Source organism: Lolium perenne, chromosome 3 (genome assembly GCF_019359855.2).
Source record: "Lolium perenne isolate Kyuss_39 chromosome 3, Kyuss_2.0, whole genome shotgun sequence".
In the NCBI taxonomy this organism is placed as follows: Eukaryota; Viridiplantae; Streptophyta; class Magnoliopsida; order Poales; family Poaceae; genus Lolium; species Lolium perenne.
In genome coordinates, this window is record NC_067246.2 from 158,599,861 (window position 1) to 158,671,949 (window position 72,089).

Consider the following 72,089-nt stretch of genomic DNA (forward strand, 5'->3'; position numbering starts at 1 on the left):
ATTCCCCTAGGCCCATAAAAGGTGAAGTATCATGTAGTCGATGTTCACATGACACCACTAGAAGAATAACACCACAACTTAAATATCAAACCATTAAATATTACTCAACATAGTTCACTACTAACATTTAGACTTCACCCATGTCCTCAAGAACTAAACGAACTACTCACAAGACATCATATGGAACATGATCAGAGGTGATATGATGATGAATAACAATCTGAACATAAACCTTGGTTCAACGGTTTTACTCAATAGCATCAATAACAAGGAGTAATCAACACCGGGAGAGTTTCCCCTATGAAATAATCAAGATTCAACCATAGATGTTACAGCGGAGACGAGGTGTAGCGGTGGAGATGACGGTGTCGGTGGTGGAGATGATGATGATGATCCCAATGAAATCCAGCTCGATGACGGTGACAATGGCGACGATTGCCCCCTCCGGGAGGGAATTCCCCCGGTGGATTTCAGCCTGCCGAGAGCTCTTTTCTCTCTGGTGTTTTTCCACTCCGCAGAGGCGGCTGTGTCTATTCTCGATCCTCCCCTGCACCTTAGGGTTTCGGGTAGATGAAGTACGCGAATGGGAGATGGCCGAGGGGGGTCGTGGACCCCCTCCCCACGTGGCGGCGCGCCTGGCCTGGTGGCCGCGCCGGCCTATGGGGAGGGCCCATGGTGGCCCTCCTCGGCCTCCCCTTTTGGCTGGCTCCGTATTCTGGAAAAATAAGAGCTTCGGTATATTTTCCGTCAATTGTTGATCTTCAGAAATATTGTATCCTGACGGTGCTTTTTCCAGCACAATCCTGACTCTGGTGAGTAATTCTCCAATAATCATGAAACATGCAAAATAGGTGAAATAACATAAGTATCATCTCTAAATATGAAATATATCAATGAATATTAGTAAATTATGATATAAAATAGTGATGCAAAATGGACATATCAGAAAGCCAAATGGAAGAACCAAACGAAAAGTCTATTGTCAAAAGTGGGTAAGGTCCAAAAGTCACAAATCAAAAGCAGTGATCACAAAAGGCATACACAAGGTGGAACACACGCACGGGACAAAATGGGGTTAGCGCAACCAAGGAAAATGAGCACGAACAAAATTGGTCCTAACAAATACTACTAGCTCGGTGTCACGCTAACACAAGAGAGATTGTAGCTTGGTTGCAAAATCAAGAAGCAACTAGATTTGCACAAGACGCCTCTCTTCTCTTTTCTCTCTTTTGCTTATAAGCTTTGGACTCTTTTGTATATAGATATCACTCACACCTTTTTTTCTTTTTGTATTTTATTTCTTTTTCTCACTATGTAAGGATACTACTATCTATGTAAGTATGTCACACTTCTTTTGCTTGTCTTTTCACAACGAGCTTGCTTCGTAGCTTTGCTCAACACACGCACACCCTCACGGTCGGGACGCTTGCGCAATGCCTCACAACACTAGAAAGCCACTCTCGATGGGAAAGGTACGCAAAGGAGGCTAGAGCTACAAGGTAAATGGCAAGTTATCCCACTTGATGATGCATGGTGGCCGACGATGATCTCGAACTTGCGATGGTGGTGGGAGGTTTCAAGTGAACCGCTTGGATACTCAGGGTGTCATCGTCGTTGTCGATGTTGTGGAAGCTTTTCGTTGCTGAAATGGCACTCAAAATAGAAGTCCAAACACAAAAGGGGTAGTAACAACAAGAAAAACGAAGCTAGCTGTCAAAATTTTGGGCCGGCGGAACTTTCGGTGTCTGGGGGCGGTTCTTCCGGTCCCGGGCGGAACTTCCGGTCTCAACAGATCTGCGGGCTGTTCCTCGATTTGGGCGGAAATCCGGTCCGAAAATCTTCGATTTCGCGGAAAATTTGGCACCAAAAGCTGTGGGAAGGTGGGGGAGTTGTAGATCAACACCAAATACAAGTTTCTATTGGAACAAAACCACCAAAAACTCAAAAAATCGCGAGATCCAACCAAGGCCAATTTGGGGTTATTTTTTTGGGATTTTTGAAATTTTATCAAGAATTTTTTTTGGGGGTATGGGGCTCAAATCCGTGGCAACCAAGGAGCTCTTGATACCATATGAAATGGGCTAAGCCCTAGGGGAGGACCGATCTTCACGGATTTGGATGGGATTCGTGGGGGAGGTGGAAGAACACGAAGAACACGGGTGGAAAGCGGAGGAATCAAAGATACAAACACAACACACACACAACCGGTTGTTCTTCGTTGGCCCGATACACCAACCCACTAGAATTGCAAGGCAAAGTCCCACAAGGAGTAGAATCCCTCACAAAAGATTGGCAAGCAATTGGTAGAGATCCAAAGAGGAAAAGAGTGCAATAGATAGAATTGCAAGAAGCAAAAGATCCACAAACACTAGAATTCCTAGAATGGAAGAGACCAATTCCTTAGAAGAGTCTTGATAACTTCATAGATTTGGATCTAGAAGGGTTTCCCGTAGGGAGGAGCAAAGCTCATGTTTAATCTCACAACAAGTCAAAATCTCAGATCTGAGCCAACAAGGCTATTTATAGTTGGTGGGGCGAAGGGGTAAGTTACATGCTGAAACGTGCAGTTTTGGGATGAAAGTCGCGCAGGCGGAATTTCCGGCCTCTGGGAAAGGAAGTTCCGGTCTTCGCGGGCGGTACTTCCAGCCTAGTTCCGAAAACGACCGATTTGCTTGCAGTAATATCCCGGGGCGTTTTGGCGCGTCTCCAGATTTGGAGCGGAACTTGAGCGGAAGTTCCGGTCCTTGGGGCGGAAGTTCCGGCTGGATCCTCTTTCCTGGGCGCTGGACGGCATCTGGGAGGCATCTGGCCGGAAGTTCCGGTCCTGGGGGCCAGAAATTCCGGCTGGAACGCTGGGTCTCCATCTTCTCCATTTTCAGCTCCCTCTCCATTGGCTTGGTCTCCATGGCTTGCGTCTTGATCGATGTACCTAATTGAACACAAGGTATTTGCATGAAGTAGCATACCATCCAATGAGGTATCAAATGCATACGTGGAAAGGAGAGAAATCACCTCTTGGTGTATGGCTTTGAGCCGAGCTCGTGTCATTGGGCCACGAGGAGGGCTTGACGGTCTTGATGTAGTGTCATCCTTGGGTAGGGCTACATCACTAACCCTAACCCTAACCCTAAACCGTAAAACCTAACCCTATACCCTAAACCCCAACCCTAACCATAGTTTGTTTGACTCCACCACATGAAATAGAGGTATATACATATGGGTGGATATGCGTTAGATTTCCTATGAAATTTAGCGTAATTGATGTTTGGAAGAATACTAGCTAGTACGGAAATGAATCCTTGAAATAAAATAACCATACAAGAAAAACTTCTGATCCTACTGCCTCTGATTCATACTGCTTGATGCTAAAATGGATGTATCTATAACTAAAATGTGTCCAGATACATCTATATTATCATCAAGTAATATGAATCGAAGCACTATAAGGTTTATCTATAAACCTAACCCTAAAAAACCCTAACCTTAAACCCTAACCCCCTAAACCCTAACCCTAAAACTAAACCCTAATGAACCCTAAAAATAAAAACTAAACCCTAATGAACCCTAACCCTGACCCTAAACCCTAACCCTAACCCTAAATCCTAAGCCCTAACCCTAACCCTAACCCTAAACCCTAACCCTAACCCTAACCCTAACCCTAACCCTAACCATAGTTTGTTTGACTCCACCACATGAAATAGAGGTATGTACATATGGGTGGATATGCGTTAGATTTCCTATGAAATTTAGCGTAATTGATGTTTGGAAGAATACTAGCTAGTACGGAAATGAATCCTTGAAATAAAATAACCATACAAGAAAAACATCTGATCCTACTGCCTCTGGTTCAGACTACTTGATGCTAAAATGGATGTATCTATAACTAAAATGTGTCCAGATACATCTATATTATCATCAAGTAATATGAATCGGAGCACTATAAGGTTTATCTATAACCCTAAACCCTAAACCCTAACCCTAGCCCTAACTCTATCCCTAACCCTAGCCCTAACCCTAAACCCTAGCCCTAGCCCTAACCCTAAACCCTAACCCTAACCCTAACCCTAACCCTAACCCTAACCCTAACCCTAACCATAGTTTATTTGTTTCCACCACATGAAATAGAGGTGTATACATATGGGTGGATATGCTTTAGATTTCCTATGAAATTCAGCGCAATTGAAAGTTTGTTTGGAAGAATACTAGCTAGTACGAAAATCAATCCTTAAAATAAAATAACCATACAAGAAAAACTTATGATCCTACTGCCTCTGATTCATACTATTTGATGCTAAAATGGATGTATCTATAACTAAAATGTGTCCAGATACATCAATATTATCATCAAGTAATATGAATTGTAGCACTATAAGGTTTATCTATAACCCTAACCCTAAAAAACCCTAAACCCTAACCATAAACCCTAAACCCTAAACCCTAACTGATGAGGTCTAAGACCCCGTGTGTGGCCCGATCTCGCGGTTGACCCGAAATCCAAAGGGGAAGGAGAGGGAGAGCGCGAAGAACACGATGAACACGAAGAACACGAGGAACTCACGCACGCACACCTACCCGATACAACCGAGACTTACCCCCGTGGCTCGATGGACCACGCCGATAGAATCTCCTACGGAAGAGACCGCGGTAGAATTCCGAGGAGAGAGACCGGTGTTGGAGAAGGAGATCGGAGAGAGAGAGAGAGTGCTCGCACTAGAATCTCACTCACAGATCTAGATCAACAACAAGGGTTGCCTTGATTACAGAGGGATGAAACCCTAGGGAGACAAAGCTCATATCCATGTTTAAGCTATCATCTTGTCTAAGGGGTAAAGGAGGGGTCCTAGGTGCTTATATAGAGGTACAAGCCAGCTTGGGCCGAAAAGGTACGCAAGTGGATAACTTAGGCAGCTTGGGGGGTCATTCCCGTCGGATCCGGTTTGGGGCCGGCCGACCGGGCTCGCGACCGGGTGGTCCGGTCTGGGGCCGGTCGGCCGATCGGCGGCAACCGGACAGTCCGGTCGTGGGGCCGGTCCAACTGGGTTCTGGGCCGGCCAGCCTTCTTCTCCTCTTTCCTTCTTCTTCTTCTTCTTCTTCTCTTCTTCCTTGCACCATGATGAATGGCTCCTCTTCCCTTCCCTTGCTTCCTTGCACCATGGGTGTTCCTTCTCTCCGGTTCTTGATGACCCTTGTACCTAATGACATATGACATGCCAACATGAGGTAGCATTCCATCCAAGGTGTTGGCGAGGTCAAGTATCGAGAGGAAGGAGTTCACCTTGTCGCGTGTAGCGTGGGTGAGGGTTGAAGGTCCACTTGGGGGACTCTTTGGCCATGGTGTAGCGTCGCCAATAGGCGGGGTTGCACTTGTTGGTCTTGATGTAGCGACGTCGGTGACCGGGGCTACATCATCTCCCCCCCCTTGGGAAAGAGTCGTCCTCGACTCTTGTTCCATCTCATCGACGGTGTAGTCCATGACGATTCTCCCATGTTGTGGTAGAGGGATAAAGTCGCGGTCGAAGAAGAACTTGGGGAAAAACGAAGTTGCAAATAGTTCTCCAAGAGGCGAACAAGAGGCTCTCAATCAAATACGAAGCATCAAGTCGTTTCTCCAAGAGGCAATAGGCAAAAATGGGAACCAAAAGAGTGTGTTTGTATCCAAAATGTGGAAGGTCAAAAGTTTGTGTATGTAAGAGTTGTATGGTGTGAAGAATGTGTGGTGTGGCCTTGTCCCAAGCAAATGGAACAAACAAAAGGCAAGTGTCGGCGGCAAAATTTGGGTCAAAATTGTTATGTGCAATGGCAAAGCGGTGGAAACTTCTAGCTTGGGAAAGTATGGTTGGCGTGAGCCTAGTATGGGTATCCTCAAGTGTCAAAGAATCCAATGCAAATGCCAAAGATGAAATGAAAAATCCAAAGAAGGGCAACTTTTGTGTGACATGTGGCACAAGATGCATAAGGTATCTCTCACATGTATGACATGGTCCTTGAGAATCTCGGAGTGTATGATGAAAGCATCAAGACATACAACAATCATTGTGCCAACAAGATGTTTCAAGATAAGTTGCATAAGAGGCAAAAGGGGCGACGAGGAGTTGGACCAAACCGGAAACTCGACAAGACAAGTCGGAAACACACGAGGGCGAAGGCGTTTGGGAACATACCCTTTGGTGTGATTCCCGCGGGCTAGGTCCTTGTTGGGGTAGCTCTCAATTGCGCGTTTCGTCAACTCATGCTCCGTGGCGGTGGAAGTTGATGGTCGGGTACCTACACATGGAATGAGCAAAACAAAGAGCGTATGTGCATGGTAGAGGAACACATCATCCATCATGATGTTCCAAGACTTGTGCACATCACCATGAGTGTCAAGCAAAATAGAATGAAATGCATGGCGATGGTGCATATGGCAAGAAGGTGCATTCATGGCATATGGCAACTCATGATCATCAAAAATAGAGAAGGCTATGGGGGCCATCTCGTGGACAATGAAATAAGCATGTTTGCATACCAAGCATAAGAAAGAGCAATTGTTCACAATCTTGGATGCAAGGATCATGGAAGAGTGTAAACATTTGGGGCAAAGCATGCGGAAGCTAATGTCATCCTTGTCATTATCATTGCAAGCAATACATGGTAAAGAGCAAGTGGTCGACATATTGCAAGCAATGGTGGAAAAATTAAAGCTCTCATAGCATGGCATGGTCAAGGTATCACAAGCATTCAAATCCACATGATCAACAATGTTATCAAGCAAAGCATCACATGGGAAAGTGAAAGTAGCATGTGACGTAGCAAATGGGTCATCAAGATCATGCATGCATTCATGAGTCATCATGTCCACTAGTGGGATCATGGCATCACCAACACCTATGTTGTTACCTTTGTAGGCCGACTCATGTGAAGTAGGTGTGGTGTAAGTAGGAGGATCCATGTGGTCGACTTGTCCATCTTGGAGCAAGCATGGTGAGATATCATCATCTTCATGCACCATGTACATCGTCTCCATGAGCGGGAACTCGTCCTCCGTGGAACCTAGTGCAACATAAGAAGACACAAACGAGGGAGAGGTTAATGTGTTAGCAAAAGCAATGTCCTCCATGGACCTATCATCTACCTCTCTCAACTCACTTTGTGTATCACTCATGTCCTCCAAATGGAAGCACTCAAACTCGCATATGGGGTGGAAGTCACTCAAGTCACTATCACTCTCACTCAAGTGGGCTAAGTGGCTCTCATCCTCACATGGGATTGGTACCAACTCATCAATGAAGCATAGGGGAGTAGGCTCGACTTTCTCATCTCCATGCGCCTCCTTGGTTGAAGGGAAATTCCCATGCTCAACCATCTCAACTCCATGCGCCTCCGTAGGTGAAGGGAGAATCCCATGCTCACCATGCTCAACTCCATCGCCTCCCAAGTCATCCTCAAGAGGTGGCGCCGTAGTGTCGTGGAGAGCTATGCTCGGATCCACATCATCCTTGTGTTGGCCTTGTCGATCTTCATCTTGAAGTGTTGGCGTCGAAGGCTTCTTGGTGGCTTGAGCTTGGAGCTTGTCGAAGAAGAGTGTCTTGGCGCTTGGCTTTGTGCATTGCCATGCCTCATGACCCTTGGCCTTGCACACCTCACATAGGAGATTGGGACATTCCCGTGGAGGGTGGCCATGTTGCTTGCACTTGTAGCATCGGAGTCCATAGGCACGTGACGAGGTAGATGCCATTGTGGTGGTGGCACTAGAGGTGGAAGTCGCCGTATGAGGAAGGTATGCGCGATGTGCACTTGCCATCCTTGGAGTGGTAGTCACCATATGATGGTGGTTCTCGTCTCCATGTCGAGGCTCTCGTCTTCGGGCATCCTCACCATGGCTTGAGTGGTGTCGTCGAAGATCCGTGGAAGATGTGTGTCGATGGCGCTCATGGAGTAGCTTGTGTCGGCGGTGATCATGTGGCGACGTATGTCGATGGGGTCCATGAGTTGGTGATGGTCGACGACGATCATGTGATGGTGTGAGTCGATGACGGTCCTCGCCATGCCTAGATGATGGCTCATGCGACTTGGCATGTTGCTTGCGGCTTCTTGTGGAGCTTGGAGAAGAGTGTCGATGACGATCATGTTGGGGACGCTCTTGATGCTCCATATGGTGTAGTTGAGGTCGACTATCTTGTGCATAAGCACGCTCATGGTGGTGCCTTGTGGAGCTCGGAGTAGTGTGTCGATGACGCTCATGTTGAGGACGCTCTTGGTGAACCATATGATGGCGCCATCGTGGAGGTCCTCCATCTTCATATGTAGCTCCCTTGGCCAAGTATGGATGCGAGGGCGCATCGTCTTTGCTCCGTGTGGAGACTAGGCGAGGCTCCGCCATGGTGTCGATGTCGAAGTCGTGGCGTTGCTTCACCATGTCGTCCATGAGTGGTGAGCTAGTATCGATGTAGAGCTCGCCGATGTCGTCCTCGGGGTGGTGCTCCACCATGTCGTCCATGTCGTCCTCGAGGTGGTGCTCCACCATGTCGTCCATGCATGAGGAGCCATTGTCGATGTAGAGCTCCTCGATGTCGGTCATGTCGGTGATGCTTGGGGAGCCATGGTCGTTGTCGAGCTCCTCGATGTCGGACATGCCGATGATGCTTGTGGAGCTAGAGTCGGTGTCGAGCTCCACATGTTCCTCCACATCCGCGGTGCTTGAGGAGGTGTCCTCCTCGAAGTACTCCATGTACTCCTCCGTGTCGTCTCCGTCGCTATACATGTTAGCACGATGGTATCTATATGGTGTATGTTAGTGGAAGAAGACTACCTCGATATCTTACCGTGGTATGATAAGATCGGGGCGATCCAAAAAGCCGAGGTCAAAATCAATTGTATCGGGCACTCACACAAAAACACACGCAAAAGCTAGCAAATATGGTGGTAGGTGAGTGTGGTGGAAAGCCAAAAGACGAAATCCGAAATCAAGTTTGTTGTTAAGAGTGGGTGAAGTCCAACGAAATCAAATGTCAAAGCGATGATCACTAGAAACACGGAAAAGATATGGAACACACACACGAGATGAACGGGGTTAGTGCGACCAAGGAATGAGCGGAAAAGTGTATGAAGCCCTTAAGCAAGGGTGCTCGATGTCACACTAACACAAGAAGAGATCAAAGCTTTGGTTGCAACGAAGAGACAACAAGATTTACACGCGGCCTCTCTTCTCTTTTTCTCTCTTTTGCTTAAAAGCTTTTCCCTCTTTTTGTATTTGGTGGCACTTGCACTCTTTTGTAACTATGGTGGCGCTTTGTACACTTTGGTATGTATGATGGCACTATGCACACTTGTGCTCTTTTTGTATTTTGGCGGCTTTTTCTCGCACTATGTTAGCGTTAGCTCGCTTTTGCTATCTTGCCACACGAGTTTTGCTTAGAAGCTTTACTCCACACGACACACACACCTCACAATCGGGGCCACGTGCAATGTCTCGCAACACTCGATAAGCAATGCTCGTAGGATAGATCGCAAAAGGAAGAGGGGCTACACGGTGGGGAGCAAGTTATACCTAGATGAAAAGTTAGGCGGTGTCGTAACACACAACTTGCGAGGATGGTGTCGTAGTTGCGCCGGAGTCCGGGGTGCCGAAGGTGTCGCCGCGGTGTTGATGTAGACGCGGAAGCTCGAAAGACAATCCTTGCACTCCAAAACGGAAACCGGGCAAAATAAGTCAATGCCCGAAAATTTGGGTCACGACGAGCGATCGAAGGTGTCAAAATTTTGGAGTCGGAAAATTTCGGAAACGGTGTCAAAATTAGAGTTAAGATGAAAGGGGATAATCGTGAAAGTTTGGTGTCAAACGGGCGCCGGAAAGTTGTCAAGATTTGGAGCAAAAAGTGGAGTCAAATGGGCGAAACTGGGTCAAACCCGGTCCAGAACCCGGTCAAACCGGACACTGGGATCGGCCGGCCCGGTCCAGAACCGGATCTGGAACCGGATGGGCCCTCGGACTTGGTCCGGATGGCACCGTCCGAGCCCCGGTTGTAGACCGGACGCTCGGTCGAAATCCGGTCCGACCGGATTTTGCGCCGGGCGATTTCTCGCGTGCCGATTTCTCGCGAAGTGGAAATTGGAGGCTGAGCTTGGCCCGAGCGAGGCGGTGGCGTGCTGCGCGCGCGGTGGTGGAGCAAGGTGGGGCGGCGAGGCCACGGCCGGAGTGGCGGCCCACCGCCGGATGCGGGCGCGCGGGAGATGGTTGCTGCGGGTCGGGAGCGCAGCGGTTGGCAGCGGATGGGAGCAGGGCGGAGCTGCGGCGGGCCAGGCGAGATGCGGGGCGGTGGCTCGCCGTGGCCGCACGCGCGGCGGCTTGGGCGGTCGTCGCTAGAGGCGTGCGTGTACTGCAGAGGCGCGGGGCGGCAGTGGTGAGGCCTGGTGGCGCGGTGGGCCAAGGCGGGGGCCAGCGGCTGTGCGGGAAAAGGCAAGGGCGAGCTGGGCCGGCGGCGGCCTGGATGCGCGGCGTTGACCCGCGGGTCGATCTCGACCAGGGGATGGAGACTGGGCGGGGCGGCGCTGTGCTGGTGGTGGTTGGCCGCGCGAGGTGAGCGGGAATCGAGCGCGGCCAGGGGAATCGAGGAGCGATTTGGGATGGTGCTGTGGAGTTGACCAATTTGGAGAAGGGTATCAGAGCGATCTAAGACCGACACCATGATACCATATGGTCTTAGACCTCATCATATGGGAATCGAGGAAAATTGCTCAAATTCGAGCGGAATTGGACGAAATTGATGGGGAAAAGATGGGGAAGTAGTAGATCAAGCACTCCAACATCAAATCCATGGACTAAAACCACTCAAAACGCAACGAAATCGCAGATCCGTCCAAAGGCAAATTAGGGCTATTTTTTGGGGCAATTTTTTGGGAAAAATTTTGGGCGAAAATGGAGAGATTCAAGGGTCAAATCCGCGGAAACCAAAGGCTGCTGATACCATATGATGAGGTCTAAGACCCCGTGTGTGGCCCGATCTCGCGGTTGACCCGAAATCCAAAGGGGAAGGAGAGGGAGAGCGCGAAGAACACGATGAACACGAAGAACACGAGGAACTCACGCACGCACACCTACCCGATACAACCGAGACTTACCCCCGTGGCTCGATGGACCACGCCGATAGAATCTCCTACGGAAGAGACCGCGGTAGAATTCCGAGGAGAGAGACCGGTGTTGGAGAAGGAGATCGGAGAGAGAGAGAGAGTGCTCGCACTAGAATCTCACTCACAGATCTAGATCAACAACAAGGGTTGCCTTGATTACAGAGGGATGAAACCCTAGGGAGACAAAGCTCATATCCATGTTTAAGCTATCATCTTGTCTAAGGGGTAAAGGAGGGGTCCTAGGTGCTTATATAGAGGTACAAGCCAGCTTGGGCCGAAAAGGTACGCAAGTGGATAACTTAGGCAGCTTGGGGGGTCATTCCCGTCGGATCCGGTTTGGGGCCGGTCAGACCGGGCCTGCGACCGGGTGGTCCGGTCCTGGGGCCGGTCTGGCCGATCGGCGGCAACCGGACAGTCCGGTCGTGGGGCCGGTCCAACCGGGTTCTGGGCCGGCCAGCCTTCTTCTCCTCTTTCCTTCTTCTTCTTCTTCTTCTTCTCTTCTTCCTTGCACCATGATGAATGGCTCCTCTTCCCTTCCCTTGCTTCCTTGCACCATGGGTGTTCCTTCTCTCCGGTTCTTGATGACCCTTGTACCTAATGACATATGACATGCCAACATGAGGTAGCATTCCATCCAAGGTGTTGGCGAGGTCAAGTATCGAGAGGAAGGAGTTCACCTTGTCGCGTGTAGCGTGGGTGAGGGTTGAAGGTCCACTTGGGGGACTCTTTGGCCATGGTGTAGCGTCGCCAATAGGCGGGGTTGCACTTGTTGGTCTTGATGTAGCGACGTCGGTGACCGGGGCTACATCACTAACCCTAACCCTAAACCCTAACCCTAACCCTAACCCTGAACCATAACCCTAACATTAACACTAAACCCTAACCCTAGCCCTAACCATGGTTTGTTTGGTTCCACCACATGAAATAGAGGTATATACATATGGGTAGATATGCGTTATATTTCCTATGAAATTTAGCTTAATTGAATTTTTTTTTTGAAGAATACTAGCTAGTACGGAAATCAATACTTGAAATAAAATAACCTTACAAGAAAAACTTCTGATCCTACTGCCTCTGATTCATACTACTTGACGCTAAAATGGACATATCTATAACTAAAATGTGTGTAGATACATCTATATTATCATCAAGTAATATGAAATGGAGCACTATAAGGTTTATCCTACAAATTTCCAATACAAATGCTTTTAATCAAAATGGTTAGTTTATGCAATTTCCTACGCAGGTGAGCAATGACAATGCAAGCATGTGCCGACAAAAGCTATAGGGACACCAGTCAACATCACCCAAAAAGGTGATGCATGTCTCCCGCTTCACCCGAGCATGAGAGGCACCAGTAAATCTTTGCCTTCTTCTACGCGCTATCTTTGTCCAATCCTGATTTCCTGATGTATGTCAGAGGGCTACACTATTGACCTACTGCAGAGCCCTTGCATGTGTGTTCACAAGTTGAGAATTTCGAGAGAGGAGGATTACTGCGGAGCCTATGTGCAGCTGTATCACCCGATGAGTGGGCCCTACATCACAAGATTTCGAAGGGGATTCTTTGACTTTGCCTTTCCTGAATTTGTTTCATTGCCAGCCGGGTCCCGCATGCTGTGCGACCCACATTTCAGTGATTCAAAGTCGGGGAAATGTTAGAGAGGCAGGGTCAAAGAATATTTTCCCCAAGATGTGTTCACCAGCTAAGAGTTTCGAGAGAAGAGGACTCCTGCGGAAGCCTATGTGCAGATGTATCATCAGACAAGTGGGCTCTACATCACAAGATTTTGAAGGGGATTCTTTGGCTTCGCCTTTCCTGACTTTGGTTCATTACCTGCCGAGTCCAGCACACGGTGCGACCCACATTTCAGTGATTCAAGGTCAGGGAAATGTTAGAGAGGCAGGGTCAAAGAATATTTTCCGCAATATTTGGGCTCACTGAGATTGGACTTTGCCTATATATTATATTGCACCGCTACAACCAGAAACTATAGGTGACATTCCTCACCGGCACCGGCGTAGATCAGCACCACAACTGTAGCTTGCACAGAGGAGAGAAGACAAGGTCAGCAAGATGGCGAGTCCTCGCCGGACCTGTCGGCCGTCGACAGCACAGCGACTCCGGCTACTCAAAGGTACATATATACTACTACTCGTGCAACCGCCGTCGAGCCGAAGAACTAGCTAGATTACAACGTTCGCCACCATTTTCTCTTGTGACGGCTTACTCCAGACGACAAGTAAATCATGATGGCATTAAACTTTTGGTATGCAAGATTCAAAATAAAGTCGATGGTTATATTTTGAAAAAAAATTGATGGTTACAACAGCTAAGAAAATATATACTACTACGGTACTATGAGTAGATAAAATGGGTCTAAGCTTGGAGCTGTATCATTTTGACTTTTGTGTATGTACTGGGTCATATGGGTAGATGTGCTAAACTATGTACTACTACGTAGCAAGTTTTCCCGTTGTTTCACTCCCCAACGCCTCAGCCCTAACAGTGCACAGGAGACATATTAAGTATTGTGTACCATATATGAATTTGATATTATGAACAGTCATACTTTACAATTTTGAATACAGTTCATCAAGCATCATCTGCACAAGGTTTATTAGGGAAAAGCGCAAGCGACGTATTGCTGCTGGCTGGCCGCACAAGATTGACGGATCTCTGGACGAGTGAATTACTAGACTTCGGTGACAGTGCACAAAAAATCCGCAGCCCGTGTCTGGGGTGATAACCGCGTGTGGACGCTCTCTGCAATACTAGTGTACTTGCTCAAGTTCTCCACTCCGATGTCACCCCTGCCGTATCTACTCTCGGGTTATAATCGTCTGAGTTCGCCCTTATTTGATTTTCTCTCCGGTTGGTTGGATCAGTAAAATGCAGGTGAAGTTGTAGAATCAAATTTTGCTACCAATATACTCTTCGCCGTACCTATCCTCCGGACAGGCCGGAGACATGTTGTATTATAGAATGTGTATAATTACTGTCGTGTGCATTATGAGTTAATGAAATTTTGTTACTAATAATTTTTTGTCAAACATTTCTTTATGTATGTAATAATTAGGCTGACTATTTCTTCCCTCGGTATTCAAAAAGGTTGTTCACCGGATGAACTTGAAAGCGTGGATCTCACACGCCTCATGGTGCGCATGCTCCCAAGATCGCTGCGCATGGTCTGTCGGAGAGGCTCTGCATTAGCGTAGCTACTCAAGTTCTCCACTCCGACATGACCCCTACCGTACCTACTCAAGTTCTCCACTACGATGTGACCCCTGTCGTATCTGCTCTATCCGAGAGGAGAGGATACATTTATGGCCCGTTGTGCAGATGATTTTTTTTCTCGTGTTTGCGCGTGTGTTTGACCATTTCCTGACCGTAGTAGTAGTGGTAAGGATCGGATGCGAATTAGCATGAGAATTTTACCAATCGCAAACCCATGATCACCATGAGTATTTCTGAAAGCTCCATACATAATTTGCTAAATTACATTCTGGACCAGATCTTTCACATGAAATTGACATACTCATGCTAGTGGTCACCATAGAATAGACACACATGCACTTATATTTCTACATAATTACAACTCAAGGGCAAGGATCCTACGGTACAACTCGTAGCTCACGTACCCGTCTTTTGCTACGTACTTGAGGTGCATCGGGGAGAGTGGCATAGTCTCCCATAAGTCGTGCTTGTCAGATGAGAACTTTGTCTTCATGTTCTTGTAGGACCCGTCGATGATGGCCTCTGCTAGATTAGCCATTCCTACCCGACTCTTGAATATATCTTGGATGTCGACGTGGTACAACTCTGGAATATGCATCTTGGCACGGGAAAGCATGACCTTGACGTTCCTAGTGTTAACGCTTGCGAAAGTAATACCCTTGCGCTCAAAAAATTGTTCAGAGCCGGACAATGTTTGAAGGAACTGCTGTAGTGGTACACGAGGACATGCTGCCGCATGGCGATTTGCACGACAGCCATCTCGTGTCGCTTGCACGTGCTACGTGGGGTGTGCTCGAGGTTGAGTCCAATGAACCTATTGTAACGGCCCCGGAAATACCCCTATTAGATTGTTTGTTGTTTTCCTTTTGTGCATCATTATGCATCATGCATCATATCATACATGCATATTCTCACCAAATAAAATTATTTTATAAACCTAAACTATTTTCTTTTCCCTCTCATATAGTTGAATAAAACCTTCCCTTCCCTTTCTTTTAACAAAACCCTAACAAACAAACTATTTTTATTTTGGTATAAAAATGTTTGACAATGCTTGCAAATTATTCCCCCCTCTCTTCCTCTCTGTATTCAAAATTATAATTTTTGTTTGAGAATGTTACAAACCAATTTGCAAAACAGTTTTAAAAATAAAGGAGAAAAGGAAAACCCCTCTCCCCCTTCCCTGGGCCTCTCTCTTCCTCTGGCCCATCTTTGTTCCAGCCCGAACCGGCCATCCTTCCTCTCCCTTCCATCCCGGCGGCCCAACCCACCATCTTGACCCAACCCGCAACGAAGGGGTACGCCCCCTTTCTGTGTCGTCTTCCTCCCACTCACGAAAAGTGTGTGAGGCTGTGGTCCTCCCCTCCTCCCGTCACTGTCCCATGCGACCACCGCATCTCCACCACCTTCCCTCCCCCCTTTATCTTTCGGCCTCCAGAAAACCCTAGCCCCCTCTCATCTTCCTCCCTCGCGCCGCCACCATCTCTCTTCCCCTTTCCTTCTTCTCTCTCATGAACAGAAACACGCAAGGAAAACCACCAATGACCGCCCCCACAGTACTCTCGTCGCCCCGCCATTCCGTTCGACCCCGCACCAAACCGAGAGTACCAGGAGATGCGGCTCGTTCTCCTCTTCAACCTGGTACAAGGAATCGAGCCGGGACGCTCCCAGTCGCCACCAAGCTCGCCGTTTCTCCTTCGACTCCTGCAGCATTTATCGTTGATTCCGGCCACTCGGCTCCTCCCTCGGCGACCTTGAACACACCACCGTGCTCCTGGTAGGGTGGCACATCTCCTGAGCCTCTTCTCTATTCCGTTACCCCTCTATTTGGTTCTCCCGTTGTTGACCGCTGCCCGCTGCCACAGGAGCTCGTCGCCGGCGACACTCCGGTGCCTCCCCGGCCAACCCACCAACCTCATCTGGACCGCCATGCCAAGGCGCACCCCCGACGCCAACTCCCCCGCCTCGGTTCGCCCTGAATCGCCGGATTCGTGGTCGACTAGATCTCAGTCCGCCATGGCCGTTCTGGCCCCAAGCTCCGCTTTGCCTGCTTTCAAAAGAAGGTGTCCCAGATATCATACAGAAATCTTGCAACAGCGCAGTGGTTAGCACCTTGGTCCTCAACCTGTGCAGCCCGAGTTCGAATCCTTGTGATGCAAAATCCCACCCCTTTTGTTTCTCATTTCTTTCTCTGGTACCCTGACAGGCGGGTCCCTTTCATCAGCCTCACACGGAGCCACGTCTGCGTCTCTGCCTCGTCAGCGCCTCGTCACCTCCCTGGTCCCGCGGGTCAGCCGCACGGGCTAGCTTCTCTTCGGTATAAATTGTTTCCCTCTTTTCCCTGTTTTTCTGAAAATGGCAGGAAATGTATAAATCTTGCTAAAATCATATCTTTAAATCTATAACTCCAAATGCAAAGTGTTTTATATGAAAATTGATCAGAAAAATGAGAGGAACATTAATATGCCATCCATTCATCTGTTTGCATCTCGCATCATGTCGTGACGTGATAGTTTGTGCATTTCACCTCACATATATGCGGAGTATTTTGGATCTCCAACTTTGGTTTTCCCCGCTCCGTTTAACTTTGAAGTAGCGCACCCTTGCCATGATATGACATGCTAATCAACCATTAACTTTGTCGGTAGAAATGCAACTCCAACCTTAATTTGATTGTCCGGGGTTCCGACTCCGATTAATATGGATAAGTTGCATTGCACCATCGTTGCCATGCCATGCATATCAACTTGAGCATGCCGGTTCTTCTTCTGTAGTTGTAAGATTTGCATACGTTGTGTGTTCCAGCATTTGCTTCTTCCCGGATAGGATCACGAAGTGGTGTTGTGAGATACGACAAGTTCTTCTGTGAGCCTTTTCACAAAGTAGCCCACCCCTTCACCTATTTTACTTTTACATGCTCTTTTGATCTATTGCTATCCTTATGTTGCGATTCTATTGTGTCATGTGTCCTATCCACCTGTTACCTATATGTCCGAGATACACCTCCTCGCCCTACCTTTTGTTTGTTGTTTGCCAGCTTTGCGAGTCGTAGGCGAGTTTAGGGTTTTTGTTGATATCTCGAAATGTTCGGGATATCTTGTTGGGATGTTGACACATGTACTACCTTTTCGAAAATGAAGTGGATAACTTTTGCTACAACTAAAATTGTTAAGGGTTATAATATGCAGAGGCATCTGTGAGCCCCTTTGCGAAAGCATCGGAACTTTGACTCGCTAATGTCCCCTAGGACCCGAGTTCTTGTTATCTGTTCCGAGATTGAGCGCTCTACCCATGCGTGGGGACGATTATTGGGACCCCCCTCACCCATTACCATTTCTCAAGTCTGTTGAAAAGGGGGCCACAACCTTGGTTTTATTTGCCTATGCCATGTATGACATGTTTTACTTACTGTTGCCTTCGGGTGTTTACTTCCTGTTGCCTTCGGGTGTTTATATTCTGTACTGTACCTTGCGGGACGTTTAGCGAAGCGTGTGGTTCGCACGCCTAGCCGCCGGCGCAAACCTCTGAGTCCGTCTCGGAGTACGGCCGAACTTCGATACGGGTAGCTTAGGCGGGTGGCCCCCCTAGACTTTCTTGTTGAACTGGGAACGGTCTTGTTGTGAGACATCCACCTGTCGTAAGTGGGTCGAGCATGCGTTTGGTTACATTTGGGCAACCCCTGCAGGGTGTACATCTTATCGATAAGCCGTGTCCGCGGTTATGGACGACTTGGAATTGTATAGCTCGATCATAGAAGAACTTACACCTAAAGTTGTCGCTAATAACTTGCGTAGTAAGTTAGCCCTATTATAATGGAATGGATATAAAATTGTCAACTGTGTGAGTGCCTTGTTAGTACCTCTTGGCTAAGGGGGATCACATTGGCTGGGTTGTTGTTTGCAGAGTTTAGAACTGCTAGAATATGCGCTCTCTCACCTTCTCTATTAGACGGATGTTGTAGCGTGTCTCTATTGGTTAGTGCTTTGCTGCCGCTAAACTCCACATATAGCCGGGCGAAGTTTACACCGCCCACCAGCAAGCATAGCTGGTCTTGTCTCGCAAGTACGTGCCTTTGGTACTTACCCTCGTTTTTCTCCCTCTTTTCCGGAACCCGCTTTTTCGACAAACAGTACAAGATGACGACGTTAGCAAGGTTACCCTTGCTTGGCAGAAGGTGGTTATGGACGCCATCGGTTATCTTCAGGACTCTTAGTCCAATTTGTATCTTGTCCGTACACGGACGTATTTGATCTTCTGTATGATTTGGATCTTTGTATTGTATCTATTTGTATCTTGACTCGTTGGAGTCGTTGTTGTAATATATGTCTCTTGTGGGCTCTATTGTAATCCTGTTGTAATGTTACCGCTCGTGTTAATTCCTCTGGCATCACGTGTGTGATTCGTCGCGCACGTCGTGTCGGAGGGCGTCTCTGAATCGATATCGACCCAACCCGCAACGAAGGGGTATGCCCCCTTTCTGTGTCGTCTTCCTCCCCCTCACGAAAAGTGTGTGAGGCTGTGGTCCTCCCCTCCTCCCGTCACTGTCCCATGCCACCACCGCATCTCCAACAATTGCGAAGATTCAATGTAAAAGGCACTCAACGGTAGACAAGTTTTATTAGGTATCGGTTGTAGTAATGCTATATTACTACGCAAGTTATTATCAGATTATTAGCAACAAGTATAAGGTGTAAGTTGTTCTATGATCAAGCTATACAATTCCAAGTCGTCCATAACCGCGGACACGGCTGACGCCCCCAAACCGGTATCCTGAGGATTCCAGCGATCCCGCCGAAATCCGCAAGATATCGATTCAGAGACGCCCTCCGACACGACGTGCGCGACGAATCACACACGTGATGCCAGAGGAATTAACACGAGCGGTAACATTACAACAGGATTACAATAGAGCCCACAAGAGACATATATTACAACAACGACTCCAACGAGTCAAGATACAAATAGATACAATACAAAGATTCAAATCATACAGAAGATCAAATACGTCCGTGTACGGACAAGATACAAATTGGACTAAGAGTCCTGAAGATAACCGATGGCGTCCATAACCCTGCCCAGGCCAAGCCGGAAGGGTAACCTTGCTAACGTCGTCATCTTGTACCTGTCAAAGTCGGGCCATCGGTTGCCGACAAGAGGGAGGAAGCAGAAGAGAAAGGGGAAAAGGCGAGAGTAAGTACCAAGGAACGAACTCCGGCACGTACTTAGCGAGACTAGAAATCGCTATGCTCGCCGGGCGAGTATAATATATATATCGCCGGGGGCTATATGGTAGGTTTAGCGGCAGCAAAACTATAACCAATAGAGACACGCTACAACATCCGTCTAATCAGATAAGATAAGAGAGCGCACAAGGTGACAGATAAAATACTACACAAACATAACCCAGCCGATTACACATATCCCCTCCAACAATTACGAAGAGGCAATGTAAAAGGCACTCAATGGTGGACAAGTTTTATTAGGTATCGGTTGTAGTAATGCTATATTACTACGCAAGTTATTATCAGATTATTAACAACAAGTATAAGGTGTAAGTTGTTCTATGATCAAGCTATACAATTCCAAGTCGTCCATAACCGCAGACACGGCTTATCGATAAGATGTACACCCTGCAGGGGTTGCCCAAATGTAACCATACGCATGCTCGACCCACTTACGACAGGTGGATGTCTCACAACAAGACCGTTCCCAAATCAACAAGAAAGTTGATACGTCTCCGACGTATCGATAATTTCTTATGTTCCATGCCACATTATTGATGATATCTACATGTTATATGCACATTTTATGTCATATTCGTGCATTTTCTGGAACTAACCTATTAACAAGATGCCGAAGTGCCGCCTCGTTTTCTCTGTTTTTGGTTTCGTAAATCCTAGTAACGAAATATTCTCGAATTGGACGAAATCAACGCCCAGGTTCCTATTTTGCCCGAAGCATCCGTAACACACGAGAACCGCCAGAGAGGGGGCACAGCCCACCAAACCCTAGGCCGGCGCGGCCAAGGGGGGCCCGCGCCCCCTAGAGTGCTCGCGCCCTTCGACCTTCCTCGACGCCGCCTCTTCTCCTATATATTGCCCCTGGACATAATACCTCGATCCGAATAGCCTCGGTACGAGAAACATTCAAGAGCCTCCGCCATCGCGAAGCCAAGATCCGGGGACAGGAGTCTCCGTTCTGCAAGACGCCGCCAGATCGGGGAAGTGCCCCTAAGGCTCCTCCATCGACACCACCGCCATCTCCATCAACGCCGCCGTCTCCCATGAGGAGGGAGTAGTTCTCCATCGAGGCTCCTGGGTCGTACCGTAGCTATGTGGTTCATCTCTCTCCTATGTACTTCAATACAATAATCTCATGAGTACGCCTTACATGATTGAGATTCATATGATGATGCTTGTAATCTAGATGTCGTTATGCTAGTCAAGTGAATTTTACTTATGTGATCTCAGGAGACTCCTTGTCCCACGTGTGTAAAGGTGACAGTGTGTGCACCGTGTGGGTCTCTTAGGCTATATTTCACAGAATACTTATTCACTGTTATGAATGGCATAGTGAAGTGCTTATTTATATCTCTTTATGATTGCAATGTGTTTTGTATCACAATTTATCTGTGTGCTACTCTAGTGATGTTATTAAAGTAGTTTATTCCTCCTGCACGGTGTAATGGTGACAGTGTGTGCATCCGTGTTAGTACTTGGCGTAGTCTATGATTATGATCTCTTGTAGATTATGAAGTTAACTATTGCTATGATGGTATTAATGTGATCTATTCCTCCTACATAGTGTGAAGGTGACAGTGTGCATGCTATGTTAGTACTTGGTTTAGTCGTGTTGATCTTTCATGCACTCTAAGGTTATTTAAATATGAACATTGAATTGTGGAGCTTGTTAACTCCGGCATTGAGGGTTCGTGTAATCCTACGCAATGGTGTTCATCATCCAACAAGAGTGTAGAGTATGCATTTATCTATTCTGTTATGTGATCAATTTTGAGAGTGTCCACTAGTGAAAGTATGATCCCTAGGCCTTGTTCCTAAATACTGCTATCGCTGCTTGTTTACTGTTTTACTTCGTTACTACTGCTGTGTTACTACTGCTTGTTTACTGTCCTGGGCAAAGCACTTTTCTGGTGCCGTTGCTACTACTTATTTATACCACCTGTATTTCACTATCTCTTCGCCGAACTAGTGCACCTATTAGGTGTGTTGGGGACACAAGAGACTTCTTGCTTTGTGGTTGCAGGGTTGCATGAGAGGGATATCTTTGACCTCTTCCTCCCTGAGTTCGATAAACCTTGGGTGATCCACTTAAGGGAAAACTTGCTGCTGTTCTACAAACCTCTGCTTTTGGAGGCCCAACACTGTCTACAGGAAAAGGAGGGGGCGTAGACATCAAAAGTCTAGGGGGGCCACCCGCCTAAGCTACCCGTATCGAAGTTCGGCCGTACTCCGAGACGGACTCAGAGGTTTGCGCCGGCGGCTAGGCGTGCGAACCACACGCTTCGCTAAACGTCCCGCAAGGTACAGTACAGAATATAAACACCCGAAGGCAACAGGAAGTAAACACCCGAAGGCAACAGTAAGTAAAACATGTCATACATGGCATAGGCAAATAAAACCAAGGTTGTGGCCCCCTTTTCAACAGACTTGAGAAATGGTAATGGGTGAGGGGGGTCCCAATAATCGTCCCCACGCATGGGTAGAGCGCTCAATCTCGGAACAGATAACAAGAACTCGGGTCCTAGGGGACATTAGCGAGTCAAAGTTCCGATGCTTTCGCAAAGGGGCTCACAGATGCCTCTGCATATTATAACCCTTAACAATTTTAGTTGTAGCAAAAGTTATCCACTTCATTTTCGAAAAGGTAGTACATGTGTCAACATCCCAACAAGATATCCCGAACATTTCGAGATATCAACAAAAACACTAAACTCGCCTACGACTCGCAAAGCTGGCAAACAACAAACAAAAGGTAGGGCGAGGAGGTGTATCTCGGACATATAGGTAACAGGTGGATAGGCCACGTGACACAATAGAATCGCAACATAAGGATAGCAATAGATCAAAAGAGCATGTAAAAGTAAAATAGGTGAAGGGGTGGGCTCGCCTGTGAAAAGCTGCAGAAGAACTTGTCGTATCTCACAACACCACTGATACGTCCCCGACGTATCCATAATTTCTGTCGTTCCATGCTTGTTTTATGACAATACTTACATGTTTTGCTTGCACTTTATGATGATTTCATGCATTTTCCGGAACTAACCTATTAACAAGATGCCACAGTGCCAGTTCCTGTTTTCTGCTGTTTTTGGTTCCGTAAAGGTCGTTTCGGCAATATTCTCGGAATTGGACGAAATCAACGCCAAACCTCCTATTTTTCCCGGAAGCATCCAGAACACCGAAGAAGAGTCGGAGAGGGGCCAGAGGGCCACCACACCATAAGGCGGCGCGACCTAGCCTGGGCCCGCGCCAGCCTATGGTGAGGCGCCCCCAGGTGCCCCCCTGCGCCGCCTCTTCGCCTATAAAATCCCTTTCGACCTAAAAACACCGTACCAATTGACGAAACTCCAAAAAGACTCCAGGGGCTCCGCCGCCATCGCGAAACTCCAATTCGGGGACAAGTCTCTCGTTCCGCACTCGCCGAACGGGAAGTGCCCCTAAGCCATCTCCATCAACGCCACCGCCTCCATCATGCTCCGTGAGTAGTTCCCCCATGGACTACGGGTTCTAGCAGTAGCTAGTTGGTATTCTCTCCCCCATGTACTTCAATACAATGGTCTCATGAGCTGCCTTACATGATTGCGATTCATCTGATGTAATCGGTGTTGTGTTTGTTGGGATCCGATGGATGATACATTATGATTAGTCTATCTATAAAGTTTGTGAAGTTATTGTTGCTGCAATCTTGTTATGCTTAATGCTTGTCACTAGGGCCCGAGTGGCATGATCTTAGATTTGAGCTCTATACTTATTGCTTAGATTGTATCTACAAGTTGTATGCACATGTCACTGTCCGGAACCAATGGCCCCGAAGTGACAGAAATCGGGACAACCGGAGGGGATGGCGGTGATGTGAGGATCACATGTTTTCACGGTGTGTTAATGCTTTGCTCCGGTACTCTATTAAAAGGAGTACCTTAATATCCAGTAGTTTCCTTTGAGGCACCGCCACCTACTGGTAGGACAAAAGATGTTGTGCAAGTTTCTCATTGCGAGCGCGTACGACTATATACGGAAAACATGCCTACATAATTAATGATCTGGATGTTCTGTCTTAATGCTTTGATTCCTATCAATTGCCCAACTGTAATTTGTTCACCCAACACTTGTCACTTATTGGAGAGTTACCACTAGTGTAGATCGCTGGGAACCCCGGTCCATCTCTCATCATAATATACTTGTTCTCTATGTCATTGGAAGTAGTATCAACTATTTTCCGGTGCCATTGCTCTCATATTGCTATTATCGTCACTGTGTTATCTGTTACTATCGCTCTCATATTACTGCTACTTTCACATCACCCATGTTACTAGTGCTTTTCCGTGTGCGAATTGACAACTCAGTTGTTAAGGCTTATAAGTATTCTTTACCTCCCCTTGTGTCAAATCAATAAATTTGGGTTTTACTTCCCTCGAAGACTATCGCGATCCCCTATACTTGTGGGTCATCAAGACTGTTTTCTGGCGCCGTTGCCGGGGAGGCATAGCTCTACTCATAAGTTCACCTGGGGAGTACACTCTACCTCTCTCTCTGTTTCTATTTTGTTTTATTTTGTTTTGCTTAGTTTACTTTTGTCTAGTTTATTTGTGCTTAGTTTATTTCTGTCTAGTATTATTTTGCGTAGTTTACTTTTGCTTAGTTTATTTTTGTCTTGTTTTATTTTCCTCATATACCCAAAAATCCATAAAAATTTGAAAAACCTAAAAATTAAAAACTGTTGTTATGGGAGAACCAACAACCTACTTGGAGCTTATGGAATGTTATAATTGTTATAGAGAATCAAGAACTGGTAAAATAATGAGTGCTATGATAGAAAAATTGAATACAATGGCTAGAATCTTGCTTAGACGCCATGATATAAACTGTTGCTCTCAACAGGATACTAAACATCTTAAATTTCAATGTGGCTTTAGTGAGGAATTTTTTATTAAGAACTATAACCGGAATTGCTATATTCATTATGGGTTCGAAGAGGTAGAACAATTTGTCTTATTTATGGGAGCCTCCGAGATAGAATCCTTCATGGTTGAGAATTATGAAACTTGTGCTATTTGTAAGGACCTTAAAGATTATGTCTCTACTATCCTTAATTCTTGCATAGAATGCTACAGTAGGAATCCTTATATCCTTGATTATAAAGAGAGACACATTAATGCACAAGAATGCACTCACAATTTGCAGGAATCGGTGGAAGAAGAAACTGATGAACCTGAAAGCTCATTGGATGAAAAAGAGGAGGAAATTGATGAACCTGAAAGCTCATTGGATGAAAAAGAAGAGGAGAGCGACGAACAAAAGGAGGAAGAATGGATTAGCTACCCATGCCAACCTTCTAATGAGAGTAACTCTTCATCTCTTACACTATTTGATTGTCCTCCATGCTTACCGAAAGAGGTTGAATGTTATGTTCCTGTGGATTCTCTTGAAATACTACCTATGAGTAAAACTTGTGAAAATAATTATGCTACTGTTATATATGATAATCCATGCTACTTTGATAAATCTTATGATAATGCTTTGTTTGTGCCTGATGTCGAAATGCATGGTACTAAAGAATTTTGCTTAGCAAATGTTTATGATAAATCTCTAGATGATGGTCCTATGTTACTTGATAAAATTAATTGTACTACTAATGAAAATGGGATTGGAGAGTTCTTGACTTATTCTATGAGTCCCATATCTCTTGAGATTGATCAACTGCCTTGTTATATTATTAATAAAAGTAAGCTTGAAAGTTTTAATTCCACTATTCTTGAGATTGATAAAAATTATGAGTTTGTGGATCATGAAAAGTATGCTGCATGTGATAGTTATATTGTTGAGTTTGTTCATGAAGCTACTGAAAATTATTATGAGAGAGGAAAATATGGTTGTAGAAATTTGCATGGCACTAATACACCTCTCTATATGCTTAAAATTTTGAAGTTACACTTGTTCTATCTTCCTATGCTTGTTACTTTGCTTTTCATGAACTTGTTTATTTACAAGATTCCTTTGCATAGGAAGCATGTTAGGGTTAAATGTGCTTTGAATTTGCCTCTTGATGCTCTCTTTTGCTTCAAATACTATTTCTTGCGAGTGCATCATTAAAACCGCTGAGCCCATCTTAATGGCTATAAAGAAAGCAACTTCTTGGGAGATAACCCATGTGTTATTTTTCTACAGTACTTTATTTTATATTTGTGTCTTGGAAGTTGTTTACTACTGTAGCAACCTCTCCTTATCTTAGTTTTGTGTTTTGTTGTGCCAAGTGAAGCCTCTAATCGAAGGTTGATACTAGATTTGGATTTCTGCGCAGAAACAGATTTCTATCTGTCACGAATCTGGGCTGTTTTCTCTGTAGGTAACTCAGAAAAATATGCCAATTTACGTGCGTGTTCCTCAGATATGTACGCAACTTTCATTAGTTTTGAGTTTTCTGATTTGAGCAACGGAAGTATTTTATTAAAATTCGTCTTTACTGGCTGTTCTGTTTTGGCAGATTCTGTCTCTGTTTTTTGCATTGTCTCTTGTGGACTTTAAGCGAGCTTTTCTAGACATAGAGAGCTGTAGCTAATGTTTTATTGAGTTCTTGCAATGTGCCACTACATGACCAAGGTGGATTCAAATTTTTTGAGTACTAACCCCTTTAATGAAGTTTATGAGAAGTTTGTTGTGAAGGAAGTTTTGAAGGGTCAAGAGAGGAGGATGATATATGATCAAGAAGAGTGAAAAGTCTAAGCTTGGGGATGCCCCCGTGGTTCATCCCTGCATATTTCAAGAAGACTCAAGCGTCTAAGCTTGGGGATGCCCAAGGCATCCCCTTCTTCATCAACTTATCAGGTTCCTCCCCTGAAACTATATTTTTATTCAGTCACATCTTATGTGCTTTACTTGGAGCGTCTGTGTGTTTTTATTTTTGTTTGTGTTTGAATAAATTCGGATCCTAGCAATCCTTGTTTGGGAGAGATACACGCTCCGCTTTTTATATGAACACTTGTTCTTCGTTTTACTTTTAATGTTCAATGATAAAAGTTGGAAGCTACAATACTTATCTTTATTTGGTTGGAAGCAGAAAATGCCTCATATGTCTTGGATAATTTGATACTTGGCAATTGTTTTGAGCTCTCAAGTAGATCATAAGTTTTTGCATGTAGTTTAAACCTATTAGTGGAGAACTACCGTAAAGCTTGTTAAAATTGGTTTGCATAATTGATCTCTCTTAAGGTCTAGATATTTTCTGGTAAAAGTGTTTGAGCAACAAGGAAGACAGTGTAGAGTATTATAATGCTTGCAATATGTTCTTATGTAAGTTTTGCTGTACCGGTTCATACTTGTGTTTGCTTCAAACAACCTTGCTAGCCAAAGCCTTGTACTGAGAGGGAATACTTCTCATGCATCCAAATACTTGAGCCAACCACTATGCCAATTGTGTCCACCATACCTACCTACTATGTGGTATTTCCTGCCATTCCAAAGTAAATTGCTTGAGTGCTACCTTTAAACAATTCAAAATGCTTCTCAATTTGTGTTAATGTTTTATAGCTCATGAGGAAGTATGTGGTGTTTAGCTTTCAACCTTGTCATTTACTTTGGACGGACTCTCATATGGACTAGTGGCACATCCGCTTATCCAATAATTTTGCAAAAAGAGCTGGCAATGGGATTCCCAGTCCCGAATTAATTAACTTAAATAGACACTCCTCCATGGTATGTGATTGTTGGAAGGCACCCGAAGGATTCGGTTAGCCATGGCTTGTGTAAGCAAAGGTTGGGGGGAGTGTCATCATAATAAAACTAAAATAAAAAGGCATTCCTTCATGGTATGAGATTGTTGGCAGGCACCGGAGGATTCAGTTAGCCATGGTTTGTGAAAGAAAGGTTGGAAGGAGTGCCGCATAAACATAAAAATAATTCATGGGAGCCGCTCTTGGAAGTCCGGTTGGCGAGGTAGTTCGTGTGCCCACTACCATTCGTTGACAACAACAAACACCTCTCAAAACTTTACTTTTATGCTCTCTTTATGTTTTCAAAACCAAAGCTCTAGCACAAATATAGCAATCAATGCTTCCCTCTGCGAAGGGCCATTCTTTTACTTTATGTTGAGTCAGTTTACCTACTTCCTTCCACCTTAGAAGCAAACACTTGTGTTAACTGTGCATTGATTCTTACATACTTGCATATTTGCATTCATCATATTACTTTGTGTTGACAATTATCCATGAGATATGCATGTTGAAAGTTGAAAGCAACCGCTGAAACTTATGTCTTCCTTTGTGTTGCTTCGATGCCTTTACTTTGAATCTATTGCTTTATGAGTTAACTCTTGTGCAATCTTTTGATGCTTGTCTTGAAAGTACTATTCATGAAAAGTTTTGCTATATGTTATCTATTTGTTAGCAACTATAGATCATTGCCTTGAGTCACTTCATTCATTTCATATGCTTTGTAATAGTATGATCAAGGTTATGTAAGTAGCATGTCACTACAGAAATTATTCTTTTTATCGTTTACCTGCTCGGGACGAGCAGGAACTAAGCTTGGGGATGCTGATACGTCCCCGACGTATCCATAATTTCTGTCGTTCCATGCTTGTTTTATGACAATACTTACATGTTTTGCTTGCACTTTATGATGATTTCATGCATTTTCCGGAACTAACCTATTAACAAGATGCCACAGTGCCAGTTCCTGTTTTCTGCTATTTTTGGTTCCAGAAAGGCTGTTCGGGCAATATTCTCGGAATTGGACGAAATCAACGCCAAACCTCCTATTTTTCCCGGAAGCATCCAGAACACCGAAGAAGAGTCGGAGAGGGGCCAGAGGGCCACCACACCATAAGGCGGCGCGGCCTGGCCTGGGCCCGCGCCAGCCTATGGTGAGGCGCCCCCAGGTGCCCCACTGCGCCGCCTCTTCGCCTATAAAATCCCTTTCGACCTAAAAACACCGTACCAATTGACGAAACTCCAGAAAGAGTCCAGGGGCGCCGCCGCCATCGCGAAACTCCAATTCGGGGGACAGAAGTCTCTGTTCCGGCACCCTGCCGGAACGGGGAAGTGCCCCCGGAAGCCATCTCCATCAACGCCACCGCCTCCATCATGCTCCGTGAGTAGTTCCCCCATGGACTACGGGTTCTAGCAGTAGCTAGTTGGTATTCTCTCCCCCATGTACTTCAATACAATGGTCTCATGAGCTGCCTTACATGATTGAGATTCATCTGATGTAATCGGTGTTGTGTTTGTTGGGATCCGATGGATGATACATTATGATTAGTCTATCTATAAAGTTTGTGAAGTTATTGTTGCTGCAATCTTGTTATGCTTAATGCTTGTCACTAGGGCCCGAGTGGCATGATCTTAGATTTGAGCTCTATACTTATTGCTTAGATTGTATCTACAAGTTGTATGCACATGTCACTGTCCGGAACCAATGGCCCCGAAGTGACAGAAATCGGGACAACCGGAGGGGATGGCGGTGATGTGAGGATCACATGTTTTCACGGTGTGTTAATGCTTTGCTCCGGTACTCTATTAAAAGGAGTACCTTAATATCCAGTAGTTTCCCTTGAGGCCCGGCTGCCACCGGCTGGTAGGACAAAAGATGTTGTGCAAGTTTCTCATTGCGAGCGCGTACGACTATATACGGAAAACATGCCTACATAATTAATGATCTGGATGTTCTGTCTTAATGCTTTGATTCCTATCAATTGCCCAACTGTAATTTGTTCACCCAACACTTGTCACTTATTGGAGAGTTACCACTAGTGTAGATCGCTGGGAACCCCGGTCCATCTCTCATCATAATATACTTGTTCTCTATGTCATTGGAAGTAGTATCAACTATTTTCCGGTGCCATTGCTCTCATATTGCTATTACTGCCGCTGTGTTACTGTTACTACTGCTCTCATATTACTGCTACTTTCACATCACCCCTGTTACTAGTGCTTTTCTAGGTGCAGCTGAATTGACAACTCAGTTGTTAAGGCTTATAAGTATTCTTTACCTCCCCTTGTGTCGAATCAATAAATTTGGGTTTTACTTCCCTCGAAGACTATCGCGATCCCCTATACTTGTGGGTCATCAACCACTTCGTGATCCTATCCGGGAAGAAGCAAATGCTGGAACACACAACATATGCAAATCTTACAACTACAGAAGAAGAACCGGCATGCTCAAGTTGATATGCATGGCATGGCAACGATGGTGCAGTGCAACTTATCCATATTAATCGGAGTCGGAACCCCGGACAATCAAATTAAGGTTGGAGTTGCATTTCTACCGACAAAGTTAATGGTTGATTAGCATGTCATATCATGGCAAGGGTGCGCTACTTCAAAGTTAAACGGAGCGGGGAAAACCAAAGTTGGAGATCCAAAATACTACGCATATATGTGAGGTGAAATGCACAAACTATCACGTCACGACATGATGCGAGATGCAAACAGATGAATGGATGGCATATTAATGTTCCTCTCATTTTTCTGATCAATTTTCATATAAAACACTCTGCATTTGGAGTTATAGATTTAAAGATATGATTTTAGCAAGATTTATACATTTCCTGCCATTTTCAGAAAAACAGGGAAAAGAGGGAAACAATTTATACCGAAGAGAAGCTAGCCCGTGCGGCTGACCCGCGGGACCAGGGAGGTGACGAGGCGCTGACGAGGCAGAGACGCAGACGTGGCTCCGTGTGAGGCTGATGAAAGGGACCCGCCTGTCAGGGTACCAGAGAAAGAAATGAGAAACAAAAGGGGTGGGATTTTGCATCACATGGATTCGAACTCGGGCTGCACAGGTTGAGGACCAAGGTGCTAACCACTGCGCTGTTGCAAGATTTTTGTATGTTATCTGGGACACCTTCTTTTGAAAGCAGGCAAAGCGGAGCTTGGGGCCAGAACGGCCATGGCGGACTGAGATCTAGTCGACCACGAATCCGGCGATTCAGGGCGAACCGAGGCGGGGGAGTTGGCGTCGGGGGTGCGCCTTGGCATGGCGGTCCAGATGAGGTTGGTGGGTTGGCCGGGGAGGCACCGGAGTGTCGCCGGCGATGAGCTCCTGTGGCAGCGGGCAGCGGTCAACAACGGGAGAACCAAATAGAGGGGTAACGGAATAGAGAAGAGGCTCAGGAGATGTGCCACCCTACCAGGAGCACGGTGGTGTGTTCAAGGTCGCCGAGGGAGGAGCCGAGTGGCCGAAATCAACGATAAACGCTGCAGGAGTCGAAGGAGAAACGGCGAGCTTGGTGGCGACTGGGAGCGTCCCGGCTCGATTCCTTGTACCAGGTTGAAGAGGAGAACGAGCCGCATCTCCTGGTACTCTTGGCTTGGCGCGGGGTCGAACGGAACGGCGGGGCGACGAGAGTACTGTGGGGACGGTCATTGGTGGTTTTCCTTGCGTGTTTCTGTTCATGAGAGAGAAGAAGGAAAGGGGAAGAGAGATGGTGGCGGCGCGAGGGAGGAAGATGAGAGGGGGCTAGGGTTTTCTGGAGGCCGAAAGATAAAGGGGGGAGGGAAGGTGGTGGAGATGCGGTGGTGGCATGGGACAGTGACGGGAGGAGGGGAGGACCACAGCCTCACACACTTTTCGTGAGGGGGAGGAAGACGACACAGAAAGGGGGCGTACCCCTTCGTTGCGGGTTGGGTCAAGATGGTGGGTTGGGCCGCCGGGATGGAAGGGAGAGGAAGGATGGCCGGTTCGGGCTGGAACAAAGATGGGCCAGAGGAAGAGAGAGGCCCTGGGAAGGGGGAGAGGGGTTTTCCTTTTCTCCTTTATTTTTAAAACTGTTTTGCAAATTGGTTTGTAACATTCTCAAACAAAAATTATAATTTTGAATACAGAGAGGAAGAGAGGGGGGAATAATTTGCAAGCATTCTCAAACATTTTTATACCAAAATAAAAATAGTTTGTTTGTTATGGTTTTGTTAAAAGAAAGGGAAGGGAAGGTTTTATTCAACTATATGAGAGGGAAAAGAAAATAGTTTAGGTTTATAAAATAATTTTATTTGGTGAGAATATGCATGTATGATATGATGCATGATGCATAATGATGCACAAAAGGAAAACAACAAACAATCTAATAGGGGTATTTCCGGGGCCGTTACACCTGTTCTTCTCCTTCTCGAGCCATTTCTCATACATGGCTAGGATTCGCTCCACAGTAGCTTCTTCATTGGTGTAGACAACTTCCAGAGTCGTGGTGCCATGGGCAGTGATGTGATGGGTCTCCGTATGATTCACGACGTCCATGCGTGGAGGTAGAGCTACTGAGTGTGTGTGTGTGGAGGGGGAGGGGGTGCGATGGATCGCTGTGGAATGCGTGATGAAGAGTGTAGATGGATGCCGAAGAATGAATGAGAATTTGGTACTACCTCCTTCAATTAAAAGGCTAGTTTTGCATCACCACCAGACAATTTCTCATTGGACGCTAAAAATTCTTCCTAAGTGCATTTATTTAATTAGAAGAAGTAACCCTCCTCCAATTACTCTCCAATCGCATGCTATTCCTTGTGGTGAAACTAAGTGGGAGCATTTTTCTTAGTTGCATTCCCATTTTCTTCGTTTTCCACCGCATCACCTGCATGCAAATTAACATGCATAGGTCAGTTTGTTTCGTTCTCCTCCCCACATGCATGCAAACATGTTTCCACCGAGCAACGGCTATATATATTAATATTGGGTCGTTCAGCCATTCCACTTCACGAGATTTTGGCACACGTTCAAACCATTGCATATTCCCATTTTCAACCGAAAATAATATCTGGTTAAAGTGGGAGCATTTTTCTTAGTTGCATTCCCATTTGCAACTGAAAAAGTCTCAAATGCGAACCCCCCACTTGCAACCCCCAAAAAAACTCATATGCAATCCAACTTGCAACTCATGTGCACGAATCACGATGAAATCAGATGGCTCAGGACTTTAGCTTAATATATAGATTTTCCTTCCACTTACAGATTGATCTGTTGGTTGAATCTTACATACCATATAGATCATGCTTGCAGTAAAAATTCCACGTGGTACCAGACTTCTAAATCAAACATTGGTTCAAATACTTAGCAGCACAATACTAAAAGTGAACCCTAAATTACCTAACCTCTAAACCATAAACCCTAAAAATAAACCAAGAGGTTCTAGAATAGATATTCTAAACCCGCCTTATCCACTCAACCGACAAATTTACCCACCTCCGCCAACACTTTCTGGAAAGTTCACTCCACTTTTTAGGAATTTCACATTTTTTTTAAAACAAATCACTTCACTTTTGGAATAAGTTCACTTTACTGTTTTGGAAGTTTACTGATCATTTTCTAAAAGTTCCCTATTTCGAAGTTCACTTTATATTTTTTTTAGAATTTATTTATATTTTTTGAAGTTCACTTATTAATTTTGGAAGTTCACTCATTTTTTTGGAAAGTTCACTTGATTTTTTCAAAGTTCATTACATTTTTGAAAGTTCATTTTTTGGAAGAAGTTCACTTCTTTTAAAAAAACACTTTTTAAAAAAAAATAAAAAAATCATTAAATTTTTTAAATTCTAAAATGAAATGAAAATTCCTAAATTTTAAAAAAGATGGAATTTAGAATTTAGTAAAATCAAACAAACCTAGAAAATAAAAAAAATTCAAGAAAACTAGTTAAAAAACAAGAAGTGCAAAATTCGGAGAGGCTACTGGCAGTGGTTAATCGCTTTACCTGTCTTTTAAACAAAACACAATATATATATATAGTCCATGCTAACAAATTGATATGCGAAAGTTTCAAATAATTTAGAACATCCGTTTAGTTTTTTTTAGCATGTAGATGAGATCTAAGAGTTATAAGTTTTCTTAAATTCAGGCAAATTTGATGGAATTTTCAAAATTTTCTTAAAAGTTTAAAAAATAAAGTAGCTGAAAAATTACAACATACATAATATGGGAAATTTTGATATAATATATAGAAGTAAATGCAGTGTTACAACATAAAATGAAGGGGTTAACCTGCTAATTTCTAGATTTGGACCTCTATGCTACAAATCAGTACATGTATAGTGGTGTTTTGTCCAAAAGACAGATAAAACGAGTAATTTGTGCAGGTTAATTTTTTGATCCAGTGGAACCCTATAGGAATTTTGAAGTATTGTCATCATTATATGAATTTTTGCAATGTGCACCTTTTTATTCATATGGCTGAGCCTGTCGGAGAAAGCGAAACTCCGGTTGAAGAATCGATCTTGGGCAATCTGAGCCCAATTTCGGGAGATACCCCCTCCATGGATACTGAAGAGTTCGATCGCAAGATAAGGGAATACGGATACGGTGATCAGCCTGAAGTTGAATCCGCCCAGCCTAAGCAGGTTCTCGCAACCATAGCAGCGCTGGGACAACCTGGATCAGAAGAGGCAACCAACCAATCCGACCCTCAGCCATCCCGCCAAGGATCTCCAATGTCACGGGAGCGACCCCGCAGGGATTCTTCCTCGGAGTAACTCCTGTCACCTGAAGAGATGGTTGCACGAGCAGTTCTTAACAAACCTATAACCTCGGGCGACGCCGCAGATCCGGAGGCTCTAGAGGCCACGAGAAAGGAAATGCTGGCCACAGCCAAGAAGCTCGCCAATACCACAGCCGCAATAAGGGATGAAAGGGCAGAAGCTGCAAACTTGATGGACCACTTCGAAAGACAGGATCGCGAAATTGCTGACACACTCGAGCATGTCAAGAGCATGAGGCAAGAGTGGGAAGTAAAGATGACCTATGCGCAGGCTGAGGCCGATCGAATCGTTAGAGAAGCAATTCCGCCCCGCAGAATCAATTTCGCCACGCCCGCAGAGCAGCAGCCACTGGAAACCCCAAAGGATAACATGCTAAAAGCTGCGGAGCTATTGAAAAAGAAAGACGAAGAAGTTGATATCAACTACCTCCGCAAACTTGTCGCTTCAGCAATGCAGCAGCAAAGCAAGGCGGATACCTCGCGCAGGTTAGAATCCAATCCGGATAACTGTGTATCTACCGCGCAGAAGGACGCTCGCGCCAATCGACATCCCGACGATGAATCACACACCGGATCCTCGGAGCGCAGAAGAAAAGCCAGGGAACACCCAAATCCGATCCCCGTGCCGTCAAAGACGCCTTCGTCAGATCCAAGAAAGGGAAAGGATGCAATGTACTCTGGACGAGACAAGTACCGCAACCCCTCTCCTCCGCCTAATGGTTACCCGCGACCCCCTCGCCGCCGTAGTCCAGCCGGAAACACCAGGCCCCCAGGGCATGGTGGGATTGTTATCCGCGACAACGTGCTGCCAAGAAACAGAAACAGGGAGCGCTCGCCGGAACCTCGCCGGAACCAGAACAACGATCGTGAGCCCGAGCCCAGGAGGAGTCGGAATGAGGAGCGCGACCCAGAGCCTCGCCGGAGCCGCGACCCGGAGCCTCGCCGGAGCCGGAACGACCAGGGCAGCCAGCGCCATGGCGAAGGCAGCCACAGAAGCCGGAGCCAGCACCGGGAAGGCCGAGGAGAATCGGAAGGCGGAAGCAAGAAGTCGGATCGACCACCTCGCAGGTCTCCCTCACCACCACCTAGCGGTGGCGGCGGAGGTGGAGGCGGAGGCGACGGCCGGAGATCTCGCTCTCGCTCACAATCTCCTCGCCACGGCCCGCGCGACGCGCGGGAACGCCTTAACGAATACAGAACCGACTACATTGGTCCGAAGTGCTTTGGCAGGATGATTCGAGAGGAACCAAAGCTAAGGATGAACCTCAAGCTACCCGGAAACCTGAAGCATTATGATGGCACCGAAAGGCCGGATACCTGGATTGAGGATTACTATAATGCAGTAACCTTTGCCGGAGGAACCCCTAACATCGCCTGCCGCATGCTCCAGTTGTACCTTGTAGGTCCAGCCCGGATCTGGCTCAGTGACCTCGAGAAGAACGACATCCTGTGCAGGTTCGACCCGAAGACCGCTTTCGAGAAACACTTCGTAGGCACCTACAAAAGACCTGCCACGGCAAGCGACTTGCAAGCCTGCATCCAGAAGAAGGGAGAAACCTCAAGACACTACCTCACACGATGGTTGGCATGCAGGAACGAGTGCGAAAACGTCGACCACACCACCGCCATGTACGCTTTCATTGGTGGACTGCAGAGGGGAGGATTGCTGAGGCATACGCTCACTCGTTTGGCTAACTCAAACAAACTGACTGTGGATGAAATGATCTCCATTGCCAGTGATCATACTGCCGCTGATGATGACGCAGGCGGTGATCTCGCAGCTACAGCAATCCCCCTACATCAACAAAAGAAGAACCGTGATAACGGCAGCAGCAGCAGCCATAAGCGCAAGAACCCTGATGACCAGAAGAGTGGCGGATCCGAGATGGTCGCCATGGCGTTTCAACGCGGAGGTTCAGGAGGCGGAAGAGGACGCGGCCGTGGAGGCGGAGCCGGCAGGGGTCAGCAGCATGCCACTGAGGTCACAGCTGGCGGATCCCGCGCCCCGCAAACCTACGAGGAGTACAGAGACATGCCCTGCCTAGCCCACTTGGACCCGGTTACAGGGAAGTCCACTCACACCAACCGCAACTGCAAGTGGGTCAATGATCTAAAGAACGACCCGGAGGCAGGATACAAGCGAGCCCGGAAGCACCGCCCACGCGGCAAGGGAGGCAAGGGCAAGAACAAGGACAAAGAGGAAGATAGTTCCGAGGCGATGGATGAGGATGATAACTCGCCGGATCCCAAGGCAGGGTCCGCAGGTAAATCCAACCCATTCGAGAAAAAGAGCGTGGGGGCTTACCACACTTTCCTCGGAACCCCAACAGTCCGCGCTGCCAAGTCAGCTACCCGGATCCTGAACGCCACAGTTCCGGCTGTGCTGCAGTATGTCAGGTGGTCGGAAGTCCCGTGCACATTTGATAGGGAGGATCACCCTGCCATTGTGCCAAAAGAATGCTATGCCTTGGTTGTAAGTCCCCGCATAGACGGGTATGACTTCTCCAAGTGCCTCATGGATGGTGGAGCCAGCTTGAACATCATGTACCTGGAGACTCTAGAGCGGATGAACCTCACCAAGGAACAGCTCAAACACAGCAACACTGAGTTTCATGGCGTGGTTCCGGGTAAGAAGGCGAATTCCCTCGGCAGCATCACACTTCCCGTGGCTTTTGGCGATGTTCACAACTTCCGCGAAGAGAAGATCACATTTGAAGTTGTGCCCTTCAAGAGCTCCTACCACGTCATCTTCGGTAGGCCCACCTACCACAAGTTCCACGCAAGAGCATGCTACATCTACAACAAGCTCAAGATTCCGGGTCCTAAGGGTATGATTACCGTATCCGGAGACTACAAAAAGGCTCATGAGTGCGAGTTAGGCGAAGCCGCCTTCGCAGAGTCTGTAATATCTGGAGAAGAGCTGAAAGGCTACAGAGCCGCGGTGGATCCGACTGAAATGCAGACCACCAAGAAGCAGATCTCCGAGCACAAAAACTCCTTCAAGGCCGCGATAGAGACCAAGAAAGTCAACTTCAAGGAAGACGACGATTCTAAGCAGGTCTCAGTCGGAGCCAACATGGACCCCAAATAGGAAGACGCGCTCGTCGAGTTCCTCCGCGCTAACATGGATATCTTCGCATGGCAACCCTCTGACATGTCCGGAGTACCAAGGGAACTCGCCGAGCACTACCTCAACATAAACCCGGGGGCTAAACCGGTGAAGCAAGCTATGCGACGCTTTGGAGACAAGAAGCGCCGCGCCATAGGAATGGAGTTAGCAAAGTTACTGGAGGCAGGTTTTGTAATAGAAGTTATCCACACTGATTGGATCGCAAATCCCGTCCTTGTACCCAAAAAGAACACTGAAATACTAAGAATGTGCATCGATTACTCTGGCTTGAACAAGCATTGCCCGAAAGATCCGTTTCCCCTGCCGCGCATTGACCAAGTCATTGATTCGACGGCAGGGGCGGAACTTCTGTGTTTTCTTGATGCGTATTCCGGGTATCATCAGATCCGGATGAAGGAGTCCGACCAAAAGGCGACTTCATTCATTACCCCGTTTGGTACATACTGCTATGTTACTATGCCTTTTGGCTTGAAAAACGCAGGTGCCACCTACCAACGTACGATGCAGCGGTGCTTGAAGGACCAAATAGGCCGGAACGTACACGCTTACATCGACGACATCGCGGTCATGACCCAGAAAGGATCCGACTTGATCAGCGATCTCACAGAAACCTTTGAGAACCTCCGTCGGTACAAGATGATGTTGAATCCGCTGAAATGCGTCTTTGGCGTACCAGCTGGAAAACTCCTTGGCTTCATTGTCTCTAACAGGGGCATTGAAGTTAACCCAGAAAAAATCAAGGCAATTTTGTGCATAAAAAGGCCAACTTGTCTCAAAGATGTGCAACGGCTCACTGGTTGTGTCGCAGCAATCAGCAGGTTTGTTAGCCGTCTTGGCGAGAAGGCACTTCCCCTGTACAAGCTATTGAAGAAGACACACAAGTTTGTCTGGGACGAGGCAGCGGATGCAGCTCTTCAAGGGTTGAAGGACATACTCACCTCCCCACCTATCCTAGCAGCTCCAGGAGAGTCAGAGCCTATGCTTCTTTACCTGGCAGCTACCAACAGGGTCATCAGCCTCGTCATCGTGGTGGAGCGACAGGAAGAAGGTCACGAGTACGGAGTCCAAAGGCCAGTCTACTATATTAGCGAAGTCCTTACGGAGTCCAAACAGCGCTACCCTCACTTTCAGAAGTTGGCCTACGGAGTATTCCTAGGCAGCAGGAAGCTGAGACACTACTTCCAGGAGCATCCAGTAACAGTCATGAGCAAGGCTCCGCTGTCAACGATTCTCAACAACGCTGACGCAACAGGACGCACAGCAAAATGGGGCATTGAGTTATCCGCCTTCGACATCAACTACAAAGCCAGGACCGCGGTCAAATCCCAGGTCTTGGCAGATTTCGTCGCAGATTGGACAGAAGCTCCGGATACAAACCTGGAGCCGGAACCTGAGACATGGGTCATGCACTTCGATGGATCCAAGCAGCACCAAGGCTCGGGAGCCGGAGTCACCCTGAAATCCCCCACCGGAGAAGAACTGCAGTATGTTCTGCAGATACACTTCGAAGCTACGAACAATATGGCGGAATACGAGGCTCTACTACACGGATTGCGCATCGCCAAGGAGATAGGGATCAAGCATATTATATGTTGCGGAGATTCAGACCTGGTGGCATAGCAAGTAGCCGGAACCTGGAACGCCAGAAACTCCATCATGGCGGCCTACAGAGACAAAGTTGATGAGATCGCAAAACATTTCCTCGGATACGAAGTCAAGTACGTCAGGCGGGATGACAACACAGCGGCAGATATGCTATCCAAGCTCGGATCCGGCAGGAAGCCAATTCCGCCTGGAATTTTCCTGGAGCATCTCCGGATACCCTCGGTAAAGGGCGCTAACCCGGAAAACCCAGAAGTGGCAGTGTCTCCGGCTAGGGAAGTGATGGCTATCATTCCGGCTTGGACACAGCCTTTCCTGGACTACCTCATCGATCAGAAGTTGCCAGAGGACGAGGTCCTCGAGCGACAGATCGTCAGACGAGCAAGATCCTACACAATCGTTGATGGACAGCTCTACAAACGAAGTGCAACAGGGGTATTTCTCAAATGCGTCTCCAATCAAGATGGCATTGAAATCCTCAGAGAGATCCATGCAGGGGATTGCGGGCATCATGCCGCCCCCAGGTCACTCGTTGCAAAAGCTTTTCGGCTATGTTTTTACTGGCTCACAGCTAAAGAAGATGCTGACAAAATAGTCTAGACCTGCCGAGGTTATCAGTACTACGCTACTCAACCAAACGCTCCAGCCCAAGAGCTGAAGACCATACCTATCACCTGGCCATTTGCGATCTGGGGGCTCGACATGGTTGGTAAGTTAAAAAGATCATCTCCTGGCGGTTTTGAATACCTTCTGGTCGCTGTTGACAAGTTCAGCAAGTGGATCGAGGCAAAGCCAGTGAGGAAAGCTGATGGTGCTACGGCACTCAAATTTGTCTGCAGCCTCGTGATGCGATTCGGCATCCCACACAGCATAATCACAGACAATGGCACAAACTTCGCACAAGGAGAATTGAAGGATTACTGTGAGACGGTAGGGATTCGACTGGACCTCGCATCTGTGGCTCATCCACAGTCAAATGGTCAGGTTGAAAGGGCTAACGGCCTAATATTATCAGGAATTAAGCCGCGCCTTGAAGAACCGCTGCGACGAGCAGCTGGAGCTTAGGCTGACGAATTGGAAGCTGTTTTGTGGAGTTTACGAACTACACCTAACAGGTCAACAGGGTTTACCCCATTTTTCCTGGTATATGGATCCGAAGCCGTTCTTCCCTCCGACATCATTCACGATTCACCGCGAGTTTCCGCCTACAATGAAGAAACAGCTGACGAGGCCAGACAGCTATCTGTGGACCTGATCGAGGAAGCTCGGAACTTAGCTGACCAGCGCTCCGCCATCTACCAGCAGAAGCTCCGACGCTATCACAGTCGTCGTGTTCGGAATCGCTCCTTCATGGCAGGAGACCTGGTCCTCCGCCTTCGACAGGTGAAAGACTATAAGCTGCAATCTCCATGGGAAGGACCCTTCGTCGTTAGCAAAGTGCTTCATAACGGGTCGTACTACCTTGTTGATTTCCGCGAGCTGAAGGATAGACCTGCTAATTGGCACCGGAAACGCAAGCATGAGGATCTGGATGACATCTATGACGAGATAGATCGCCCTTGGAACATCGCACAGCTACGTCCTTTCTACACTTAGCATATTTTTTCCGAGTTACAAACTCTGTAATAGTTATACATGATCAATGAAATAAAGCTTATGGTTCACTCTCCGAGTCTTTTACCTCCTTTACTTGTTCATTTTTAGATCATGTATGTTTTCCGACTAAAACCGCAGAGCTGGATTTTTCCACCTAGGCGTGTATGAAAGTTGTGATTTTCAAAAAATCGTCCTTTAGGATGTAAGCTTAAGTTTTCTGATTAAGTTGTTATCTGTTGCGAACTCGTGGATTCCTAGTAGCGATTTCCGGCACCTATGCCTGGGGGCTTGTTTCCGCGGTTATGGACGGATTGCCATTGGGCTTCGTCGCCGCTGGCGAGTGTTTCCGGCTAAGGTCCTCCGGCTCGCGGAAGGTCAAGCGGGCAAGCCGGAAAAACAATAAAATCAGCACTTGCTTTCCAGCATAAAACGAAACATGCGCATAATATTAACGGATAGCAGGATAAGTGTTTCCGCCCCATGCCTAGTCGTTTCGTTTCCTAGCTACTTAAGAATTTAAAGTCTTATTACAAACCCACTCTGGGGCCAAAGTGATGCAACTTGTTTCATTGTCTAAACAGGAACTCTACTCGGAGTCCTCTTCTTCAGATTCCTGGTAGGCGGAGTCGTCGCCGTCGCTGTCACCAGATCCGGCTTCGGAGTCTTCACCAGAGCCTTCTCCAGAATGCTCGACGCTTGACCCGGAGCCTTCGCCATAATACTCTGGCTCACCCTCGTCCTCCTCCTCTGCATCGGAAAATCCCTTGGGCAGATCGTATTTGTTATACCAGAACGAGTGATTCACTCGCCTGACAAACAACCGCTCATAGCCCTGGGTTTCCGCAAGGATGGCACCTATGTCGGAACCTTTGGGGGCTCCGCGTGCAACATTCGCAAAGTTGAGCGAGGGGAAGTGAGCCTTGTAGGTGGCTAAGACCAGAGAGGCGACTCCGCGCGCGGAAGATTTTTGCCAGTCCTTGATGAAGTCCGACACTTGTTCCATGAGATTGGTCATCGTATCGATGATTGTAGTTTTGGCCTTCTTCAGAGACAGAGTCTTGGCGATTCCGCGACAGGCTTCAAATAACGCGTCAATGGAAATCCGCGCTTCATCGTATGCCTCCGTCCTCTTCAGGTTCGACTCTTTTGACCACTCGAAGCCAAGGCTCGCTGTGGAAGAAGGCCCAGTTTCGTTAGAGAGAGAGCATATGAGGTAGTCGGAGCAATGACACGGAAAAACGCTTACGGAAGATAAGTTTGTCGATGGCCTCCGTCTCCGCTTCTAGAACTCTGTTCTTGGCTATCACGGAAAGCACGCGGCCCTGGCTCTTCTCCAGTTTTTCGTTCAGCTCCACCAGGTCGCGGGCATGCTTCTCGGAGAGCTCCTTCCTCGCCTCAGTCTCCTTATTAGAGGATTCTTGGATGAAGGTTTTGAGGGACTCGTTCTCCGCCTCAAGCACCTTGACCTTGGCGGAAAGCTCATCAAACGAGGAGTGCTTGGCAGTTTCTTCTGAAGGCGGAAAGTTGCACATATCAAGCATCATGAACAGTTATATTAGTATACGAAATCAACTCGGATCTCATACCACGGAGGCGGGTCTCAAGAACCTGGATAGCATTCTTGCTGTTCTCCGCGATCTGACGCAGCCCTTCAATCTCTGTGATTTGCTCCAACACATGGATGCGGAGATCCTCGTGCAATTTCCGCGTCGTCTGAGAAGCAGAGAGGAGTTAGCCGGATATTTGAAATCCGGGGGGCTGGCGAAGAATCCAAATTTTTGAATGAATAAAATTTTTAAATCTCCGCCTAAGGTACATTTTTGAGAAAGCATCGGCTAACACATGTTACTCGGAAATGTCTGACCCAATGCTTGGGGGCTAGTATTACCTGCCGCACTTCTTTCTGCTTGGCGAAAAACTCTTTCAGATCGTTTTCCAGGACGGTGAGCTCTTGTATCTCTTCATCCGATTTCCCCTAGACTTTGTTCAGCATGGCGGAAACTTCCGTATGGCGCTCGGCGAGGGAAAGCTTTTGAAGAGACTGGGTCGGTCGAGGATCCACCCGGATCGCCTTTGACGCTTGAACGAGCTTTACCTTCTCCTCATATTCTTCCTCGGTGGGCTCCGCGAAAGTGGCGCTTGGTTGATCTTGAGGAGGGGCAGACGAGGAGGCACCCTTGGCGGAATCTCCAAGGTCTGCGGGATCTTCCGGAAGATCTTCAAGGTCGATGATGTCCTTGGGATCCGGCTTTGAAGCAGATGAAGCTTTGGGTGGGATCTCCACTTCTGGAGTAACAGGAACTGAAGCCGGAGACGGCTTGACCTTCTTCTTCAAGATCTTTGGAGCCTTGGGGGGCTGGCTTCCAGAGCTTCAGTAAAAAGAAAAAAGCATAAACAACTAAGGAATTACTCGTGAAACTAGAACTTGGATCTCGAAAACAGACACTTACCCGGAGGGCTTGAAGAAGTTCTGGATGGCGGGCTGCCCTTTGTTGCTAATGTTAATCAGCTTGAGGCGTTTCTTTTCCGCCTCCGCTTTCCAAGTTGCCGCAGTGCTAGGCATTTCGCGGGTGCGCTTAGCGGCGGGGCTGGACGGAGCAGGCCTCTTCCTTTTAGAAGGGCGTGGGGCCTCGTGGACTTCTGCCTCCGAAGCAGCCTCCGGATCCGTGTTGCCAATGGAAGGAACCCGGAGAAGAGTTCCGAGTTCACTTTCATCGAGCGCCTCAAGCTAATGCATGTGTTAAACACTTAGACAAAAAAGTTTGAATGCGAAGAAAAGCAATGGACCAAAAAATCGAGACGACGTACCGCGGTTCCAGAACCCTTCGTGTGGATGTCTTTGTTACACACGTGAACGTGAAGTTCACGCGGAACCTTGATGAGGAGCCGGATCCTCTTGTCGATGGCGTCGGCGGATAAGTTGTCCTTTGTGGCGTGCATTGGGTCGTCGCGCCCTGAGTACTGGAACATCAGCCGGTCCCTGTGTTGGAGCGGCTGGATCCGCTTGGTGAACCAGGAAAGGGTCAAGTCCTTCCCTGACAGCCCCTCCTCCGTGAGCTTGCAGATCCGCCTGACGGCGCGAGTGAGCTGGGGCGACTCGGAGAGGTGGGGGCAGTGCGTCCATGTCGGAAGCTCGGTGGCGGGGCAGTTCTTGAACGGCGGCAGCCTCCTTGTGCTCGTCGGGTCGGAAACGTCCTTCAGATAGAAGAAGCCTCCGGACCAGTACCGCGCGGATTCGTGGCGGTCGGTGTGGGGGTAGACGCGGCCCGGGCGAATCATGAAGGTGATGGATCCGCATGTTGCGAGCTCGGCGGAGTTCCGGATTCTCTCCTTCTTGACGGTGAAGTAGTATTGAAACAGAGGAAGCTCGGGAGTTACCCGGAGATGGCCCTCGCACAGGGTGACGTGATTGCTGATCGCAAGCACGCTGTTTGGAGAGATGTTGTGGGGTTGGAGCCCGTAGACCTTCAGGATCTCCAGGAAGAAGTCCGAAGGCGGAAACGAAAAACCCCGCTCCACCAGTGCCTTCGTCAGCACCATCTCATTGTCCTCCGGAGCTGGGGCTAGTTCATTAGGGACTGACCTCCAGCTTCCGGATTGCAGGAAGCCCTCCGTCTCGAGGTTCGTCAGCTCCATCTGGGTGGTGGTGCAAGGCCACCATTTTCCCCTGGCTTCAGCATCTCGTTGGCGAGCCTTTGATTTTTTGGCAGCGGCCTCTTCCGCCTTGTGCTCCGCCTGATCCTCCCTGGAGGCCTTTTTCGGGTTAGCGGAAGTCCCTTCGGTTTCCTTGCCGGAATCCTTTGAAGGACCCAGCTTAACTGGAGCGAAAGGTGAAGGGGCAGAGGAGATTGGGGTGGCCATGATCGGTTCAGAGGCTGGAGGCGGAGTCGTTGAAGACATCTGAAGAAAAGATGAATGGCGGAAAACATTCTTTAGTCGGATCCAACATCGTCTTCCCCAAGTTCATCCCTACCAACTACGGCGCGAGAGCAAAGCTCGAAGACTTACCGTAATGGCGTTTGCGGCGGTCGGAGTCGCCGGCGACGAGGTTTCCGCGTGGTGGCTCGCTGATGTTAAGAACAGGATGAACACGACGCGGCGGCAAAGTAACTCCGGTGATGTTCCGGTGAGATTCCGGCACGGCGGAGAGGGAGCTCGCGGCGGCGCTTGGCAGAGAGGTGAGAAGGGGGGTGAATGAGGGTTAAGGCGTCGACGGCGGATATTTATAGGCCGGCGGGACGAGATTCGTGCTCCGCATCCTGTGGTCGGAACGCAAGCGTCGCACCGTTGGATGCGTGACACGTGTCCTAAACCCTAAACGGTAAAAATGGCTAGAGATAAGTTACCGCGCAAATCGCGCGAAAATGGCGCCAGAATTGGCGGAACCGTTTGAGTCTTTTAAGATTCCGGGTAATTGCGTGATGATAAGTTGGCTCTCATTCGCGAGTAGGGAGTAACCCGGAAATGTTCTTTGGAACGTCGATGGATGAAGTCCCGCAGGATGGGAGCATTTTCCGGCTATAAGTTGGAAAAAGGAGAAAATGTGAAGTTGGAGTTCTTCAAGTTCCTCCGCGTTACCAACATTTGCCGGAGATCATGATGGACCAGCAAGGCGGAAACAACAGGTGAAACTCGGAGAACTCTGGGGGCTACTGTTGTGGGTATACTTCATGGGTGTACCATCGACAGTGCCTAGATCCGGCAAGCCCGGGTGGCCCACAGATGGTGGTGAGGCATGTGGCCCATCGGGCGGCCCAGTTGCTGTTGATCTTAACGGAAGATGTCCGGCCCAGGAGCAGGGAGCCGGATCCAACCGACATTGAGGAGGAACCCGGATCCACGGAGGCCCATTAAGGGACCCGGATCCGGTACGACGTAGATGGAAGGGCGGATCCTTGGCGTACACGGCAAGACATTGTACCGTAGTTAGGAAACCTGTATCCGGGTAGGACTCTCCATATAAACCCTAGATCCGTGCGCCTTTATAAGCCGGATCCCGGGAGCCCTAGAGGCAGAATCTCAACTCATTGTAACATCGCGAAAGCGCCCGGATAATTCCAGACAAGCAGCAGTAGGCCCTGTCATCGTGCAGGTGTTCCAAAGCTGGGTAAATCGCGTACCACCGTCCCGTGTGCACTCCGCCCTATGGCCCCTACTTCTTCTCCCCCTCGTGAGGATCCCTCCTCCGGGGTACCGTCGATTAGGCAACGACATCGTACGAAAGGCTCAACGCTACAAAAGCCTAAGCTCGAGGGATCCCTTTGCCTAGGATTAATCCTTGGAAGCGGGAAAATAAGCATGTAGAGCTAAATTGGTCTACAAGGAAGCTGATGGGGCCTAAGGCCACGTGGGTTGCCCGATCTCACGAATTGACCAAGGGAAAGATGGGGGAGAGGAAGAACACGAAGAACACGGCGAAGAACACGATGAACACACGACACACCAACCCGATACAATTCCGGTTTACTGATAGCCCGAACCACTATCCCGATAGAGTCTCTCAAGAGAAAGACGCGCAGTAGAATCCCCGAGAGGAAGATCGGTATACGATCGGTAGAATCACACGAGTGAGAGACCGGTGGTAGAATCAAAAGTGTGAGAGACTAATCATATAAGGAGTGCCTTGATACAATAGATTTGATAATCTAAGGAGGGGGTTTCCCTAATCCCAAAGGGATGGTGGAGGCATGAGCCTAATTCTCTCAAGTTCATTCCTAGTCTAATGAAGGGGGAGGTGGGAGCCTATATATAGGGAGCCACTAAGGAGGGGTAGTTTAGGCATACAATAGCATAGAGGGAGGTTACATGGGCTAAGCCCAAGTGTTGGAAGTGCATGGGGAGGGCGGATTGTCCGGCCTTGATGGGGGTGGATAATCCGGCCCAGAAGTGATGCTTCATGCGACTTCTTCTTCTTGGCGACCTCGGACGCATCTTCTTCCTTCTTCTCTTCCATGCCCCGTGACCTCGGCCTTGAGTGTGGTTCTTGACGTTGACGCGCATGATGAAGCGTAGAACGTAGGTCGGGCTGCATCATCTCCCCCACTTGAAAAAGAGTCATCCTCGACGATGAGTCTTCATGAACGTGTAGAGGAGGTAGATGACACCAACGCTTGAATGTCCCTTCAGTTGTCGAGAGCCCTATCAATAGCACAAGAAAAGAAAAGGAGCAATCAAAGCGTAGCCAAAGCTCAATGTGTTTAGCAAGAGGCCGTAAGTAGAAGGAGGTCACCTTAGCAAGATGCTAGTGTGCTCTCATCGAGAGATCTTGGGTCGTTGAAGTATGTGGGTGGAACCACTCATTGACGCTCATCCACAAGTCACGTGTAGCTTCACACAACAAAGACCAAGCAAAATATATGTGTGCGTGATAGAGGAGCATATCATCAACGACATGTCCATTTATGTTCACAACACCGTTAGCACAACACAAATATAACAAGAATAATGCATATGCAAGGTCAATGTGTAAGAACTCCGTATGGACATCTTCCAAATGCGGAAACACAAAATCTCCAAATTGTGAGACGACTATGATATCCATCTCATGTAGAAACTCATGTGCATTATTGCACTCAAGGCATCGAAAAGAGAAATTGTTCAACATTCTTGAAGCAATAAGAGGAGAATTTGGCAAAAACACATAAGGGAGAGTGTCAAAAGTATCATCAACATGTGTGCACACAAACCATCGGAAAGAGAAATTGGTCCTCATATTTGTGGCAACACCAATGGTAAGAATCACATCATCATGCTTGCAAAAGAATCATAAGAAAGAGAAATTGTTCGGCATGTTCAATGCAAAGCATGGGAAAGGTATCAGAGCCGGTTTCGATCTTGAACTCACTTCTATTATGCTCTCAAGAGCTCTCTTTGTCAACTCGTGATCAACCGAGGTTGACATTGGCATTCTTGTACCTACACACACAATAGGCAAAGCAAAGAACGTGTGTGCATGGTATATGAACACATCATCCATCATGATGGTCCATTTCTTTTGCACATCACCATTAGCGTTAAGCAAAGCATCATAATAGATATGGTCAATATGCGGGGTAAACACATGAACATGCTCATCATGGATATAGGCAAAGTCTCCAAAATTTGAGAGAGCTATGGGGGCAATCTCAATTACAAGCATATTAACATCATGGCAAACCAAGCATTGGAAAGAGAAAGTATTCAACATTTTGGTTGCACTAATGGGAGAATATTGCAAGCATGTAGCACAAAACATGTTTAACTTTGTATCATAGCATGGGATGGTCAAATTTTCACAAGCAACTATTTCCACATGATCAACAATGGTGGTATCACAAGTATCACAAGGGAAAGTGAAAGAAGCATATGACATAGCATTTGTATCATCAAGATCATGCATGCACTCATCAATCTTCATGTCCACTAGTGGGATCATGGCATCATCAACACCCATATAGGTACCTTTGTAGTCCCACTCATATGAGGTAGGTGTTGTCGAAGAGGTAGGCTCGATGTGGCCTCCATGTTCATCTTCAATCAAGCATGGTGTGATAGCATCATCTTCATGCACCATGTACATCTTCTCCATGACCGGCGTCTCGTCATCCATGGGACCTAATGAGACACAAGGAAACACACTAGAGATAGAGGGTAAGTTGTTAGAATTCGAAATGGCCTCACATGACCTATCAACTACCACTCTCATCTCACTCGGTGTATCACTCATGCTCTCGAAGTGGAGGCACTCATCAAGCTCACATATAGTGGAGTCACTCATCTCACATATAGTGGAGTCGCTCATCTCACATATAGTGGAGTCCCTCATCTCCATGGCAATGGCGTCGTCGATGTCCGAGAAACCTAGCAAAGAGGAAGACAACATAAGAGGAGTAGAGTTTAAGTTGTTAGAAATCAAAACATCTTCACTCGACTCATGGTGTGTATCACTCTTGCTCTCAAGGTGTTTGAAGTATGCGTTGCACTCGGCTTTATCTTTCTGTGTCATCTTGGCTTCTCAAGCATCTAGCTCGTCGAAGTATGCTCTCATCTCAGCATGCTCTTGTGGGGTCATATTGTATAGCAATCACTAGGAAAAGTGTATGTGTATGTGTATGTGGTGGAAGGAAAACTACACAAGTATCTCACCTATCAAGAAAGTATCGGAAAATGGTTCAAGTCAAGAGAATTGAAATGTATCGGGGTTACTCACAACACACACACTCAAAGCACACGCAAAAGGCTAAGAACTCTATATGTGGTGGGTAAGTAGTGGATAGCAAACGAAAAAGACCAACGGAAAAGTCTATTGTCAAATGTGGGTAAGATCTAAAGTCAAATGTCAAGAGTAGTGATCTATATCAAGAAAACACGGAAACACACACAAGGAGAACAATGGGGTTAGCACGACCAAGGAAGTGAGCTAAGTAACAAGATGGTCCTAACGAAGACTATAAGCTCGGTGTCACACCAACACAAGAAAGACCGTAGCTTGGTTGCACAAGAAAGAAGCAACAAGATTTGCACTAATGCCACTCTTCTCTTTTCTCTCTTTGCTTAGAAGCTTTGGACTCCTCGATATCGGTGGCACACACACTCTTTTTGTATTTCTTTTCCTTTTTTTCACTTTTTTTTCTTTTGCTATGCTTAGAAGCTTTGTTGTTTTTCTCTATATGTATGTATATCACTTTTCTTCTTTTGTGTATCTTTCTCACTGAGCTTGCTTCGGAGCTTCGCTCAACACAACACACACAACAACCCACTCACGGTCGTGACACTTGTGCAATGCTTCACAACACTCGAAAAGCTAGTCTCAATAGAATAGGTACACAAAGGAAGAAATGGGGCTACAAGGTGTAGATGAGTGCAAGTTATACCTATTGATGTTAGGCGATGTCGAAACGCGAACTTGCGATGGCGAAGTGGTGATGTTGTCGAGTTGCACCGGAAACCGGGGTGCCAAAGGTGTCACCGCGATGTTGATGTCGGCGCGGAGCGTAAGAGACAACCAATGCACTCCAAATCGGAAACCGAACAAATTAAGTCAATGCCCGAAAAGTTGGGTCAAAACGAGCTATCAAAAGTTGGGCTCAAAAAATCGTCAAAAATTAGAGATGGGATATGTGGAGTATTTGGGAAATATTGTTAAAATTTGGAGTCAAACGGGCGTCGAAAAGTTGTCAAAATTGGGGCAAAAAGCGGAGTCAAAACTGAACCAAACTTGGAGGCACACCTGTGCAACGGCGGCAGTGCCAGGTGGGGTGGCCGGCACTGCCGTGGTGTTGCGGGCGGCAGTGCCGCTTGAGCTAGCACGGCAGTACCGCTATGCAGCAAGCTGTGAGTGGCCTGAGCTGGATGGCGCGTCCGCGTGGGTTGAGCTGGGCGTGGTGGAGCAAAGCGAAGGCAACGGGGCCAAGGCGCGGCAGCAGGGGCGGGATGCAAGCAACGCTTGGAGTTCGTAGGTGTTGAGCTACACGCGACCGGGGAATCGAGCGAGTCGTGATGGGCGCTGCGTGTATGCGCTGGGCTGATTGATTTTACGGGCGCGTGGTGGCTTGATGCAGAGCCAGGGACGGCGGGCGGCTCGAGCGGGCAAGGGCGCAGGCGGCGCTGCGTGCTGACGCCTGAGTGGAGCGGAGGGTGGGGCGAGCCTGCTGCTGCGCGATGGGGAGGGGGAGGTGTTGCAGGCCTTGCGAGCGGGAGGTGGAGATGATGAGCGCTTGGCGTTGATATTGCGCGCGGGTATGCCTGCAGTGGCGGCGGAAACATCGCGTGGTTGGTGGGCGCATGCACGGGGGCGGCGGGGCCAACAACATCTGAGGTGGAGCAACGTGGGGCGGCAGCGCGGAAGCGAGATTGGCCGGCGGCTCGAGCTGGTGGAGGAAGATGGAGCTGATGCGCAGCGGGCGGCAGTGCCGCTATGAACAGGCCGGTAGTGCCGGCCAGCAGATGAACTGCTCCACGAAACGCAGCGGAAAAATGGCAGGAAAATCCTTCGATTTGAGAGAAATAGGAAGAATTGGCCTATGAAAATTTGAGAGAAGGTAGATCAACCACCGTAACACCAGATCTGTGGATCAAAACCACAAAAAACGCAACAAATTCGCAGATCAAATTTCGAGCTATTTTTTGGGGCAAATTTTTTTTTGATTTTTTTTTTTGGCGAAATCGTTGAAATTGGAGGGTCAAATTCGTGGCAACCTTTGCTCTGATACCATATGATGGGCCTAAGGCCACGTGGGTTGCCCGATCTTACGAATTGACCAAGGGAAAGACAGGGGAGAGGAAGAGCACGAAGAACACGACGAAGAACACGATGAACACACGCAAACACACCAACCCGATACAATTCCGGTTTACTCCCGATAGTCCGAACCACTATCCCGATAGAATCTCTCAAGAGAAAGACGCGCGGTAGAATCCCCGAGAGGAAGATCGGTATACGATCGGTAGAATCACACAAGTGAGAGACCGATGGTAGAATCACAAGTGTGAGAGACTAATCATATAAGGGGTGCCTTGATACAATAGATTTGATAATCTAAGGCGGGGGTTTTCCTAATCCCAAAGGGATGGTGGAGGCATGAGCCTAATTCTGTCAAGTTCATTCCTAGTCTAATGAAGGGGGGTGGGAGCCTATATATAGGGAGCCACTAAGCAGGGGTAGTTTAGGCATACAAATAGCATAGAGGGAGGTTACATGGGCTAGGCCCAAGTGTTGGAAGTGCATGGGGAGGGCGGATTGTCCGGCCTTGATGGGGGTGGATAATCCGGCTCGGAAGTGATGCTTCATGCGGCTTCTTCTTCTTGGCGACCTCGAACGCATCTTCTTCCTTCTTCTCTTTCATGCCTCTGTGATCTCGGCCTTGAGTGTGGTTCTTGACACGCATGATGAAGCGTAGACCGTAGGTCGGGCTGCATCATTAGCAGCAGTGGAGCTGACCGGGGTGATCGCTCGCCCAGGTCAACCCGAAACAGTAAAGCCGTTGAGCTAAGTTGGACTGTGAAAGTTGGAAAATAGAGTCTATCTTCTTGCTGCAGCAAGTTCCTCTCTCGCTCTTCTCATTTCTAAATCATCTTAAACTATAATTATTTTAAGTTTTTGGTGCTTATGTCATGCTTGCGTCCTTCGTTGAAATTATCAAATTGAGTTTATTTCACCATAAATGTTTAGACAATACCTCTTTATTCTTCTGTTGTTCAGAACTCAGGTTGCCTGTTGTGATTGTGGTGAACATACAAGTGCCATGGGTAGGCTTGAGTTGGGGTCGGATTTACACAAGAGGATCCGGGGAGGGAAGGATGACACCGCATGGAAGGAGGCTGCACAAAAGGATGACACATAGGCAGGTACTGGCAAATATTGCAGACTGTATTGTTTTTTCTTCCTTTGCGCATTTACTATGAGTTCTAGAGTATTTATATAAATGTTATCATATTGATGAATGTCTTTTTACTGTTTTTTTGCAGTTGATAGATTGCAGCAGGTGTTTCTGGCACCGAAGCAACTGCCTAGGTGTTGGAAAAATTCCCTTGATTCTCCACTCTGGGCCGAAATGGCATCCCTTTGCCAGACCCAATATTTATATGGGTTGTGGGGCTTTACGGTTATCTGAAACTGGATTTGTTAACTTTAGCTTATTTGTGTTTACATGTACAAAGAGACTATACTTCGGTGAAACCACACGAAAGGAGGCTGCACGAGTGGATGACACATAGGCAGGTACTGGAAAATATTGCAGAATGTATTGTTTTTTCTTCCTTTGCGCATTTACTATGAGTTCTGGAGTATTTATATAAATGTTATGATATTGATGAATGTTTTTTACTGTTTTCCGCAGTTGATAGATGCAGAAGGTGTTTCTGACACTGCATCAACTTCCTAGGTGTTGGAAAAATTCCCTCGATTCTCCACTCTGGGCTGAAATGGTATCCCTTTGCCTGGACCAATATTTATAAAGGGTTGTGGGGTTTTATGGTTATCTGAAACTAGGTTTGTTAACTTTAGCTAATTTTGTGTTTACATGTACGAAGAGACTATACTTTGGTGACACCGCACGAAAGGAGGCTGCACGAGTGGATGACACATAGGCAGATACTGGCAAATATTGCAGAATGTATAGTTTTTTCTTCCTTTACGCATTTACTATGAGTTCTGGAGTATTTATATAAATGTTATAATATTGATGAATGTTTTTACTGTTTTCTGCAGTTGATAGATTGAAGAAGGTGTTTCTGACACCGCAGCAATTTCCTAGGTGTTGGAAAAATTCCCTCGATTCTCCACTCTGCGATGAAATGGTATCCCTTTGCCTGACCCAATATTTATAAAGGTTGTGGGGCTTTACATGTAGAAAGAGACTGTATTTCGGTGACACCGCACGAAAGGAGGCTGCACGAGTGGATGACACATAGGCAGGTACTGGCAAATATTGCAGAATGTATTGTTTTTTCTTCCTTCGCGCATTTACTATGAGTTCTAGAGTATTTATATAAATGTTATAATATTGATGAATGTTTTTTTACTATTTTCTGCAGTTGATAGATAGCAGAAGGTGTTTCTCACACCGCAACAATTTCCTAGGTTTTGGAAAAATTCCAGCAGTGGGAGGAGGAATTTCATTACCCTCCATGGTGGCTCCTTCTTCAAGTTAATTCCAACATGAATTGCAGCAGCTGCTTTTGCTGTATGAGTGTGTTTCAGGACTAGACTTCGGTGACACCGTACAGAAGACATTACTTATTTGTAAAGTGGATCTTGTGTTGGACAGTAATGCAGCCCATATATTGTCCAACACCCCCCCTCAAGATGGGTGATAGATATCTATCATCCCCATCTTGTCACAAGCTCGATCACAAGCCAACAGCTGCTATGTTATGTCTTAGGGTTTCTAATAGATCAGCCTCACTTATATACTGTAACATCCCAAATTTCAATAAAAGAAAGAAGAAGAATTCCAGAGATCCAAAATTTAGAACCAACAAAAACTTTTATTTGCATATAGTGCCATGCATAGGACTTGTGCATTTTGAGTGATATGCCATGATGATTGTTCTTATGCTTATGTGATAAACCCTAAAACCCTAAAGTGATCAAGTGAAGATCACAAACCAAATAAAATAAAAGAGAAAGAAATCAAATAAGAAAAATCTAAAACCCTCACATATGGTTTATGCCATTTTTTCAAATCTTTACCCTAGACCATTTTGGTCTTCACCATTAGTTGAATTATGTTACCAAACACTTATTACAACTTTTGGAATCAAAGAAACACAAATCAAATCAAATTCAAACTCAAATTGGGATCACATATGATAATGGTCAAATCTGCCATTTATATTCTGGTCACTACTTTGAGCCCTTGCATTTCAAGTTTTTCAAACTAAACTTTCCCAATTCTTTGCACCTCATCCAAGAGCACATCAAGGTGAACAACTTTGGTAAATACCATCATGCCAAAATCATCTTGGATCAAAAACTACGCTCATGCAAAGTTGAGACTTTTTAATATGTGCAACAATCTCACTTTGTGCAATTTGGCATTTTTTTGATTTTTAAAATTCCACCACCACACATGGTTGTCTCTGGTCATTTGCAACTCAACCAAACCCACCACTTTCAAATTTTGAAATCATTGGAGCTCAACCAAATTTTGCAAGAATTTGAATTGGGCAAATATGGAACAAATCAAAATCACTATTTTGCATAGTGTTGGCCTAACCCTAAGCCACCACTCACCTCTACCTTGTCCCCTGATCCCTTCTACCTCTATTAACCCAAATAGCAAGCCTAGAGGAGAGCCACACATGGCAAGCTCAAACCATGCCGGCCATGGACATGGTCACTCCCTTCTCCTCTCTTCTCTCAACACCAGCCCCGACCACCTTGCCCTAGAGCCTCCCCTTGGTCCCCTGAACACGCCAGTATGCGCCGTTCGTCGAAAGGTGGACCACAACGCCCTAGCCAGTGCACGCCCACGACGCACAGGTGCGACAGGAGCGGCATGGCCATGCCGTGCATGCCAGCCGACGCGCGCGTGATACGCGTATAGCACGCGTCCGTTGGAAACCCCAAGAGGAAGGTGTGATGCGTACAGCGGCAAGTTTTCCCTCAGTAAGAAACCAAGGTTTATAGAACCAATAGGAGCAAAGAAGCACGTTGAAGGTTGATGGCGGCGAAGTGTAGTGCGGCGCAACACCAGGGATTCCGGCGCCAACGTGGAACCTGCACAACACAACCAAATTACTTTGCCCCAACGTGACAGTGAGGCTGTCAATCTCACCGGCTTGCTGTAACAAAGGATTAGATGTATAGTGTGGATGATGATTGTTTGCAGAAAACAGTAGAAACAAGTATTGCAGTAGATTGTATTCGATGTAAAGAATGGACCGGGGTCCACAGTTCTGGTGTCTCTCCCATAAGATAAATAGCATGTTGGGTGAACAAATTACAGTTGGGCAATTGACAAATAAAGAGGGCATGACCATGCACATACATGTTATGATGAGTAGTGTGAGATTTAATTGGGCATTACGACAAAGTACATAGACCGCTATCCAGCATGCATCTATGCCTAAAAAGTCCACCTTCAGGTTATCATCCGAACCCCCTCCAGTATTAAGTTGCAAACAACAGACAATTGCATTAAGTATGGTGCGTAATGTAATCAACAAATACATCCTTAGACATAGCATTGATGTTTTATCCCTAGTGGCAACAACACATCCACAACCTTAGAACTTTCTCACACATGTCCTGCATTTAATGGAGGCATGAACCCACTATCGAGCATAAATACTCCCTCTTGGAGTTACAAGTAACGACTTGGCCAGAGCCTCTACTAATAACGGAGAGCATGCAAGATCATAAACAACACATAGATAATAGATCAATAATCAACATAGCATAGTATTCCATATTCATCGGATCCCAACAAACGCAACATGTAGCATTACATATAGATGATCTTGATCATGTTAGGCAGCTCACAAGATCGACAATGATAGCACAATTAGGAGAAGACAACCATCTAGCTACTGCTATGGACCCATAGTCCAAGGGCGAACTACTCACACATCACTCCAGAGGCGACCATGGCGGTGAAGAGTCCTCCGGGAGATGATTCCCCTCTACGGCAGGGTGCCGGAGGAGATCTCCTGAATCCCCCGAGATGGGATTGGTGGCGGCGGCGTCTCTGGAAGGTTTTCCGTATCGTGGCTCTCGGTACTGGGGTATTCGCGACGAAGACTTTAAGTAGGCGGAAGGGCGGAGTCGGAGGGCTGACGAGGGGGCCACACGCTAGGGCCGCGCGGGCCCCCCTTGGGCCGCGCCGCCCTAGTGTGGCGGCGCCTCGTCGCCCCACTTCGTTTCCCTTTCGGTGTTCTGGAAGCTTCGTGGGAAAATAGGCCCCTGGGCGTTGATTTCGTCCAATTCCGAGAATATTTCCTTACTAGGATTTCTGAAACCAAAAACAGCAGAAAACAGCAACTGGCTCTTCGGCATCTCATTAATAGGTTAGTGCCGGAAAATGCATGAATATGACATAAAGTATCTATAAAACATGTGTGTATCATCATAAAACAAGCATGGAACATAAGAAATTATCGATACGTTGGAGACGTATCAGCATCCCCAAGCTTAGTTCCTACTCGTCCCGAGTAGGTAAACGATAACAAAGATAATTTCTGAAGTGACATGCCATCATAATCTTGATCAATACTATTGTAAGCACATGTAATGAATGCAGCGATTCGAAGCAATGGTAAATACAATGAGTAAACAATTGAATCATATAGAAAAGACTTTTCATGAACAGTACTTTCAAGACAAGCATCAATAAGTCTTGCATAAGAGTTAACTCATAAAGTAATAAATTCAAAGTAAAGGCATTGAAGCAACACAAAGGAAGATTAAGTTTCAGCGGTTGCTTTCAACTTATAACATGTATATCTCATGGATAGTTGTCAACATAAAGTAATATAATAAGTGCAATATGCAAGTATGTAGGAATCAATGCACAGTTAACACAAGTGTTTGCTTCTAAGACAGAAGGAAATAGGTAAACTGACTCAACATAAAAGTAGAAGAATGACCCTTCGCAGAGGGAAGCATTGATTGCTATATTTGTGCTAGAGCTTTTATTTTGAAAACAAGAAACAATTTTGTCGACGGTAGTAATAAAGCATATGTATTATGTAAATTATATCCTACAAGTTGCAAGCCTCATGCATTGTATACCAATAGTGCCCGCGCCTTGTCCTAATTAGCTCGGATTACCTGGATTATCATTGCAATACATACGTTTTAACCAAGTATCACAAAGGGGAGGACATAGGTCTAAGGAGAAAGCTCGCATTGGATTTCTCGCTTTTGATTATTCTCAACTTAGACATCCATACCGGGACAACATAGACAACAGATAATGGACTCCTCTTTTATGCATAAGCATTCAGCAACAAATAATATTCTCATAAGAGATTGAGGATTGTTGTCCAAAACTGAAACTTCCACCATGGATCATGGCTTTAGTTAGCGGCCCAATGTTCTTCTCTAACAATATGCATGCTCTAACTATTCAACTCATGGTAAATCGTCCTTACTTCAGACAAGACGAACATGCATAGCAACTCTCATGATATTCAACAAAGTGTTGATGGCGTCCCCAGGAACATGGTTATCGCTCAACAAGCAACTTAATAAGAAATAAGATACATAAGTACATATTCAATACCACAATAGTTTTTAGGCTATTTGTCCCATGAGCTATATATTGCAAAGACAAAGAATGGAAATTTAAAGGTAGCACTCAAGCATTTTACTTTGGAATGGCGGAGAAATACCATGTAGTAGGTAGGTATGGTGGACACAAATGGCATAGTGTTTGGCTCAAGGATTTTGATGCATGAGAAGTATTCCCTCTCAATACAAGGCTTAGGCTAGCAAGGTTATTTGAAACAAACACAAGTACGAACCGGTACAGAAAAACTCACATAAAAGACATATTGCAAGCATTATAAGACACTACACCGTCTTCCTTGTTGTTCGACCCCTTACTAGAAAATATCTAGACCTTAGAGAGACCAATCATGCAAACCAAATTTTGGCAAGCTCTATGTATTTCTTCACTAATAGGTGCAAAGTATATGATGCAAGAGCTTAAACATGAGCACAACAATTGCCAAGTATCACATTATTCAAGATATTATACCATTTACCACATGTAGCATTTCCCGTTTCCAACCATATAACAATTTAACGAAGCAGTTTCAACCTTCGCCATGAACATTATGAGTAAAGCTAAGGACATATTTGTCTATATGCAACAGCGGAGCGTGTCTCTCTCCCACACAATGAATGCTAGGATCCAACTTTATTCAAACAAAAACAAAAATAAAAACATATAGACACTCCAAGTAAAGCACATAAGATGTGATGGAATAAAAATATAGTTTCACTAGAGGAACCTGATAATGTTGTCGATGAAGAAGGGGATGCCTTGGGCATCCCCAAGCTTAGATGCTTGAGTCTTATTGAAAGATGCAGGGATGAACCACCGGGGCATCCCCAAGCTTAGAGCTTTCACTCTCCTTGATCATATTGTATCATCCTCCTCTCTTGATCCTTGAAAACTTCCTCCACACCAAACTCAAAACAACTCATTAGAGGGTTAGTGCATAATCAAAATTCACATGTTCAGAGGTGACATAATCATTCTTAACACTTCTGGACATTGCACAAAGCTACTGAAAGTTAATGGAATAAAGAAATCCATCAAACATAGCAAAACAGGCAATGCGAAATAAAAGGCAGAATCTATCAAAACAGAACAGTCCGTAAAGACGAATTTTTTAGGTGCACCAGACTTGCTCAAATGAAAATTCTCAAATTGAATGAAAGTTGCGTACATATCTGCGGATCACTCACGTAAATTAGCAGAATTTTCTGAGTTACCTACAGAGACTACTGCTCAAATTCGTGACAGCAAGAAATCTGTTTCTGCGCAGTAATCCAAATCTAGTATGAACCTTACTATCAAAGACTTTACTTGGCACAACAATGCAACAAAATTAAGATAAGGAGAGGTTGCTACAGTAGTAACAACTTCCAAGACTCAAATATAAAATAAAATTACTGTAGTAAAATCATGGGTTGTCTCCCATAAGCGCTTATCTTTAACGCCTTTCAGCTAGGCGCAGAAAGTGTGTATCAAGTATTATCAAGAGATGAAGCATCAACATCATAATTTGTTCTAATGATAGAATCAAAAGGTAACTTCATTCTGTTTCTAGGGAAGTGTTCCATACCTTTCTTGAGAGGAAATTGATATTTAATATTGCCTTCCTTCATATCAATAATAGCACCAACAGTTCGAAGAAAAGGTCTTCCCAATATAATGGGACAAGATGCATTGCATTCAATATCCAACACAATAAAATCAACGGGGACAAGGTTATTGTTAACCGTAATGCGAACATTATCAATCCCCCCCAAAGGTTTTTTTGTAGAATTATCAGCAAGATTAACATCCAAATCACAATTTTTCAATGGTGGCAAGTCAAGCATATTACAGATTTTCCTAGGCATAACGGAAATACTTGCACCAAGATCACATAAAGCATTACAATCAAAATCATTGACCTTCATCTTAATGATGGGCTCCCAACCATCCTCTAACTTCCTAGGAATAGAAGTTTCACGGTCTAGTTTCTCTTCTCTAGCTTTTATGAGAGCATTTGTAATATGTTTTGTTAAGGCCAAATTTATAGCACTAGCATTAGGACTTTTAGCAAGTTTTTGTAAGAACTTTATAACTTCAGAGATGTGGCAATCATCAAAATCTAAACCATTATAATCTAAAGCAATGGGATCATTGTCCCCAAGATTGGAAAAAATTTCAGCAGTTTTATCACAAGCAGTTTCAGCAGTTTTAGGCAGTTTTGTAAGCTTTGCATTAGGAGTGGAAACATTGCCAACACCAATTATTTTACCATTGATAGTAGGAGGTGTGTCAACATGTGAAGCATTTGCATTACTAGTGGTGGTAATAGTCCAAACTTTAGCTATATTATTCTCTTTAGCATTTTCTTCTTTTTCCCACCTAGCACGCAATTCCGCCATCAATCTTATATTCTCATTAATTCTAACTTGGATGGCGTTTGCTGTAGCAAATGACTTAATATCTTTATCTTCATTAGGCATAACTTTCAATTTTAAAAGATCAACATCAGCAGCAAGACTATCAACTTTAGAAGCAAGTATATCAATTTTCCCAAGCTTTTCTTCAACAGATTTGTTAAAAGAAGTTTGTGTACTAATAAATTCTTTAAGCATGGCTTCAAGTCCAGGGGGTGTATTCCTATTATTGTTGTAAGAATTCCCATAAGAATTACCATAACCGTTACCATTATTATAAGGATATGGCCTATAGTTGTTACTAGAATTGTTCCGATAAGCATTGTTGTTGAAATTATTATTTTTAATGAAGTTCACATCAACATGTTCTTCTTGAGCAACCAATGAAGCTAACGGAACATTATTAGGATCAACATTAGTCCTACCATTCACAAGCATAGACATAATAGCATCAATCTTATCACTCAAGGAGGATGTTTCTTCAACAGAATTTACCTTCTTACCTTGTGGAGCTCTTTCCGTGTGCCATTCAGAGTAATTAACCATCAAGAAGCTTTGTTGCGGCGCCCAGAGTGATGGACATAAAGGTACCTCCAGCAGCTGAATCCAATAAGTTCCGCGAAGAAAAATTCAGTCCTGCATAAAAGGTTTGGATGATCATCCAAGTAGTCAATCCATGGGTTGGGCAATTTTTAACCAAAGATTTCATTCTTTCCCATGCTTGGGCAACATGCTCATTATCCAATTGCTTAAAATTCATTATGCTACTTCTCAAAGATATAATTTTAGCAGGAGGATAATATCTACCAGTGAAAGCATCCTTACATTTAGTCCATGAATCAATACTATTCTTAGGCAGAGATAGCAACCAATCTTTAGATCTTCCTCTTAATGAGAAAGGAAACAATTTTAATTTTATAATGTCACCATCTACATCCTTATACTTTTGCATTTCACATAGTTCAACCAAATTATTAAGATGGGCAGCAGCATCATCAGAACTAACACCAGAAAATTGCTCTCTCATAACAAGATTCAATAAAGCAGGTTTAATTTCAAAGAATTATGTTGTAGTAGCAGGTGGAGAAATATGTGTGCATAGGAAATCATTATTATTAGTGTTTGTGAAGTCACACAACTTATTATTTTCAGGAGTACCCATTTTAGCAATAGTAAATAAAGCAAACTAGATAAAGTAAATGCAAGTAACTAATTTTTTGTGTTTTTAATATGGAGAACGCAAACAAGATAGTAAATAAAGTAAAGCTAGCAACTAATTTTTTTGTATTTTGATATAGTGCAGCAAACAAAGTAGTAAATAAAAGTAAAGCAATACAAAAACAAAATAAAGAGATTGGAAGTGGAGACTCCCCTTGCAGCGTGTCTTGATCTCCCCGGCAACGGCGCCAGAAAAAGTGCTTGATACGCGTACAGAACACGTCCGTTGGGAACCCCAAGAGGAAGGTGTGATGCGTACAGCGGCAAGTTTTCCCTCAGTAAGAAACCAAGGTTTATCGAACCAGTAGGAGCCAAGAAGCACGTTGAAGGTTGATGGTGGCGAAGTGTAGTGCGGCGCAACACCAGGGATTCCGGCGCCAACGTGGAACCTGCACAACACAACCAAATTACTTTGCCCCAACGTGACAGTGAGGTTGTCAATCTCACCGGCTTGCTATAACAAAGGATTAGATGTATAGTGTGGATGATGATTGTTTGCCAAAAACAGTAGAAACACGTATTGCAGTAGATTGTATTCGACGTAAAGAATGGACCGGGGTCCACAGTTCACTAGTGGTGTCTCTCCCATAAGATAAATAGCATGTTGGGTGAACAAATTACAGTTGGGCAATTGACAAATAAAGAGGGCATGACCATGCACATACATGTTATGATGAGTAGTGTGAGATTTAATTGGGCATTACGACAAAGTACATAGACCGCTATCCAGCATGCATCTATGCCTAAAAAGTCCACCTTCAGGTTACCATCCGAACCCCCTCCAGTATTAAGTTGCAAACAACAGACAATTGCATTAAGTATGGTGCGTAATGTAATCAACAAATACATCCTTAGACATAGCATTGATGTTTTATCCCTAGTGGCAACAACACATCCACAACCTTAGAACTTTCATCCTGTCCCAGATTTAATGGAGGCATGAACCCACTATCGAGCATAAATACTCCCTCTTGGAGTTACAAGTAACGACTTGGCCAGAGCCTCTACTAATAACGGAGAGCATGCAAGATCATAAACAACACATAGATAATAGATCAATAATCAACATAGCATAGTATTCCATATTCATCGGATCCCAACGAACGCAACATGTAGCATTACATATAGATGATCTTGATCATGTTAGGCAGCTCACAAGATCGCCAAAGATAGCACAATTAGGAGAAGACAACCATCTAGCTACTGCTATGGAACCATAGTCCAGGGGCGAACTACTCACACATCACTCCGGAGGCGACCATGGCGGTGAAGAGTCCTCCGGGAGATGATTCCCCTCTCCGGCAGGGTGCCGGAGGCGATCTCCTGAATCCCCCGTGATGGGATTGGCGGCGGCGGCGTCTCTGGAAGGTTTTTCGTATCGTGGCTCTCGGTACTGGGGTATTCGCGATGAAGACTTTAAGTAGGCGGAAGGGCGGAGTCGGAGAGCTGACGAGGGGGCCACACGCTAGGGCCGCGCGCGCCCCCCTTGGGCCGCGCCGCCCTAGTGTGGTGGCGCCTCGTCGCCCCACTTCGTTTCCCTTTCGGTGTTCTGGAAGCTTCGTGGAAAAATAGGCCCCTGGGCGTTGATTTCGTACAATTCCGAGAATATTTCCTTACTAGGATTTCTGAAACCAAAAACAGTAGAAAACATCAACTGGCTCTTCGGCATCTCGTTAATAGGTTAGTGCCGGAAAATGCATAAATATGACATAAAGTATGTATAAAACATGTGTGTATCATCATAAAACAAGCATGAAACATAAGAAATTATCGATACGTTGGAGACGTATCAGCGCGCCACGAACACATGTCGCCTCGCTGCATCACTCCCTCTCTGGCCCCCATTTCTTCACCACGCACCTCGCCGTGCCACCACGAACCCGTCGGACACGCGCAAGACTGATACGTCTACAACGTATCGATAATTTCTTATGTTCCATGCTTGTTTTATGATGATACACACATGTTTTCTACATACTTTATGTCATATTTATGCATTTTCCGGCACTAACCTATTAACAAGATGCCGAAGAGCCAGTTGTTGTTTTCTGCTGTTTTTGGTTTCAGAAATCCTAGTAAGAAAATATTCTCGGAATTGGACGAAATCAACGCCCAGGATCTTATTTTTCCACAAAGATTCCAGAAGACCGAAAGGGAAACGAAGTGGGGCGACGAGGCGGCCACACAACAGGGCGGCGCGGCCCACCCCCTGGCCGCGCGGCCCTAGCGTGTGGGCCCCTCGCGTCGCCCCTAAACCTACCCTTCCGCCTATAAGAAGCCTTCGTCGAGAATAACTCCAGTACGGAGAGCCACGATACGGAAAACCTTCCAGAGACGCCGCCGCCGCCAATCCCATCTCGGGGGATTCAGGAGATCGCCTCCGGCACCCTGCCGGAGAGGGGAATTGATAGGGCAAAGGTGTCCGATCTTTCGATGAGATGAAGATAATTCGATTTGTTGGTGGAGTTCGTGCTTGACGATCCGACTACTTCTTTTTTTTTTTTTTTTTTTTTTTTTTGCAGCTAGTCTGCTATCAGAATTCCGACGGAAAACGCGAAATTGACCAAGAAAACGGATCTAAAACCCGGAAAAACTCAGAAACAAAGATCAAGAAAGACCCTACGATGATGGGAATCAAAGGAGAACAACAAAGAGTTGATGGCAGATGTGGCGGAAGTGTATGGTGGCGGTGATATGGCGAGGACTGCAAGCGGAGATGGTGCGGCGGCGACGCGACTACTATGATCAGAACTCGAAACTCTAACGACTCTAGACGCTAAGACCAGCACGCGACACAACGATTGCAGACAAAGACTCAAAAAGCAAAAACTGAAAAGATCATGCAATGGCTTGGCAGGGGCTATGGGACGGATGATCTAAACCTAATATATTTTTGTGGAGCTTTTTCTGGGTTATAGGTAAAACAAATCTACACTAGTAAAACTGTAAATCTCACCGAGCAACCTGAAATCTGATACCACTTGATAGGGCAAAGGTGTCCGATCTTTCGATGAGATGAAGATAATTCGATTTGTTGGTGGAGTTCGTGCTTGACGATCCGACTACACGTGCAAAGCTCGTGCGCCAATGCAATCGCTAGGACAATCTCCGGGAGTTACTGATCTTGCGGATGCACGATCAGCCTGACCAGCAAGGGTCTTAATTCCTACCTGAAATCGAGAACAAGTAAGAACTAAAGATGCAATCAGAATATTGCGAATAGAGATGAAAGCTTGATTGATAATGGTGGGATTCTGAATAGTCGGTCTTGTTCTGGGCGTTGGCCTCAAAAGAAGTACACGTAGTTGCAAGAATTGGCTAACTTTTAATCTAATCAAAATCCAAGTTCTAATGATGGCTACAGAGGGATATATATGGGGGAAGTGAAGGGATTTTCGTCCAACCAGCTAGGGTTGGCCAAAAACACCCCTAAATGGGCCTTCCTCCACTTATATGGCCTCTTAAAATCCCCTAAAATACCTAATCCGAAAATACATGGGCCTGGCCCATTAAATAAGGTGACGCAGCACCAAAACTAACTCTTTGGACGAATTTTATGATGGAGTAACTTGTATAATTCATCCAAGCATCGTTGCTTCACTATGGTGGCTTCAATGTTCTGAAATCCTCGCTTGCAACGCCATCCTGAATCCTTGCAGGTCTGCTGCCATCTCCATGCATGTTCCTAATCCAATGCTTGGCGTCCATGCTAGATCCATTCCTAAATAATATAAATACATTTGATTTAGGCAGCATCATATTCTCATATATATTAGGAAGGATTCCTAGTAACGAAGGTACCTGAGATGTGGTTGTAGGAGTATTGGTTGTATCTATCATAGAGATGTCCTCATCAGGAATCATCTCCCGGAGGACTCTTCACCGCCATGGTCGCCTCCAGAGTGATGTGTGAGTAGTTCACCCCTGGACTATGGGTCCATAGCAGTAGCTAGATGGTTGTCTTCTCCTCATTGTGCTATCATTGTTGGATCTTGTGAGCTGCCTAACATGATCAAGATCATCTATTTGTAATGCTACATGTTGTGTTTGTTGGGATCCGATGAATATGTAATGCTATGTTATGTTGATTATCAATCTATCATCTATGTGTTGTTTATGATCTTGCATGCTCTCCGTTATTAGTAGAGGCTCTGGCCAAGTCGTTACTTGTAACTCCAAGAGGGAGTATTTATGCTCGATAGTGGGTTCATGCCTCCATTAAATCTGGGACAGTGACAGAAAGTTCTAAGGTTGTGGATGTGCTATTTCCACTAGGGATAAAACATCAATGCTATGTCTAAGGATATTTGTGTTGATTACATTACGTACCATACTTAATGCAATTGTCTGTTGTTTGCAACTTAATACTGGAAGGGGTTCGGATGATAACCTGAAGGTGGACTTTTTAGGCATAGATGCATGCTGGATAGCGGTCTATGTACTTTGTCGTAATGCCCAATTGAATTTCACACTACTCATCATAATATGTATGTGCATTGTTATGCCATCTTTATTTGTCAATTGCCCAACTGTAATTTGTTCACCCAACATGCTATTTCTTATTGGAGAGACACCACTAGTGAACTGTGGACCCCGGTCCATTCTTTACATCGAATACAATCTACTGCAATACTCGTTCTTACTGTTCTCTACAAACATCATCATCCATACTATACATCTAATCCTTTGTTACAGCAAGCCGGTGAGATTGACAACCTCACTGTCACGTTGGGGCAAAGTAATTTGGTTGTGTTGTGCAGGTTCCACGTTGGCGCCGGAATCCCTGGTGTTGCACCGCACTACATTCCGCCACCATCAACCTTCAACGTGCTTCTTGGCTCCTACTGGTTCGATAAACCTTGGTTTCTTACTGAGGGAAAACTTGCTGCTGTACGCATCACACCTTCCTCTTGGGGTTCCCAACGGACGCGTGCTGTACGCGTATCAAGCTCTTTTTCTGGCGCCGTTGCCGGGGACGTGAAGGAAAATTACACCACAGAGATTTCTAACTCCCACGTCAACTGCACGCCAGCAGCTCTTTTTCTGGCGCCGTTGCCGGGGAGATCAAGACACGCTGCAAAGGGAGTCTCCACTTCCAATCTCTTTACTTTGTTTTTGTCTTGCTTTATTTTTATTTACTATTATGTTTGTTGCATTATATCAAAATACAAAAAAATTAGTTACTTGCTTTACTTTATTTATTATCTTGTTTGCTTTCTCCATATTAAAAACACAAAAAAATTAGTTAATTGCATTTACTTTATTTTTGTTATCATGACTAGTCCCGTAGTTGTTACTCTATCACCCGAGGAATCAATCTTTACTTTTAAACAAGGGGGTGAGGAGAGTTTTAAAGAAGCCTGGTCTAGAGTTTTTGATTCTTATAGTAAAACTGAACCTGAAATGACGCTAAGTTTGCTTCTTAGTAATTTTTATTTTGGGCTTATTCTTCGTTATAGATATGCCTTAGATGCTGTAGTGGGAGGAGATTTCCTTCACTGTGATGGGGATCAAGCTTTTAATGCCATAAAAAAATTGGTTACATCATCTAGCTCCACTAATAATTTTGATCCATCCCTTGTTAGTATTTATAATAGATTGAACACTCTTGAGACAAGTGTATCTTGCTTAAAAGAAGGGTATGGTCGGATTCGTGAGCATTTTGATTATGTTCCAATAAACTCTGAACCTTCAATGTGGGACCCCACTATTAAAGTTACTATTGATGGTAAATTTTTTGATGCTCGTTGTGATATTATGACTGAATTTTGCCTTATGCCTGAAAGTATTTATGAATCTTTGACACTCTGGGGACTTACTGAAGGTGGAGAAGGAATAACTCTCACTGATAACTCTGTTATAATCCCTAAAGGAACATCTGAAGGAGTATTCACAACCCTTCTGATGTGGACTAAGTCCAAGGATGTGCCCGATCTTCACGGATTTGGGTGGAACTCGTGGGGGTAGGTGGACGAACGCGATGAACACGAAGAACGCGAGGGGGAATCGTGGGGATACAACACACACACGCACACAAACCGGTTTTCCCTCGTAGGCCCGATACACCTACTCGATAGAGGTTGCGAGAAAAGACCTTCCGGTAGAAGTCCCGCAAAGAGATCGACAAATCGAAGCTCGCAAGATCTAGAAGGGTGAAAAGACCGGAAGGTTGATAGAAGTGCAAGCAAAAGACCAAATAGGTAGAAGTGCAAGCAAAAGATCAAACAAACGGTAGAAGTCACCAAAGAGATCTTGACAAGTCGATAAGGAGCCCGGGTGGGTACAAGATCATAGATCTAGGTAGGGTTCCCACAAGGGTGAGCTAAGCTCAGGTTTAATTTCACATCAAGTCTAATCTCAGATCTGAGCCAACTAGGATATTTATAGTAGGTGGGGCGAAGGGATAAGTTACAAGCTGAATCTGCCAGTTTTGGTGCTGAAACGCGTAGGGGCGGAAGTTCCGGTCCTGATGGGCGGAAGTTCCGGTCAGGCGGAAGTTCCGGTCGTCCTGGGTGGAAGTTCCGGCTGGATTCCTTTTAGACAGCATCTTCGAAGCATCTGGACGGAAGTTCCGGTCCTGGAGGCCGGAAGTTCCGGTCGGGCCGGAAGTTCCGGCCTTGTTCCGGAATTCCGCCATTTCCTCGCAGTAACATCCAGTATGGTTTTGACGGACTTTCGGAACTTGGGCGGAACTTGGGCGGAAGTTCCGGTGGGCGGAAGTTCCGGTCCTCCGAGGCGGAAGTTCCGGTCCTGGGCGGAAGTTCCGGCCATCAGGGGCGGAAGTTCCGGCCTGGAGCGTCCAGCTCCTCTTTCTCCTTCTCTTCCATGCTTCCGTGACATCGGCCTTGCGTCCTCGGGTCTCCATGGCATCCTCTCTTCTCTCCGTACTTGTCGTCGAGTTCCTATCATCAAGATATGTCGGAGTATGAAGTAGTATATCGTTCCACATAGGCGATTGTAGGCACGCATAAAGGAGAAGATTCACCTTTGCGTGTCGTCTTGGCGATGAAGCATATGATGCGGTGAAGACCAAAGGTCGGGCTGCATCATCTCCCCCCACTTGAAAAAGAGTCGTCCTCGACGATAAATCTTCATGAATGTGTATAGGAGGTAGAAGACACCAACGCTTGAATGTCGCTTCACTTGTCAAGAGCCCTATCAATAGCACAAGAAAAGCCAAACAACACTCAAAGCATAGCCAATGTTCCACGGGTTTAGCAAGAGAGCGCAAGTAGAAGGATGTCACCTTAGCATAATGTCGGTGTGCTCTCATTGAGAGATCTTGTGTAGTAGATGTGTAGGGTTGAACCCATTTGTTGACGCGCATCCACAAGTCAATTGTACCTTCACACAACCGAGACCAAGCAAAGTATGTTTGTGTGTGATATTGGAGCACATCATTGATGACATGTCCTTTCATGTTCACAACACCGTTAGCACAACACAAATTTATCAAGAATAATGCATGTGCAAGGTCAATGTGTAAGAACTCCATATGAACATCTTCCAAATGTGGAAACACAAAAACTCCAAATTGTGAGACGACTGTGGTGTCCATCTCATGTATAAACTCATGTGCATTATTGCACTCAAGGCATCGGAAAGAGAAATTTTTCAACATCCTCGAAGCAATACGAGGAGAATTTGGCAAAATCACATACGGAAGAGTGTCCAAAATATCATCAACGTGTGTGCACACAAACCATTGGAAAGAGAAATTGGTCCTCATATTTGGTGCAACACACAACATATCATCCAAAAAGTTCACCAAGTAGAAATTTGCACAACCGTGCGTGCCAACAAACCAAATAAAAGAGGAATTGGTCAACTTGTTTGAGGCAACACCCACGATAAGAATCACATCATCATGCTTGCAAAAGAACCAAGAGAAAGAGAAATTGTTCGACATGTTCAATGCAAAGCATGGGAAAGGTATTAGAGCCGGGTTCGATCTTGAACTCACTTGTATTATGCTCTCTAGAGCTCTCTTTGTCAACTCGTGCTCAATCGAGGTTGACATTGGCATTCTTGTACCTACACACACAATAGGTAAAGCAAAGAACGTGTGTGCATGGTATATGAACACATCATCCATCATGATGGTCCATGTCTTTTGCACATCACCATTAGCGTTAAACGAAGCATCATAATAGATATGGTGAATATGCGGAGTAAACATGGGAACATGATCAACATGGATATATGCAAAGTCTCCAAAATTTGAGAGAGCTATGGGGGCAATCTCATTTACAAGCATATTAACATCATTGCAAACCAAGCATTGGAAAGAACAATTGTTCAACATTTTGGTTGCATTAATGGGAGAGTATTGCAAGCATCTAGCACAAAACATGTTCAACATTGTATCATGGTTGTCGACAAACCTAGGGAAAGAGCAATTGTTCATCAAGGTTGTCACAACACGAGAATTAGCATCATCATCTTCATTGCAAGCAATACATGGGAAAGAGCAATTGTTCGACATATTGCAAGCAATGGGATAGAAATCGAAACTCTCATAGCATGGCATGGTGATATTATCATAAGCAACTACTTCCACATGATCAACAATGGTGGTATCACAAGTATCACAAGGGAAAGTGAAAAAAGCATATGACATGGAAATAGGATCATCCAACTCATGCAAGCACTCATCAAGCATCATGTTCAACATGTTATCATTGTTGTTGACAAACCTATGGAAAGAGCAATTGTTCGGCAAGGTTGTCACAACACAAGTATTAGCATTCTCATTCTCGTCATTGCAAGCAACACATGGGAAAGGAAAATTGTTCGGCAAGTTGCATGCGATGGAAGATATATTGAAACATTCATCGTATGGCATGATCATATTGTCACAAGCAAGTAATTCCACATGATCAACAATGTTATCAAGCAAAGCATCACATGGAGGAATGAACGAAGCATATGACATAGCAATTGTATCATCATCATCATGCATGAACTCACAAATCATCATGTCCACTAGTGGGATCATGGCATCATCAACACCCATATAGGTACCTTTGTAGTCCGACTCATTTGAAGTGGGTGTTGTGGAAGAGGTAGGCTCCATGTGGCCTCCATGTTCATCTTCAATCAAGCATGGTGTGATAGCATCATCTTCATGCACCATGTACATCTTATCCATGATCGGGAACTCGTCATCCATGGTACCTAATGAGACACAAGGAAACACACTAGAGGTAGAGGGTAAGTTGTTAGAATTCGAAATGGCCTCACATGACCTATCAACTACCACTCTCATCTCACTCGGTGTATCACTCATATCCTCAAGGTGGAGGCACTTAAGCTCATGTATAGTGGATTCACTCATCTCACATATAGTGGAGTTGCTTATCTCACATATAGTGGAGTCGCTCATCTCACATATAGTGGAGTCCCTCATCTCCATGGCCATGACGTCGTCGATGTCCAAGCAACCTAGCAAAGAGGAAGACAACACAAGAGGAGTAGAGGTTAAGTTGTTAGAAATCAAAGCATCCTCACTCAACTCATGTGGTGTGTCACTCTTGCTCTCCAAATGGAAGCACTCAAACTCACATATGGGGTGGGAGTCACTCAACTCACTATCACTCTCACTCAAGTGGGCTAAGTGGCTCTCATTCTCACATGGGATTTGTACCATCTCCTTATTCAAGCATATTGGAGTAGGCTCAATTTTCTCATCTCCATGCGCCTCCATTGGTGAAGGGATCATCCCATGCTCACCATTCTCAACTCCATTCGCCTCCTTGGTTGAAGGGAGAATCCCATGCTCAACCGTCTCAACTCCATCGCCTCCCATGTTGACACCGTTTGATGGCGCTATGGTGTTGTTGAGAGCTAGGCTCGAATCAATGTCACCCTTGACTTGGCCTTCTTGTGCTTCATCTTGAAGTGTGGACTTCATAGTCGTCCTCTTGGCCATTTCCTTGCACCATTCTTTGAAGACAATGGTATCTTGAAGTGTCTTGTTGTTGAATTGGGCATCCAATTGGGCAAAGTAGAGCTTGTGGGCTTGAGATGTGTTGCACTCCCATGTCATGTGCTTGTTGGATGTGCACACATCACAATGGAGATTGGGGCATTCCCAAAGATGATGACCGTCTTGTGTGCAACGAAGGCATTGGGAGCTACGTGGTCTTGGTGGACAAATCATTGTCATGTTGGCATAAAGTTGTGTAGACCGTCCTTCATCTTGAAGTGTAGACTCCATCGTCTTCATCTTGGGGCTTGAGCTTCTTGTAGGCGCCATTATGGTGGTGGCGGTAGGAGGGGGAAGCACCATGATATTTGGTTCCTCTTTCTTTGCACTTGGCGCCATCTTGCTTGTTGGTGTAGCGCCTTCTCTTGCACCATTGGAGATCTTCTCATGTGTAGGTGGTCTTGGAGATTTCATTGCGGTGGTGGTGCTAGGCTTTGTGGAAACCATATGGTTGGTGTTGTTGTTCTTTGTAGCCTTGGCCGCTTCATGTCGAGGATCTCGTCTTCTTGCATCATCACCATGTCTTGGGGGTGTCGTCGAAGATCCTTGGTAGGTGTTGGTTGATGGTGAACATGAGGTGACTTGTGTCGGTGACGGTCATGTGGTGATGTATGACTATGGTGGTCATGAGGTGTGGATGGTCGACGACGATCATGAGGTGACTTGTGTCGGCGATGGTCATGTGGTGATGCATGTCGATGGTGGTCATGAGGTGGTGATGGTCGACGATGATCATGAGGTGACTTGTGTCGGCGACGGTCATGTGGTGATGCATGTCGATGGTGGTCATGAGTTGGTGATGGTCGACGACGATCATACGGCGATGTGTGTTGATGACGATCCTCATCATGCCTAGATGATGGTTCATGAGGCTTGGCACTTTGCTTGTGGCGCCTTCTTGAGCTCGGAGGAGAGTGTCGATGGCGATCATGGTGGTGGCTCTCTTGATGTTCCCTAGGACGAGCTCGGTGTAGATGATCATGTGCATGAGCACTCTCATGGTTGCGCCGTCTTGGAGGTCCTCTATCTTCATATGTAGTTCCACTTGCCAAGGTGCGGAACTTGTAGGCACCGGTCTTGTTCAAGGTGGAGTCGAAGCTAGATTCCACCATGGTGTCGATGTCATGCTCGAGGTAGTGCTCGGTGCGGTGCTCCATCATGGTGTCGTAGTCGTAGTCGAGGTAGTGCGCAACCATGTCGTCGTGGTCGTAGTCGTGGTCGAGGTAGTGCTCAACCATGTCGTCGTGGTCGTAGTCGTGGTCGAGGTAGTGCTCAACCATGTCGTCGTGGTCGTAGTTGTGGTCGAGGTAGTGCTCAACCATGTCGTCGTGGTCGTAGTCGTGGTCGAGGTAGTGCTCGGTGTGGTGCTCCATCATGGTGTCGTAGTCGTGCTCGGAGTTGTGGCCCACCA

General features: G+C 46.0%; 2 long non-coding RNA genes across 4 annotated transcripts; one reads left to right on the forward strand and one right to left on the reverse strand.

Annotated features, from left to right (window-relative positions):
- The first annotated feature begins 15,779 nt into the window (after nucleotides 1-15,779).
- Nucleotides 15,780-17,210, forward strand: LOC127321590 (uncharacterized). Its single transcript, XR_007864186.2, has 4 exons — nucleotides 15,780-16,121; nucleotides 16,210-16,448; nucleotides 16,551-16,661; nucleotides 17,150-17,210. It is a non-coding gene; the product is annotated as an uncharacterized lncRNA (long non-coding RNA).
- A 1,738-nt stretch (nucleotides 17,211-18,948) lies between these two features.
- On the reverse strand, nucleotides 18,949-31,098 carry LOC127321592 (uncharacterized). Of its 3 annotated transcripts, none has more exons than XR_011755536.1 (4): nucleotides 30,710-31,098; nucleotides 30,383-30,621; nucleotides 30,170-30,280; nucleotides 18,949-19,466 (listed from the first exon to the last, which is right to left on the reverse strand). It is a non-coding gene; the product is annotated as an uncharacterized lncRNA (long non-coding RNA). The 3 variants fall into 3 exon arrangements; XR_007864189.2 differs by lacking the exon at nucleotides 18,949-19,466 and adding an exon at nucleotides 29,641-29,681; XR_007864188.2 differs by lacking the exon at nucleotides 18,949-19,466 and having other exon boundaries at nucleotides 29,712-30,280; nucleotides 30,710-31,088.
- Nucleotides 31,099-72,089: the final 40,991 nt, after the last annotated feature.